Genomic DNA, 71883 nt, shown 5'->3' on the forward strand with positions numbered 1-71883 from the left:
AATCAAATATCCCAGAGGACGTGCAGGGTCAGTGCAAAACCAAGCGCAGGCATGGAAAATAAAAGTTATGGAAATGTGACCAAGTTCTAAAGGCCCCAGTAATGCTCCAAATGAAATTCAAGGCTGCACAGCCTCAACTGAAAGCCTTGTAGGCATGAAGGAATCATTCCTTACTGCTCATATGTGCCTCATCTACAAAGTGTCACCTGATTGGACAGCAATAGTTAGTTACTGGCCTTTAGTGTTATGGACTCGACCTCGCTTTGTTTGGTTTATACAGTTGAACTGGGTTGGGTGAATCAGTTACTAGTTACTAGACCAGATTATCCTCTGTCGTCTTAGTAAAGACAGTCAGTATTTGACAGATTTTCAGTTATGTAAATGAGCACGTAGGGAAGGGTAAGATTGTGTTTATAGTTCTTATAATTTCTGATGTATTGCTCCAAACAAAGGTGCGGTCTTGCTGTAATGATTTAATCCTTTAAAAAAACTTACTGAATATAATTTAAACTAAAATTAGTCAAATTCCTAAAAGAATCTAAATTTGTGAATTACCAGTAACTGACACAAGTAGGACAAGAAAACTTGTTAGTCCTACGCTGCCTGCACAAAAGTCAAATATACCACTAAACCACCAGTGACTACATTTGACCTCAGAAAATCAAACTTGTAAACATTTACTGAAACAAACCACAACACATCCCAATGACCATGCCTGAAACTGACTGGAATAGAAGGACTCTGCCAAAGCCATCAAAAGCAGATTAGCTGAACAAGTTTAGTAGAATGATGATTGTCCTTGGTTAAGACCTAAATGTTTATTTTGAGTCATCCAGGATGTTTACAGATGAGATGTGAGAGGGGCAGTTGATTTAAATAACCATCCGCTCCTGTCTATACAACAACACCTCATAAAGAGCACATAATGTACATTAACTTCAACATCAGGCAATTATAGCTCCGAGAGTCTGTATCATTTTTTATGGCTCTTTATTTCTCACAGCTGCTCATTGTTGTTGTTGGCTCTTCCTGGACTCAAATGGCCCCCGCTTAAGAACAACGGCTCATAGGAGGGAAGCAGGCAAGGGTAAAAATAGACAGGATCCTTCAGTCCTTAAGGGATTGTTTTTATGAGAGCATCATCATTATTCACAATTCTTTAAAGGGCTTAAAGGATGCCCGCTCCCAAAGGATATTCTAATGGAGATATTTTGTATTAATCACAAAGACTTGCAGTTAAAATTCATGTCAGTAGAAAAATGAATAATTAACACTTAAATGCACTTCTGTTATGACCTCATAATCTGCTCTTCTGCAGGCATTTCCCCAGTTTTTATGGAGGCAATTCTAGTCTTTGCTGTTGCTTCCAGACACTAGTCTCACACCAGACCTACTTCCAACTGTTTCCAAAGTTCACCCTGAATACGCTGCCTCTTCTTTTATTCACATATTCAGCCATAAACAGAGCAAACTATTCTGATAGAAATATGCTTGTCTTTCTTGAAAATAACTCTTCATCTTGAAGTTATTTTTAAGCCGCAGTCAGTGCTTTTGATTCACGCCACAAAAGCTCACAAATGCGTAGTTATCGCCCAGACATCTTAATGGGCTGAGACTCTACTCTTCTACTCTATCCAAACCATTAAAGAATTAAACTATCCAACCCTAGTTGAGGTCAAACAAAGCCACTTGTGTATAGGCCTTAACCTTTGGATGCCACTGTTAAAATGATGAAATTAAGTCAAAAATAGAAAAGTTTCAAATTTACAGTTGAAAACTATTGGGGTCCCAAATATTTTCTCCAGTACATTCCGTGAGAATCCATGCATGAAGTACAACAATTTGCATTTTCATTCACGGTTGACTTTTTCCACACCCAATTGAATGCTTAATTGAGAAAGCACTAATTTCCACACCGCTTCATTAAATGGCTTGATTTTTTTTGTCAACCCAAAATACAACGCATACTTTTCAATGAGCAGTTATGTTTAACTATGCAGTATAGAACATGCCCTTTATCATTGTGCCCGATTTCTTATACAAAATGATGAAAGTATATATACTGCATTTGTACGAATAACTGTCAGCAATCATAATGTGAAAATTTCTGAGTGGTTTATGCAAGCATTTCAATGACAGCATTCATACAATCCATAGGGACCTAAGTATATTGAAGTAAATTGTTGTGATGTTCAGGCGTAACCTTGAGCAAGCACTGCAACTTGTGGATTATAAAAACGAGAGCAAAGTTCAAAAAAGATGCTTTAGTGTATTCCACCGAGCATTAATAACAAAGCAGAACAAAGACTACATTTGCTGCCATTCATTCATGTATATTCATTATCTGTACCGCTTATCCTCACAAGGGGTCGTGGGAGGTGCTGGAGCCTATCCCAGCTAACTTCGGGCACCAGGCAGTGGACACCCTTAATTGGTGACCAGCCAATCCTCGTTTACAAAGAGATAGACAACCATTTACGCACACATTCATACCTATGAACAATTTAGTAGTGTCGAACCAGCCTACCACTCATGTCTTTGAGGTGTGGGAGGAAACTGGTTACCAGGAGAAAACCCACGCAGTACAGGGGAGAACATGCAAATTCCACTCAGGAGCATCTGAACCTGGGATTGAACCCTTAAACTCAGAACTTTGAGACCGAAACACTAACCTATATATTTACGGTCAATGAACAAAAATCATTCAGATTGGAATAGTATTTTTTTTCAACTGATAGGTGAGATGTAAGGGAATTGGAAATTAAAGGTGGACTTGATTTCATGTCCAGTCATGAGAAATAAAAGTGTGGGACATTTCCCCTCCTGATTCCATTATTCATTTAGATGACAACGAAGATCACATCATTTTTTTCCAGTCGGACTTCCTGGGTAAGCCACTGAGTTGAATAAGTAATTATCTCTGATTCATTATCCACTGCAGAGTGAAGTAGAAGAGGTTGAGGTTATAACAAAGTTAATACCTGTATAAATGTTACAGGCGTATAGAGATTGAATAAATACGTCTTTCTATTCGAAATGGTGTTCTCTTGTGAAAACAAACACTTATTGAAATAGCAGACATTAATCATAGTTACGATCCCGGCGAGGCCCTAAGCAAACTGGCCTAGCTCTCCAGTGGTTCTGCTGATCCACCTTGAGGGAACCATTCTTTGCTCTTTCCAGATGCTTAGATCTGCTCCATTTCACACTCAAGCAAATGTTGATCAAATTTCGACTTCAGCACACTCCGGTGTCTAGTTTTTCAAGAGCCATTAAAAGAAGAGACTGTTTATGTGCTACTTGCTTACCGGCAAAATACATGATGCTCAAAATAATAAATAAATAAATCAAAAGGAAAAAAAGATGTTCTGAAGTGTTTGCGGTTCAACCAAAATACATGCACTGAGCTGAGATGGAGTTTGTGGTTTGACTTCTTGTCATTCACAATATGTGCATGTACTAACATACGAGCACGCTCCTTCACGTCTTATCCGTATTTGAGAGAAGTATGGATTGCCTGGTTGCAAGACGAACGTGTCTATCGGCCATAATTACAGTATATTGATGCAAGGCTTTTCACTTCATATCTTGCAATTCCAGTGTTGAAAGAAACTGGGGCACTTTGCTCTTTTTGAAATGACATTCTCGTATTGTACTCTGGAGCAGCCTGCCCTGCCTAGTCGGTGATGTGACATTTACACCAAGCACTACTGCTCACGTTAGTTCATTGTGTGACAGATTTCTTTTACATCACCGTTGTCAAAATTTTGTACGATGTAAATTGTAAATGTAACAGAACCTTGAGGTCATCGATTTTGTCCCTGACTGTCAAGCTTCTTACAAGGGTCACGGGGGTGCTGGAGCCTATCCCAGCCAACCACTCACGCACACCTAAGGACAATTAAGAGCTACAGTGCATGCTTTTGGGAAGTGGGAGAAGACCGGAGTACCAGGAAAAAACACATAGGCAGGGGGAAAATATGCAAACTCCACACAGAAAGAACAGAACCCACCAGGGATTGAACCCTCAATGTGAGAACAGTGAGGCGGATGAGCTAACCACTCATATATGGTGCTCCCTCTTTATACTATTGTGCATGTGTTAAATCCATTAACACTTTAAAGTGAGTAAAACTACTTCGTGTCATTAATTATTTGCATAACTATTTAAAAAAGTTAACACTATACTTTGAAGAATATAAGAGCTACATAGTGGGTAAAAAAAGAAACATGGATGATCAGGTCTGAGATTTTGAAAATCAACTAAATTGCATATCCTGGGAGAGTTTAATAATATAGCTACCATAAAGAAGTGCTACACTTACAATTGCCTTGAGCCAGGAGTGCCACATGCTATCAACCGCCATAGCGAACAGCTGGGCCAGATGGCCTTTTGAGCTGCAGAGGGAGAAGTCCTCATTAAAGAGCTCATGGACCATTGGCCCCAAGACCTAACTGCTTCTCTGATGGTCTGCATTATACCTGATATATTCCCACAAAGTCGACTGACTATACAGTTGCATGGAGTTTGGTGAAAAGAACTGATAAGATTTTACATTTGCACGTGCTTGTCATGAAAGGAAATCTGATATATAACAAATCACTTAACACAGTAAAGCTAGAGCTTAAAAGTCACACAAAACATTTTAGTAGCCACCATCACACACACATCACTTGAATCCATTTTTTCTTTGGCTTGTGGGAGTTTTCTGCATCATCAATTCTAAAGGATGATTTAGCTCTTACAAGTACACCACTAGTAAAATATAAAAAAAATGACAAGAAGATTGTAGTAATATTTTGTAAGGTATTAAAGCTCTCATTAGGTAATTATCATAGAAATTCAGGTGCTAGTACCCCTTTTAAGACGGTTTCCCCCAGTGTACGTTTTACTGAAATACATGTTGAAATGATAACAGCAAGTAAATTATAGAATTGTGCAACTCTGCATTGACACTTAAATCATGACTACTACTAATCATGTGTTTGTATACAAGTTTTGACCCACCTTTCTGCTCTGTTGTGCAGATTATACGATCTTTTGGTGTCTTATTGTACAAAAAGTAGCTGGTTGTGAATGATGCTAGTGAGGCTTACACCCATCTTCAATAATTCTAATCATCAAATCCACGCAATGAAAGTAAAGTTCTATTTTTGCAGCCAGATTATTCAGCTATGTGCAGGGAACTATTTTTCTTTTCTTCAGGAAAACTTCATATTGGTACATTTAACAACTAACATTATAACATTTGTGTATATTATAACATACACAATATAAAGACTATTACTACTTTACACAAAGTGAGAAAGTATTTGAGAAGAGGTATAAAACAGCCCATAAATATTTTAAATTATTATTGTTATATATATTTTAATGTTACTTCATATATTTGAACAAGACAGGTTGTCAAAAAATATATCATCTAAATATCAATTCATAACTAATAGTTTGTGATCTAATGTCCATTTCAAGTCATTTGATTAGATATGAAATAGGTAACTTTATTTTTTTTAATTAAGAACATTGGAAACAAAATGGGTTTTGATTTTAGCAACCTTGGTGCAACATTGGGAAATCCTGTGTGCCTCCATCTGAGTGTTTTGTACCCGTGATTCATCTGAACGCTCTTGATATTCAGCAGCATGTTGGGTGAAATGACAGTGCATAACAAAGAGTGCCATTAAGTTTTCATGTTTTTCAATGATCAGCCTTCAATGCCCAATGGAAGTCATTATGTTGGAAACCTTTTCTAAGTCAACAATGAGTAACTTTTGATAAAAGGAGGATCACATATTTTTTCGATAAAGACCTAGATCATGTATAATACTAAATACATGCAGAAGAAACTAATACATTATTGGGAGCAAATGGTGTTATACATTTACTTTGGGCTGCTGGTTAAAGCAAATGAATATGGGATTACAGTTAATGTGCTCTATTAACAGTCCGTGCTAATATTGAATACACATTTATCATTCTAGGTGTAGAGCAAGTTCTGCCTAACCAGATTAATTAAATACATGAGAAATTACGTGATTTATTCTGAAAAGAATTTTCTAGGAAGATAAATTATACTGAGGTAAGTATAATGCATAGGTTCCTTTTAACCTCAGGATGAAGAATAAAACAAGGTGGCAAAAAAGACTGATAGAAAGTATAGACGTAAACAACTTTCCTGGAACCTCAATGTGTTAAAAGAACAAGATTTGTTGTTTGTTTGCCCCCATTCACATATTCAGAAATGGTGGTTGTTATATAATCCTTGATGGCAGCCGTTACCACGCTTATAGGTCAGTGCTGTCTATTAACAGCATGTCTATGGAAATATTACAGCAAAGGTCATTGCCTCCAGGAGCAGTAAGACAGGAATGGGGAGAAAGAGGCCAGAATTGTACTAACAACAAATAAAAACGCAACGTTTTTTTAAAATTCTCATTCGTCACACTAAACTCAAAAACTGGGTTCACAAAAATTCCAGCAATGAAAGATCAATTGGATGCATATGAGCCATTGCCTGTTTTGGTCTTGATCGTACTTATGTTCCTGGTCTTCTTTTTCTTTGTTGTTGTTAGATTATTTTCATTTTCACCTGTTCTTGGATCTGCCTCACACTATCAGCTTCCCCCAGACCCAAATGTCATTCCAGGTGTTCTTGTTGTCTTTTCATTTCCACTGCATTTAAATTCCAACTTTTGTTCATTTCTTTAATGGTCCTTTGCTGTTGTCGCTGGTTGCTTTCAGACCTATATTGCATTGTGTGTCCTACTGTCCGTTTATCCTGAATTTGCACCTGCCCGCCTGCCTTCTAAACCTCTTTTCGTGCAATACCTTCACTATCCTGCCAAGCTTTCATGATAATCCAGTCTCCATATCCAGCATCGTCACATCCAAGATTGTCTTAAGGTAAACCTCTTCTTTACCTACTACAGATTTGTAATGCATAATGAATTCATGTTCAAGCTCAACAATGCAAAGATTGAATTCTTACACTATTCCAGGAATATCCCAGTTGCATGGGCAGTACGCTCCCATGGTAAATCAGTGGGTGAAGCGGAGTGGGCGTACATTCATCAGGCCACTAGTAACTATTATCAACTTCCTCCATAGGAGTTGTGTTGCATTAGTTTTCAGAGAAGAAACTGGCTGTATTTCTGATCCCTTTGGACCTCCCGAATGAAGAAAAACTAAAAATTAAAGTGGGCTTTGCTGTAGGCAACAAGGGAACATCTGTGCAATAAATACTCGAATCAGCATCTTGAGAAATAGTCACAGCAGAGCAGAATTGCTTACTAACAGAGATTAGTAAACAATAATTAAAGAAAATTTGGAATGTAGTCTACAACAGAAAGTGTTTGTTTTTTTTAGTCTTATGAAAATGAAAGTGTGAACAAGTATTCCGGGCCAATTTTCGTCCAGCGTCACTAAAGAAAGGTAAACTGCTAGTAGAGCAATTGATTTGGTTCGCAATCACAGAACTGGTGATTGAAAGTGAGGACATTAAACTCAGAACCTTTACTCAAACTGTTGGCTGCTCTTCTGAAACGTGATTTTTCTATAATCAGCAAAGGATCGATGTCCAATGGTTTGGCAAACTTTTCCTCCACCTTTATATTGTTTTTCTCTTATACTTGGTGCTCATGCATTGCATTTCTTGCCGTCTCCATTCTTCTTTTTGTTCAAGAACAGATTCAGTCATTTCCCTAGCAACAAAGTAAATGTCATTCCATGAGTGCAAAGAATGAAATCAAGGTGATAAGTGATAGTTCATGCCCCAGTGGCCCTTACTATAGTGAGCTCAGATGAGCCAGCCCTAATCCTTTGGATTTTGGCTGTGCCATGGAGAAGATTAGAGGAAAAACTGGTTCAAAATTTCCTTTTTTGTCTTCAGTGCTTACTGCTTAATATTCTTGACCCAAAGAAAGGTTCGGATTTCAGAAAAATGAAAGTTAAAAGATTTCAATGCTTTGTGGTTAAACTGACTTTCCATTTATGATGAGCTAGCCTTTAGGTGATTACACAAGAATAGCGACCTAGGAAGCATTGCTCATTTAAGATATTAAAAATACCACCCAGTTTCATTTAAATTACTTTTTCCCCTCATGATTCGATTAGAAAATGTTTGGGAAACACTATTCTAAAGGATCCTGGTGAAATCTGTTGAAGTCTTGAAGCAATCTGCCCACTGATATATTAAGAGCATTGGATATTGGTGCACATAGGAAATAATGAATTTGGTTAATGGTAAATAAATTCATAACTAATAAATAAATCGATAAAAATACATGTGAAAATGTGTATCGCCACCCAATGGTGCAATGATTCTTAAACCTGCCTTTGGTGCGGGCAGTGTGGGTTCGATTCTCACACGTGGCGGTATGATTGTGAGCGTGCTTGATTGTCTGTCTCTGTGTGCCCTATAGCTGACTGGTGACCAGTCCGAAGTCACCTAGGACAGTCTCCGGCAACCCCCGCAACCCTTACGAGGATGCGGGATGCGGAAGATGAATGAATGAAAAATGTGTATCTCTTTCTTACTTGTTTCAGTTACTGATAATGCACCAATTTCAATTATATGAGGAATTTGTGTATTTTTAGTCTAAATTATATACAGTAAATTGTTTGATGCATTAAATATTTACAGCAAGACAGCATCTTTGTTTGGAACAGCATTAGTTTGGAAGGTTTACCAACTCTTGCTATATTTTGTTACCAGGGGTTCATAATTTATTTACGATGTATATCTGCAGATGACCATCATTCTCTTGGAGGAGAGGACACATTTCCACAGTACTAAATGTCACATCATGAAGGGTAAAGGGGGGGAAAAATTGTCAAACACTTGATTGACATTAATTAATAGCTGAATGTGAAAACTGGGTAAGCGACATAAAGCACCTGCTTGGACTGACATTTAATATCATACACTCACAGTACAGTATTTTGGAAATAATTCAACTTCACAATATAAAAGAGCACTTTACAAGTAATCCCTTTGATTAGCACAAGGAATTTTCCTAAATGTGCGGAGTATTCTGAGACGGATGCTTTTAGTACGAGTATACGACGGAAACTCGCATGTTTGAGTAATTGAATACTCTAATAGCCCATAATCATAAATGAGGGTGAATGCTTGTCCACTGCTACATGGTTGAGTAGACAGCCTTTTCAATCTGCACTTTTTACACGTTATTTAGTGAATTAATATCTTTTCTGTACCTCCACAGTCACTGTTCATGCAATTATTTGACAGCCTCATGTGTCAATCACTTCACAGTAGGCGCAAGACTAATTGGATGTCATGCTATCATTACAGCTCTATGCAATATTTTACACACTATGTCAAGCATTAAGCTTTGTATAGACGTGAAAAGACACTGAGTAAAGACTGTTTTCCAGGCAACATAAAACAATTAATGAAAATAGCACATTTGGGTAATAAAATTCCAAAGAGATATTTGTTTCACAAAATCATCTTCCATAAATTCCACAGTCCGTATGAGCCTCGATAAATAGATTGTAAAGCCCACAGGTTCTTGTCATTTTGGATGAATCTAGATGTTGTGTAATTTGTTTCTTTCTTGCCTGCTGACTCTGGAATGGCTTGAGGCTTCCATCGCTTTGCCTGGTTGCCGCCATTTTTGCCACCAATCTGATAAGATCTAATAATTTTCTGAAAGTCCGCACCATGAGCTATTTAAAATTGCCACAGCTCATTGCCTCCCAGTGGGAGCAGCAGAAGCAGGCCAATATCTGTCACAATTGATTAGGGCCTTGAAGTCAAAGAGCAGCAATATAATAATCTTATCAGTAACAGATGATTAAAGTCTTCAAAGGCTGTTCTGCCATTCCATTCGCTCATCCCACTGGCCAGGGATGCGGGCCGATCAAAGAACTGAAAAACGCGATAGTTCAGCTACCCGCATTAGTCGTCATGTCGAGCAATGATACTGACAGGTGTCACATCTTCTTTTACTGGGTGTTGTACTCTGACTAGTGATTAGGCGGGGGTATGATTATTTCATCAAAAATACCCATAGTTCCACTGTGGAATGAATATGTTTGACTTGTCCAATTCAGTATTTTTCAGCAAGGGTAACAATTCAAGGGTAAAATAAGTGGGATGGTCATTACACAGCGTGGGACAATATATTAACATTTCAAGATGTATTGCATCATAATCTCTTGTGGTATGTGGTAATCAGCACACCAGGATCTGATATCACTCCTATTGAAGAATGCGATCAGTTCAGTTTTTTAATTCACTTCATGTACTGTCAGCAGTGTGTATCTAAAAGGAGGATTTTTACTCTGTGTTGTTACCATTTAAGTGGTGTGCTGGTCACTACGCCATTAGTAATTTTGTGTGGAAAACATTCAGCAAATACAAAATGGGCAGAAGGAGAAAAAGACAGATTTCCAGTTTTGCTACTTAATGTTTATAACACAAAATAACTACAAATTCCTTTCTTAAGGGTTAACCCCTAGATGAATGGACAGATAGTTCCATGTTATTCTGTGATACCTATCCCTAGTAATTATATACCAAAGACATCATAATTTAAGATTGTAATTATGGTTGTTCTACATGGCATGCAACCACAGTCAAAACAGAAGTCTATTTATCCACCGGTTGCCTTTAGTTGCCATCATTTTCGACATTACTATTGTCCCATGCTTTCTGCAACTGGTTCTATTCCGATCTTCTCCATCTATTCTTAAGAAGCAATGTCCTGCTTCTTGACAATGTCAACACCAAGCATGAATAAATGAATAAATAATAAACTTAAAGTCTACTTAAAGTGATCCAAAATACAGGTGAGGAGTGTATTTTGAGCAGAATAAATAGCGTTATCGTGTAAAATATTCAAATGCTGATCCTTTCCTTGGTCAATTCAAAATAGGGCTGTAAGGTGATGGGTTTTCACAAATGTCTTGCATGATGGCACATCTAAGTTGAATTTAAAATGAGAATGTGTGGTTAAAAAAAAAAACAATTGCTGCACTGGGGGAAGGTTTATGTAGTTCTGTTCTGACACGGTGAGCACATTCTTTCAGAGTGGGTTTAAGCCCATGATATGAATATATAAATATCAAATTGTATTTTATTTCTGCTCGCCTTTCTGTCATAGGGCCCTGATTTTAAAAGGTGGGTCCATGGAAGATCGGATTTTGAAGTCATTCCATTTTTCGACAGTAATGATATTTTTGACAGTACTAGCGATAGAAATGAAGTTGTCACAAGGATGTACTTTCCACTCTTTCAGTTTATGATGTTTAAGAGATGCCCGACAGATCACAGCTAAACCACTGACAAACACAAGTCTTCTTCCTTAAGATAGATGGACCTATGCAAAGCGGCACAATGCCACAACACATCCAAGACTGTCGGAAAATAGAATGAAATAAAATATTAGCAGGATTGTTAAAAAAAAGGGAATTTTGTACGTTTTACTGATAGCCAATGTGATTGCGGTAAATGTTATCATTAATGTGTTAAATGAATTAGAAAAGGCGCTTTATGAATACAACCAAAAAAAATTCATTTAGTTTATGGCTATTATTCTATTTTTTTTAGCACAATGATGAAGTCCCCCAAATTACTGTTCCAATTTATCCTGAGGTTTAATATTCACGATCCCAAGTTTTTCCAATCTCATTTTACAAGCGAATACGTAGAGGAGCATAAATCATAATTACACTAGGTTTGATTTGATGTCATGTAATGAATGTGTAATTCTGTGTTCATGCATATTCTGGATGTATTTCTTTCGCGCAGAAAACCATTAATACATTGAAAAAGTTGAATTGGTTACAAATTGTTTTTCTTGGCTCCAAATGATTACTGGTGCAGTTCCAAAGAGCACAGCTGATATTGATAATCCTGGTGGATGTAACATTTGAACGGCTGTCTAGTGTGCCCTGTAAACCCTCTAATGTCCTAGAAAGGAAATCTGCAATTAGTAAAACAACATCAGTGTCAGAAGGTGATGATCACATGTGACTTGTAATTTATTCTGACACGTCTTTATTACGCATGAGTGCACATGTAGCCTTGGTGTTCCCTTGCTACAGCTCACACTGGCGCAACACTGTCTGCAAAGGATGGTCTTTGCCATTGGCGCTCTACCACACATTTAAAACATAAAGGTTAGCACTTTGCAAATGTGGAATCCAACATTTCCTTTGAATACTCCTATTATTTTACATGTTCGTTTTCATCTCTATCGATATGTTTAGTGTTAGGTTTTCTTTTACTATTTTAAACATCTGTAGTCTATATTTGAATGTCTTTGTCAAAGGCAACATCAGTGGAGTCCCACTTATTTATTCAAGATTTTTGAAATGTACAGTCATTTGAATATGGGGCTTGCCTTATCGGAAAAGTCGGATTACAGCACAAATATGCTGAATTTGATCATGTGCCTCCCTAATTGTGGTGTCATTTACTTACCACAGTAGTACAAGTTGGCTGGCTCCAGGGAACTATTGTTACAGACACCACAGCCCTATTAAGTGGGCATCTGTTTCCACTGCTGTCTGCTTCTGATCAGAGCAAATATGCCACGGCTATGTGGATGCATTAGACACACTGAGTCAGTCTGGGGTCATCGCTCAGCTCATTTCTGACCGTGACTACTATAAATGTGCAAAATCCCTATTTCTAATATACTGCTTTCAACTGAAATGGGTAAATGTACAGTATATATAGCTGCCTGATGGTGTAGAGTTTTACTCGCCTGACTTCATTGCAGACAAGCATGGGCTCGATACCCACTGGTGGCAGTACTATTTTGAGTGCGATTTTTGAGTCGGTATTCCATATCTGTTATATTATATCATTATATTGGAACCGTTTTCATATGTGGATTGTTGTTTGCACTGTCATTCCTGCTAAAACCTTATTAACCCAATGCATTTTTTGTGACTGGGATTAAAACATTGTGACCATATTTGTGTATACTATTTTTAGAAAACTACAATTGCTTTTAACGATTTAGCGTGCTTTGGTTGCTACTTCCTCTCCAAAGTCAAAAGCATCATATATCAGAATTAAACTTTCATCACTGTGCAGTCCATTTTTGCAGTCAACTAGTTTAATGCGACCAGTAAACAAAAGTCTCCTTATTTTGTAAATATATTCTGAGATATGGGATTTTTTTTTAAATCTAGCATAATTTCACATATTAAGACAGTGGTGACCTGCCTTGATAAACCAAGGTTCATTTGCCCCTGCTACAGATGGAGAAAAAATAGCATGCACATCTTCATACTTATTTAAGCCAGGAAAAAAAAATGCAAAAAAATGATCCATCTGTGTTGCATGTTGCATAAGGTGCGTGATGCAGCACTGTTTTTCATTAGTCTCTTCCATGTTAAAATGCCAACTGACAGCACTCCTGGGGGATAGCTTTGTGCTGCTCCCTTATTTATGTGCTGTGTACAGAAAAGGAACGTCTCATCCTACATGTCCACATTCCCCATCTTTATACGTTAAGCTCAACCTGAGCAGCCCTTCTGGCTATCCGTAGACTTGGTACTGTATATATGTTTACCCACTCAAAGTTCACGGAAGGTTTCAGACATTGCAGGTTTATGTAAAATCTACTTCAAATTGAAAAATGTTGAGTGAAAATGAATAATAAGTATCATAAGTTGTTTTATTTTTCCTTTCTTTTTCATGTTTGGTTGGTCACAATGAAGTTCTGATTATGACCCACAGCTTCCCCACTATTTTTAACAACTGCAGCATGGCTTTCAATTCCCTTATTACAGTTACACACTATTTTTCCCAGTTTCATGGTCTTCATTAATTTTTACCTCATTTAGGTTACTAATTATAATTCTTATTGACAAAATTCATTAACTCTACATCTATTCTAGTGTCTGTATGAAACTGGAGTACCCAGAAAAAACCCACGAAAGCAGGGAGAACATGCTAACGCCACACAGTGAAGACCGAACCTCCGACCCCAGAACGGTGAGGCTGACACGCTGAACACTCAGCCAACCCTAAAATAATATATCATGAAACATTTTGTATATTTATAAAACTAACTAGTACTATGTATCAAAGAGCTCACTCGCACATTCCCAAACATTTTGCTGGCCTGTGGAATTCAGTGTGTAAAGTATTGTGGTAACAAATACCCATTTTAGATGGTGTGTTTTGTGTGTGTAACGGGAGTTTATTTAGCGTAGCACCAGAAAGACACACCGTTCCACATGCACACCTCAGCCCTCACCCCTGCTGATGGCCTCTTGCTTTCTAAAGAGATGGGCTGCCCTTCTTTGTAAGCCTTATTGATTCTAGACCAGGGGTCTCAAACTTGCGGCCCGCGGGCCAACTGCGGCCCGCGGGACGATAATTTGCGGCCCCCGTCTTAATATGAAAGATCGATTTTTTTTTTTTTTTTTTTTTTTTTTTTTTTTTTTTTTTTTTTTTACCCCTTTCCCCATGATGGCGCCGTTTAAGTGGCAGCCAGTGGCAGTAGCTCTGTCCACTCATGTTTTTCTTGTTTTACAGCATGTTTTACATGAAAAATTAGAGGGAACATTGACATGCACCTGCTTGTGGCAGGTGTGATACTGGTGTGCCGATAGCGAGCAATGATGATGTCGTGACCGGATGATTCGCCTAAAGACGTTTCGCCGACGGACGTTTGACAGACGGACAGGTCGTACTAGTATTTGTTAGTTTAATGATTAAATACAAATACTAGTATTTGTATTTAATCATTAAACGCTGTTTTCAGCTGGATTTGACCGAATTTGAGAGCATTTTGAGCCGTTTGGCGAATGGACGTCTATAGACGTTTTTTTGCCTCCATCGCGATATCATCCAGTATTTGTATTTAATCATTAAATGCTGTTTTAGGATGGATTTGACCCGATTGCTGTCATTTTACGGCTCGGTTCTGCTACATCTGCCTGCCCAAGAGTGCTTATTCCCGGACTGCCATTGATGGTAGACGAACATTGATTTTTACTATAATTTGGACAACACCGGCGGCGGGCCGGATTAAAAATCCTAACGGGCCGTATATGGCCCGCGGGCCGAGGTTGAAAAACTTGTACACACACGATCCGGCGGGGCGAGCGTTCGAATCCCGTTTCGGCGAAACCTCCGTTCGGCCGAATGAACGTTCGGTGGAACGTCCATTCGGCGACCTGCCCGTCTGTCAAACGTCCGTCGGCGAAACGTCTTTAGGCGAATCATCCGAGTACCGATGATGTCGCTCACACTGGTACTCAGTGCGCTCAGGGAGGTTGTCTTTCTGCTCAGACCAACAAAAAATTAGAGGGAACTTTGGTTCGGAGCTGAATGAACCAATCACGGTGAGGTATACGGCTCTGGAGGGCGGGACATCGGCCGGGCTGTCCAGTGCCTCGCTCACTCACTCATTCATTCCTCCAATCAGCTGGGCGGAGGAGAAGCCGTGAGGCCGATCACTCCGCTCGGCGCGCACACTCCTCCGCTGCTCTCAGCATAGAACTGAATGAGGCGCTATGATCCGTGATCCAGCCTGTGTCAGTGTCTGTAGCCATCTCCGCGATTGAAACGGAGAGCGAAAGTGCACATGCGCCACAAACCCGCGCGACTGAATGTGAAAGATCAACCCGAGACTCATTCCAAGTGGAAAAACATTACAGAGCCCCAGAGATGTCTCTTTCAAAGCCTGCCGTGAAGAGAAAGGTCGGTGATGAGCACAGACAGTTTCAAGAAAAGTGGGGAGTGCAATATTTCTTTGTTGAACACAGGGGCACCCCGACGTGTCTCATTTACACTGAAAAAGTTGCGGTGCACAAGGAATACAATTTGAAACGTAATTGTACTATGAGACATGCTGAGGAGTACGAAAAATACCAGGGAGATGAGAGAGCCAACCAGGTTGGCAGTCTTAAAACACGTCTTCTGAGGCAACAGGATCTCTTCAAGAAGGCTACCAAAGACAGTAATGCAGCAGTCAAAGCTAGCTACGCCGTTTGTGAGTTGATTGATCCTGTGCTAAGTGATCCCAAATGGCTCATGGACTTGGCTTTTCTTGTTGATATCACACATGAGCTTAATGTACTGAACAAGAAGCTACAAGGCCAGGGGCAACTTGTCAGTGCTGCCTATGACAACGTGAGAGCATTCTGCACTAAACTTGTGTTATGGAAAGCCCAGCTCTCTCAGACAAACCTTTGCCATTTCCCAGCATGCAAGGCTCTCGTGGATGCAGGCACACCATTCAGTGGTGAGAAGTATGTTGAGGCCATTTCGAAGCTACAGGAGGAATTTGATCACATATTTGCAGACTTCAAGACACACAAAGCCACATTTCAAATTTTTGCGGACCCCTTCTCCTTTGATGTGCAAGATGCCCCTCCTGAGCTTCAAATGGAGCTCATTGACCTGCAGTGCAACTCTGCACTCAAAGCCAAGTTCAGGGAGGTGAGTGGAGAAGCAGACAAGCTTGGGCAATTTTTGAGAGAGTTGACCCCCAGCTTCCCTGAACTTTCCCGAAGGTTCAAGCGGACCATGTGCCTTTTTGGGAGCACATACTTGTGTGAGAAGCTCTTCTCCACCTTGAACTTCAATAAGTCCAAGTACAGGTCCAGACTTACTGATGAGCATCTTCAAGCTCTACTGAGGGTCTCCACTGCTTCCTCCCTCAAGCCAAATGTGACTATGTGAGAAGAAGCGCTGCCAGGTCTCTAGCAGCAAGGAGTAGGCAAAAGAAGCCGTGTTCAGAATATTTCATGTTCAATGTTCCATTCAAGTTCAGAAAGTTAAAGGTTAAAGAGCTGTTAATACAGACATTTGAAACGGAATAAAAATAATTCATTTTCTCTACTTAGCCAGCCAGTGTATATCTACTGTATGCTCATTAGTATTATTTGGTTTTATATTACTGATTGATTTATTTTTTATTCATCTTTAAGTTAATTTATTTAATTCATTATTTTTTGTTAAAAAATAAAGATATTTGATAACGTTGGAAAGTTTTATCAGTGTTTTTCTTGTGGAAATCCTGATGCGGCCCAGTCTCACCCAGACTTGGCCTCTAGCGGCCCCCAGGTAAATTGAGTTCGAGACCCCTGTTCTAGACGGTTTCCATCAATTAAATCTGTAGGCTTTCAACTGCGCTAGATCCAACCTTGCAACTCAAAAATCAGCAGTGTGAAGGATGCTCTTTTCATGCCTATTCAGTATGTATAACTTGCTTTCACTTAAACTCCTAACAGCTGCATTTTTGTAATGTTACAGAAGACCAAGTGATATACTGGCCCTTGTCACTAGTTCCAGAAGTAAGCCAAATGGGAAAGATGGATATAAATAATAAACAGGTGTGAAGAGCAAAGCCTTATTTATGTGTAAATAAACACTTTTGGCTTGAAGGCAACCTATTTGAAGAATGTACGATTTGCTGCAAATGGATGCAGCGAAGGACAACAAAGGATTTGGCAAGAAACACTGTTTATCTGAACTTTATAGTTAGACAGTGATAACACAGCCCAAAATAAGTGAGACGGAAGCTTGTTAAAGCACTTTGTGACAGCGCTTTTTAAGTAGGACAGTACCTCAACATTAAATAGGATCGCTCAACCTGCTTAAGGTGTTGAAGCATGTCTCCAAAAATGTAAATTGTCATTTGATATTCCCTGCACAGAAACAGCCCTGCAGCAAGAACTAATAAACCTCTTTTTACAGATTCAGAGGATTCCAATCTGTATGCAAGTGCACTCGCTGTAACATTGCAACATCTTGAATTAACATTTGGGATTAAAACAAAAATAAATAAAGAAATAAAACCGGACTCATATTGGAAATCTTTTTACACCTTAACTAAAGTAAAATGAAAATGTTTGTTTGCCGGTCTTTTAGGGATGCTACAGAGCCATACAGATAGCAATAATGCTCTTATAATCTCATGTTGCATAAATTAATAGTTCAAATATTTGATTTTTGTTTAGCTTTCCCAAAGAAATACATTTCCCATACAATGTTTTGTTTGTGTAATGATCTTGATGCATATAATATCGACTCATCTTAATCACATTATCAAATATAAGATCAATAAACCTGATTTTTGATGAGTATTGATTTCAGCATGATGTACCAGTATTTTAATTAATGATTTCCCATGTTTCAAATATACTGTAAATATAAATGTAATCAAAGTTATTTTAAAAGGCAATCACAATGCATAGTCAAACATGATGAGAATTCATAAAAATCAGGCTTCCTTTTAGTTCAACACTGTCTATAGCACACATTTCACTAACAAATGTATACAAGTGGAACTACACAAAAGAACTACTAATCCAAAGCATAAACCAGGAAGCAATGCCGGTGACAAAACAGATCCTACCTTATAGTATGGATAGTGACGGTCCAGTCCCACTTTCAAGTCTCTGGTAAATCCAACAATAATTGTGGTGAAAAACATGACTAAAAGCAATCCAGCAATGGTGGCCCAGTGTTTACACAGTTTTGAGGTCCAGGGTTCAATCCCATGTCAGTCCTTACTGTGTGTAGTTTCCATTTTGTGTTGCATTTCTCTAGGTTCTCCTCCTACATCCCAAAATCATGCATGGAAGGCTGGTTGAACACTCTATTTTTCCTCTAAGTATGTCCATCTCCTTGTGCCCTGCGACCCTTGTGAGCATGAGCTTAAGCAGTTTTGAAAATGACTGAATGCATGCATGTTTCCAGCAAGATGCCACCTGAAATGGGTCAGACGTTTAATCAGGACACTATTTTAGCCAATCAAATGTGAGTATACACAATAGGCCATGGTGGCCTATCCTTGTTCTGTTTTCAATCACCAATAATCACATGCACCTGGCATATGGCATCCTAACAGTTTTTTTTAAATGTTATTTCTGCTGTTGCTACTAGTTGTATGTTAAAGTTTAGAAGCCCAACTTTGTGTCAATAGCAACAGTATGAAATTAATGAATAGGCTTTGTCATATTTTCTTCCACTTGTTATGTTGTTGCATTGAAGACTGTTGGGAAATAAGGAAAATTCCACTTAAAGCAAACAAGGTCTAACCTGAAAGGATTTCTAGTGAAAACAAAGAGCTGGTAGATGGTGAATGTATTAAATTAATAGTTGTTTTGCTTATGAAGAAAGATTTTGACTCCATGATGAGTTGTCAATAAAGTATTTGACTCTTTTTCACTTTGAGCAAAAATTCTCACATATATAGTAGGTAGTTCAAATGTCTGAGGTGAGTCGAACAACCTGAATAAAGTGGTCTTTCAAAGTAAAATTTGTAACCTCATTGAAGCACAATACACAGTGTGGTTTTTAACTGCTAACCAATTTTAAAATGCATGAAATGCCCCCCAAAAATTACTTTTGAACTGATTAATGCGTCTGTTAGTATAAATGACACCACAAACCACAGACACAAAGTTATGTCCACAGACCAATGAAAGTCTGAAATTATTTTTTTAGCTCTTTATGCATATTTTATATTGGTGAATTTAATCAAGGAACAGGAAGTCAGACTGAGATCAGGGGACATATTTCATTCATAAATGTAAACAGCTGGGAAAAAAAACATCTGAAAAGTGTGTGTGTGTGTGTTTATGTATGTTTGTATTGTATGTATATTTTTTGTTCAGTATAAGAAGGAAGGGAAGCATTCAGCTGGAGCAAAGTGGAGAGTGATTGTGAACCAGAATGGATCATTGAGGGCAAACACAGCCATGTGCTAGAATTTACACGGCTCTTCAAATATGATATATTATTTATTCTTCCTTTAATGTCAGAATCGAGCCCCAATAGACGGTGTGGGCTTGACCAATGTTTCTTGAATTTTTTTATTCATCTGGTAAATTCTTTTTATCTTTTTGTTTGACATTTAACTTTGGTCTTTTTGTGTGAGTCAGTTGCCTTTTCTTAACCAATAGTCTTTTATTATTCATAGAATTAAAAATATATTTGGACAGTCGTACTGGACATGATAAAACAAGTGTTTGAAGTCCATCATGTATAATTAATTGTGTTCATGTTATGACTAATTTATTCAATTGTAAATGTATTTGGCCAATAGTTATTTCACAATTTATATTACATTGAATAATTACAAGACTACAAAGACCACTTTCATTTTTGGTGATCTTTTTTTATGTGCGTTTTTGCACGACTGTTTAAATCTTAACGACAAAGTACAGAATGGCATTTACATTCCAGAACTGTAGACATGCAAAAAAATCTCTTGCACGTCAGTGTGTCTTGACCTAGAATTGAAAAATGATAGTAGATTAAAGCTTTTAAAGTTTTGGAAGGGATTCATTTGAAAACATTATATTTTATTTTGCATCAATATCAAACAGTGTAACCCTTGTGGGCTTTGGTTTTTTTTTTTCTACCATAGGGTAAGACAGTTCTATTCATTACAATAGAAATTGTGCCATGTGCATTTGATATGCATGGGCGAGATTGTCACAAAAGTAATCCAAAAATAAAGTCGTATTGATTAAAAAGAAAAAAAAAACACAGATTTCTATTATGTAGAGAAAGAAGCATGTCCACATTGATAAACTGAATGCCCCATCTTAAACATGCAGTCCCCTTTTCCTCGACAGTTGCTTTCATCTTGCTGACATTCACTTGGGTTCTGCACAACTGTGATCAAATTAGCACTTCAGAAATTTTCCTTGGGGTGATGGCAAGCTCAAAGAACCATCCCTGAGTGTGTTTAATAATTCTCTTATCCAGCCTTGGCTTCGGTTTTTCAAGGTAACCGTTTCCCATTTTCGACCGTTTCAAAGGAGATAACTTCTTTCTGTGTGTATTTGACAGAATAAATCAAGCCTTGGAAGTCTTTATGTTTCTTCGGTGGGCCTTTAGAGGGAATTTACATTACAAAAAATTACTTTTCTTTTGAACACATTGTGTATTCTTCGATTCAACATTCAACATACGCACACTAGTCCGTTAAGATGCATATTTTTTGGGCATTAAAAATTAAATCCTTTTTTTATAGATATGACTAGTGCTAAAAAATAAAGTGCTGTTTACATTTGGCATAATTCCAACAAAAATATCAATTTTATACACATTAATTATATGACATGTTTGTAAATGGTATATATATTTTCTCTTTTTGGCAGCATATGTTGCTAGCATTGAAAGATAAAGGTATTAGTGGTAAATTATTCTTATAATTACATGTATGTACAATTGGATTATTTGCTCTCTCGGAACTCTACAGTTCAGTTTCTCCCATAGTTGTTTAATAAGAGTTAGAAATATGAAAGTAGGGGTGGAGGAGTCGTGGTTTTCAGTCTTTCTTGTACATTTACGGACTTCATCTTGTTGGAAGACACAAAAGTCAAGCTTTCCTAACATGTCGCGGCAAAATTTGCTCCCAAATTCCTTCAACTCAATCTTCCACAGTAAAATTCAGCAATCCTTCCTTTGCAAAATTGCTTTGCCTAAATTTGTAAACTAAAGTAATGCTTTCCAAAAATGCAATATTTCTGTCTGATCTGGCAAAAGGAGATGCATTTTGGCAAATTCCTCTCTCTTCAATGTGCTGTCTGAGCCAGCCAGAGTGCAATCGTAGCTCTCGGTTAGCCTACAGTGTTGAATTACACTAGCTTTAAATGCAATTTTGGTCCCTTTCACCAGCACAAAAAAAGACTTGCTCATTTGCTGAAAAGAACAAGGCTCAGTGACACGTGGCGTCAAGTAGCTGAAGTTGGCAATACTGTTGGCAGCCTTGGAGGAGCAGCTGTGATCCACTCACTTCTCCAACCAGATGTTTGCTATGGAAAGCTCAGACTTAATGGAGTACATCTGAATACGAACTAATAAAAACTTCCAACTGTATTAAGGTACAACTATTATTCTTCACTGTTAGATTTGCCTCATCTTTAAGATGGAAAAGCAATTGCTTGCTGTTAACTAGCTGAACTCCTCTTTTGAGCATGAACATACAAATAGAAGAAACTGTCGCAGCACATCCTGTAAACAGACAGAATTCACAATAATTCAAGGAGACAGCAGCTTGATTGAAGAGCACATGCAGCTGTGCTTTGCAGACATATCCACATATTGCACACTACAAAATAATAAACAAGATAATAAAAGTTCTGTAAGAGCTCTGCGGAAATTCTAATTACTAATATTTTTTGATTTATCAATTTGAGACAGTAATATTTTCATCTGTTAAATGTTTGATTTCCTTATTGGCTTCTATTGACTTTGACGGTGCTAAAAATGCATTTTTTTTACATTGACCACACAGTCACTTTGGCATTAATACCACTTATAAAACTGAATCTAAGAAAATGTCAACAATTTCCTACCATTGGGATTCCTTTAATGTTATTAAAGGAATGACCTTATCAGCTTCTATTGATGAAGATAGATGTCCGATCAATTGTGCCTAGGAGGGCTGGTAGAAATAATGTAAGCTAAAGAACATGCAAGGTAGGCTGGTTGAACACTTTAAATTGCCCCTAGGTATGAGTGTGAGCGTGAATGGTTGTGTGTCTCCTCGTCCCCTGTGATTGGCTGTCCACCAATTCAGCGTGTCCCCCTGCCTCGTGCTCGAGGTCAGCTGAGATTGGCTCCAGCACCCCCCGCGACCCTTGTGCGGATAAGCGGTTCAGAAAAGGTCATTTGTACTCTGTAATTTGCCTTAAAGAGAACCAGTTTTAACTGAATGTTCACTCTTCGAAGTAAGCGAGAAAAAAAAACATTAGCTTTTTAAATCAGCATCATGTGAAAGTCTATAACAGAATGTGATTTGAGACAAAAGACTATGAAAAAAGATGAATTTTGGTGCATTACCGGGTACATTTTGTGCTAGCGTCGCGATAGGTGAATCATGAGCTAAAAGTATCCACACAGCAGGTCTTCTGTCAGGGTGGCTGACAGTACCAGCTGCTCCATTCTGGTTGCCAGGGGTACAGGCAGGTTCGAGGGTGTGACTCCTGCAGTCATGATTCTCTTTTCCAGAACAGGGACCTGATATAGAGCTAAGCCTCTCGTGGCTGTTTGCTAGAACTGCTGGAAAACACAATAACAGAAGAACTCATCCAAGAAAAGAAAAGAAATAAATATATAACAACAACAGAAGGAGAGGAGGAGCAGTTTGCCCTTGCAGCTATACATGAACATGATTGAGGGTCCAGGGTTCAAAATGGGTCAAGGAACGAGTATCACACAGTTTAAAGGAGGGCAACTGCTGCTCATTGCATATTACCGTTTACTACATTTACATATGGTAGAGTATTCCACGGGGAAAAAGGTTAAAGATTTCTATTTGTCATCGACAGTTAAAAGTGCAAAGCTTTTTAGTGTCCCTGTTGAGAGTTTCTTTTATTTCTTTTTATTTTCTGCTCACCAGCGACTTGCTTGCTCGCTGTGTTGCGACATGTGGCCCACCAAAGCTCCTTTAGCTCAATTATAAATGAAGTTGATGAGACCGTTGAACCAAAGCAGTAAAGCTGCAAGCTATAAAATGAAATTATAGAGCTTGAAGACGAGGGACTCCACAGTCAGATGATAATTAGTCACTGCGTGAAGCAAGTGGCCCTTTTCTCTTGTCACTGCAAGCAGCCCTTTTCTGTTTAAGACATTGTTAGGTTAACGATGAGAGATTTGGTTAACTTTAAATCAAAACAATCATCCATGCTGAATGCATATGCAGCGAGTTGCAGGTATTCCAAAGTGAAAAACTGAAGAAAATTAATTACTTTCATTGTTATTGGCGGGCAATCAGTTCAGGGTCCGGCCCATAATTACCTGAGATAGCACCTCCACGACCCACGTGACGACAAGCGGTATGGAAGACGAATAAATAAATTGGTTTCAAAAAATTTAGGGTGTTACACTGAGAATGAGTGAGTAAAGTAAAACATTTTAAACATGGATAGACTTAAATAAGCCACAAAACACAGGCTCAATGCCAAAACCACAGATTTCAAATCACAACAATGTCCTGGACATCACATTCCCTTAAACTCTGCTAACACAGGATTGAGTCTTGCTTCTGTTCTGACTTTTACATCCGAAGAGACAATTTTGCTTGTATGTCTTCAACCCCCATCAAAAGTGAATGTCATTTATACATAGCATCAACTAAACAAAGGAAGTGGAAAGGAGCCTGCTTATTGGCATAAAAGGTGACCTGTGATAGCATATGGAAATGAGGCCTCCTGCTCTTTTTTTCACTTCCCACAAACTCACAATGGTGTTCATCAAGGGTGTCAGACTCGGGTTGGTTCGCGGGCCGCTTTAACGTCAACTTGATTTCACGTGGGCCGGACCATTTTAGATATAATATTTCGATTTTTTTTATATAAATGGATTAAAAGAACTGGATTAAAAGCCCTGAATATTCAGTTTTTTATAGATCTAAAACAATGTTTATTTTAGCTTTTTTTATATATTTTTTGATTTTACAAAATGATTTTTGAACTAAAACACAGAAAAAAATGATTCTAAAATTACAATTATTTTATTTAAAAGGGGGAAAATCAGGAAATTTAATGTACATCTATACTCTTCATTTGAATTTGATCCTAAAACAGAAAGTCGGCACTCATGATTTACTTTCCCGGGCCACACAAAATGATGCGGCGGGCCAGATTTGGCCCCCGGGCCGCCACTTTGACACCTGTGATGTACATTAAGAAGATATACATAAATAGGGCCCATAGTCTCTATCAATGTCTCTATATATGCCAACACAACACCATTATAACTGTATTATGATAAATATTTGTATTAAACCCTGTTTGAAGCCCTTTATATTGAAGTCTATCCAACAAGTTACATAATTTCCTATTTTTCGACCTAAGAGCCAATTCTCAGAGATAATTATACTTGCCCTGAGACACTTTGTGGAAGAATTGAAAATTAACTTTGTGGATATCAATAAGCTCTCCTAATTGCTATTTTTTTCCACCTGGAAATAAGGCATGGATGGACCACATGTGCCCTTTTACAAGTGAAAACACTGGTCAGTAAGTAAAGTGCAGGGAGGGAATGTACAATACAATTAGGACAGTAGTTTGGCAGCATACGTCAGCATCCCAGCAGTGCTGTGGGCGAGAGGCCAAACAGTCTGCTGTGAGAGAAGCTCAGGTCAAAACTGCAGATGCATCATTAATTTGAGGAAGTTTAAATAGAAACAGAAAGAACATTTTGATTTTTAAGCCTTTCCTCCCTCTGGCTCCAAACAGCTCATAGTATTAGCAAACGGAGGTAACGGCATCCGAAGGACTACAAAAAAGTAAGGAAGGTGACCAGTTTCTATATTACTGAGTGGCATATGGCCGTTATTCTGTGATAATGTCCTGGTGGCATCTGGACTCACCTTGGCGCAGCAGCAAGGCTAAATCGTGGCACAGGTCACACCTCAAAACAAGTTAACCTATCCATCACTAAGTACATGACTCCCAATAGATTCACTAAAAAATTGTAAGAATCTCTTGACATTAACAAGTTTAACATAAAATTTGCACTTCAGGATTTTTGTCAATGTTTTGAGCTTTGAAACAAGATTTCCTTCATAATGTGGTGTCTTTTACAGTCCTTTTAGATTGTTATGAGTCAGGACACTTCAAAGTCAAGTTGCCACCGCTCTTATTTTGCTCACAATATTCTCATTGACAAGTGAGCTGCCTTGCACCTTGTCTAAAGGCGCTAACTGCAACGCACTGATCAGTGTGCACAAAAGGTCATCTGCTGACAGCGTCCGTATCACCAAAAGGTCAGACTCCTTCTGCCATTTGGAAAAGAGGCAGCGTGATACCGAACTGCCAATACACTGCCAACTTGTCTTTTCCGTCACTGTGCTGAATTCACACTTTTTTGGCCTAAAGGCATCTTATAGCGAGGACGTTATTTATTTAGATATTTATTCATCTATTTATGTATTTGTTTATTTTACTAACAAACTGATACAAAGTATTTTTTCTCAGGAGATTGCTCCTTTAAATTACCTACCTGTCATTAGTAAAAGTGAATAAGTAACACATACACACACCCAAAAAAGTACAAGAAAGTAAAAAATATATATATTGTATAGCGTCACATACCAACATAGTAGTTAATGTGATTGTGTATTAGGCCTGGGTCTTACCCTTACTTTTTTCATTCATTTAGACAGCAGGGGTGTCAAGGGGTTGGTTCGCGGGCCGCATTAATGTCAACTCCATTTCATGTGGGCCGGACCATTTTAGATCTAATATCTAGATATTTTTTTTAATTGGATTAAAATAACTGGATTAAAAGCCCTAAATAGTCCATTTTTATAGATCTAAAGCAATGTTTATTTAAGCTTTTTTCTCTTAGTATTGGAAAATGTTTTTTAATCATGTTTTTTTATTTATTTCAAATGGAAACAAAATATTTTTTTAAGTGGAAAACGGAAAATATTTGTATATTTATTTTTAGAAAAGAAAAAAAATGGATTAAAAAATTGCAAGGATTGATTTTAAAAAGGGGAAAATCAGGAAATGTAATGTACATCTATCATCATTTGAATTTGATCCTATAAAAATAAAATAAATAGAAACTTATGATTTACTTTCTCGGGCCGCACAAAATGAGGCGGCGGGCCAGATTTGGCCCCCGGGCTGCCACTTTGACACCTGTGATTTAGAGCAATAAATCATTTTACCCAGGAACGTGTGCAAATGAATATCTATATTGTAAATTGTTTTCTCTTTGGTAAATAACCAATATTGTTTTTCATTCGTCGAAAGCAATTTTAATTCAAGATCTGCCAGAGCAAATCATGTTTTCCATCATTATATTACATCACATGGAATTGTTTTTAACCAATTCCTGCAAGAAAATATGTGAGGATCTAAATACATCAAAAAAGCACCTTGGAAGTGCTATCAAAGGGAATGTGTTTAAAGGGGTTAACTATGTTATTTTTGTGTGTATCATATCTGAGAAACCAATCCCGTGAGCTGTTGCGGGGTTGCTTTGAGCATCTCCATATCATTAGCACGCTGCAGCAGTGGTTTGAGACCAGACGCCAGGTGCTCTACTGCAGATTGGAGAGCTATGCTGATCAAATTAGTTCTTCCTAACTGCACATCTGGGTGTTTACCTTAGATCTGTACTGAGGAAGATTTAAATTCAACATAGTCAACACTGCAAACTCCTGTCGTCTAGAGGTTAAGGGCACACAGAGAGACAAACGACCATCCCCATTCACAATCATACTGCCACTATCGTGCCCGCGACTGCTTGCACTGAAGGCGAGTGAACCTTTACACCGAGGGTGTCAGACTCGAGTTGGTTCGCGGGCCACTTTAACGTCAACTTGATTTCACGTGGGCCGGACCATTTTAGATATAATATTTAGATTTTTTTTTAAATAAATGGATTAAAAGAACTGGATTAAAAGCCCTGGATATTCAGTTTTTTATAGATCTAAAACAATGTTTATTTGAGCTTTTTTAAAATATATTTTTAGATTTTACAAAATGATTTTTCAACTAAAAACACAGAAAAAAATGATTAAAAAATTACAATTATTGATTTAAAAGGGGGAAAATCAGGAAATTTAATATACATCTATACTCTTCATTTTAAGTTGATCCTAAAACAGAAAGTCGGCACTCATGATTTACTTTCCCGGGCCACACACAATGATGCGGTGGGCCAGATTTGGCCCCCGGGCCGCCACTTTGACACATGTGCTTTACACCATGAAGCGGCTAGCAGTTAGTTTGTTTAATTGAATTCTCTATGGAAACAAGTCATTTTTTTTATTTAAAAAAGTTGAATCAACTGTCTTACTCTGTTGGCTGTGGTTTGGGGAATGTCTAAGTTAGGAATTGGCATTTTTTAATAATGCACTTTTGTGAGTTTAAAGGTTGAATTTTAATTAAAAAAAAGGACCCTGATTGAAAATATTCAATAGTGTTTTCTACATTATATTACCATAACAGAATATTGATCAATCAAAAACCAAATATAATTGAGACTCCCTAATTTGATGACTTATTTATACTCAGTTTTTGAATAACTGTCTATGCTTTTGATTGTTGGATTGTTGTGATGCATTTATGATCACTGATCTTCACTCCTAATCTCTTCATTGATGGGGAGAACATCAGCAAAATGAGCCCTGCAAATATATGGAGCCCATCTAGATTTGGGCAAGCATCAATATTCTCTCATTATCTTCTCTGCAGGGAGGTTGAAATCTACTTGCATGCTTGCACTCATCTTTCTTAAGATCCACAAGCTTGCTTTGTTTCCTTGATACAGACTAGTAAGCCAGTAGCAGTCACATTTTACACCACAAGACATCATTGAAGCGTGCCTGATTTTACATGCTGCTCACAAATCTTTCATTGATGAAGCTGTGCTTAATATTGTGGCTAAGTCTAAGTCTTTTTATGACTTAAAGTGGGCGCAATGGCCATGTTAGTAATATTTTTAGTCCAAATATATAGTAATTGTTGAGAAAAGGGTCTAAAATTTCACTATGTCATTTTGCAGGTATTTTCCATGGGGATTTATGATTAGAATATTATTATGGAGTAAGCATGGTGTCATTTTTAGAAACATTAATTGACTTAATAATGAACATCATGTTTGGTTCTAGAAATATATTCAAATGCTTTATTTCAAATTTAACTAAGTTCGTTAAATTGGTCATATTGCCGTGTTATGTAAGCAAAAATATTACATATAACTCGATAATGCAGTTAAATAACGGCACTAAAGACGATGTTAACAATGTCCGGTTGCCTAGCTAATGTTAACGTTCTCTTTAAAAGAAGAATATTTTAGAGAGCCCTTGACTTTGTAATAAATACATATCTTGTACATAGCCATAAACCATTGTTATATACAAATTGTAAATTAGCTTAATTTATAAAGAGCTTTTCCACTCGTTTTAATCTACATTGACAAATGTGTCAAGAATGATCAATTTCACTTTTAAATATTGTCGAATTTGACAAGGAAAGCATTAGAATACAAACTTTTATGTGTAGAAAAGCAGCACATGAATCAATACAAAATGCCATTAATAAACCATAGAGAGGTGACATTATTGATCACTTTGCCATCTGACACGTTGTGAGCATTTAGTTTGTGGGTTGGCTCGAGAAAATGTCTTCCATCATGGTGGTGACCGTCAAGTGTCAAGATGCATTTTTTTCTCCACTCTTCGTGGAATTATGCTTAGAGAAATGACAATCGTATCAATTATGCATAGAGTGGGGAAGGTACAAAAGCATAATAGCAAAGCAGAGTTTCCACATGGATTACAAAATAAAATGAAATGCTTATTTTAGAGTTTGGAGTCCAAGCTCCGTTGGGGGTCCTATGGACTCACAGATGGCATGCTTCCAATCTGATATGTGATCCGTGGACAAATTCGTGACAATTCATGCAGAAAAATATTCTTCACTATGGTCCACCCCAAAGTTGTTTAATGGCCTTGAAGTCAGGCTCTTCCATATTAGACTAATTCAAACCTAAATTTCTGGAGCTTGCACTTTGTATTGGCCAGAGCTACAGCCAAGCAGGACTACAAGAGGTCTCTGTTCAAAGTAGAAAGAATATTCATGACCAAAACAAATTTAAAAAAAGATTAGTACTATATAATTTCATTGCATTAGCAAAACAGTGACAAGAGTCGAGAGGGGCCTAGTTTTGGTTTGATAATGAGTTTTCAAAAATATTTGGTTTCCACACTAGGCTTGTTATACACTTATTTGTCAGAAGTGACCCTGATACATCCTATTTTAATAATACAATTGTTACCATGGAAACAAGCTGGTTTCATCTGCTTGAATCTCTCCGTCAATTCACACATGAAAGTTGCTCGCGGACATCTATCAATAAGTAATATTGACAATGTGAATGGAGGTGAGTCCGACCCATAACGCGGGGCAAGCGTAGGTGTGTCTGTAGAATGGTCTTTTGGGATGTTTGCCGAGCTTGAATCTTCTTCTATACTCTACAATAGCCCCTAAAACCCCCCTTCTAATCTCTTCTTTGTACTATCACAGTCTGCTGGCATTACGTCTCAGTCATAGGACGCTCATTGGCATGGCAAGAGCTCCACCAAAAGGTTAAAAACAAAACAAAGAAACATATATATATATATATATATATATATATATATATATATATATATATATATATATATATATATATATATATATATATATATATATATATATATATATATATATATATATATATATATTGATCACATAAATTATTATTATTATTATTAGAAAAACAAAGTTAGTGAATGCCCGACGTGTTATGTGGTATTCTTATAGCATTTGGATTTGTGGTACTATGGTAGTGATATTAATAGTTTAAGTACATAGTACACTTGTACCCTTAAAAAACATAAATGAAAACAAAAAAACACATATATATATATATATATATTTTTCAATCTGTTTGAGACTAAGAACAAACATTTGATTACATACATTATTATTATTATTATTATTATTATTATTATTATTATTATTATTATTATTATTATTATTATTATTATTATTATTATTATTATTATTATTATTATTATTATAAAAACAAAGTAAGTGAATGCCCATTGACGTGTCATGTGGTATTCTTATAGCATTTTGATTTGTGGTAATATGGTAGTGATATTAATAGTTTAAGTACATAGTACAATTCTACCCTTAAAAAAACAATAGCAAAAAAACCCTTGCAAAGATAAATAATCGTTAAATTACTATAATAATCTGTGTTAGAATAATGTGTCTTAACCTTTAATGCATTCATATTACTCATGCCTGCCATTGACAACACTAAACGTCCAATCCATTTGGACTAGCCATGCAACGTGAATGCCATTAAAGAGTACCATATTGTCTAATAATATTATTATATAATATAGTTCCTTAAAAAACAATCGTCATCCATACGTATTCATAAAATCGATGGTTTGAACTGGTTAATATGTGTCTGAAACATACCGCTATGTGTCGCTGTTGTTATTTCAACACGAAAAAAGGCATCCGGAAAAGGACGTGGCAGAAAAAAAGTACTTCCTGTATTTTGATGTCGTGTTGATCTCACCAATTCTCAAAGTGAACAGCACCTCTTTTCCAAGGCGGATGTCAACACGGATCAATTCTTTCAAGTTTTGAATGACCACCTAAGTTGGTGTTGTGGAAGGACCACGCGAAGTGTCTACATGAGGAGCGGCCGGCTGACAATCACTGACCGGATAGGGAGATGATGGCTCGGCTTGTTTTGGTGATGGTCGGTGGACTCTTGGTCCTCTCCGATGGCGTCTGGTCACACGGGGACGGCCAAGCTTCCTTCACGGATGAAATTCCTTTCAAAATCACCTGGCCGGGGGCTGAATTCACACTGGTAGGCAGCCCCCTTTCAGCCCCCTCTCAAGTGTTAATTCATGAAAGGATGTTTTAATCACAAATTTGTCTGCATTTCAGCCCACTTCGGGTGCACTTTACAAAGAAGACAACTTTGTCATCATGACCACACTAGAGAAGGAGAAGTATAAATGTCTCCTACCGTCGCTGACCTCTGAAGAAGAGGTAAGGGTTGCGATTATTTAATTGTTTCCCCAAACTGAAATCTCAGATTGCAATAGTTTTTGACTATGAGTGGATCAAAGTGATCTGCAGGCTGGTGAGGAAGCCCAGAATTCAGTTATTTGAATGCATTTTATGACCACTGTTAGTACTTTCAAGTGCTTTTTAGTATATCAGTACAGTACTGCAGTCTGCCAAATAAGGACAGTAGTTTTTTGAAACGTGTTTTTCTTATTTATAGTATTGTCAAATGTTATTTGTTTCCTCCCCCCGGACCTTAGGACGATGACAAGGAGTACAACGGACCCAGTCCGTCAGAACTTCTGGAGCCTTTGTTCAAAAGAAGCAGCTGCTCATACAGAGTAAGACCATTGATCCTTCGATTTTTGGTAGTCTGACACTGGTAAATGCAAAGTTTGGCCTGAAGAGTAACCAAAAGCCCTTTTCCCCTCCATTGGGTGGCAGATTGAATCTTACTGGACCTATGAAGTATGTCATGGAAAACATGTAAGACAGTATCATGAAGAGAAGGAGTCAGGTCAGGTTGGTGTTCTCAGAAGAACCATCATCCAGAGCTGTCACTGTTTTAATAGTGTAATATTAATACTGATGTTGTGTGTATCCATAGAAAATAAGGGTTCAAGAGTACTACTTGGGGAAATTGGTAGAGAAAAGAAAAACTACAGATACAGCTAAATTTGAAGAGCCGGATACAACTGAATCACCACCTGAAACAGAAGTAAACTTCACAAATTGAACAGTCCATCTTATTTCTCACTATGAATATCACACGTAGTCCTTGGGTTGTCCTCTAGGCATTGTCTAAGAACATCGAAGGTCAGCTGACTCCATATTACTCTGTGGAGATGAGAAACGGGACACCCTGTGCGCTGAAGCAGAACGAGCCGCGCTCAGCGTCCGTGCTGTACGTGTGTCATCCGGAAGCCAAACATGAAATCCTGTCCATCGCTGAGGTTACCAGCTGCGAATATGAGGTGGCGGTGTTGACCCCCTTGCTCTGCGCGCACCCAAAATACAGGTGGAAACTCCACATCTGTCGGACACCTTATTGGACAGGATAATCAGATTAAACCTGTCCACCCCCTTTGTTCGCAGGTACAAGTCGTCACCAGTGAACGCCATCTTCTGCCAGGCACTGGCTGGCTCGCCATTCCGACCTAAGCGGCTCACCCAGTTGGACAAGGAGCAAGAAGAACAGCTTAAACCTCTTTTCAGCACCACCGCAGAGCACAAAGAAGTGAGTTTTTCACCGGTCATATGAGAAAATACCTAAAAACGATGCTTGAGGTATCTTAACAGGAAAAAAAAAATGAGTCTGAGTCAAGTACTTGGACAAATATTTTTTTTATGATTTCTTTTTCAATAGTTGACTGATAAAATGCATTAATGTGAAATTAAAGGCCAACAGTGAATGAGTTGACTTTTTTATGATGACAGGGGGCTTCTTCAGCAAGGGTACATGGGGCCTTTACCTCTTCTACTCACAAACCTATGGCTGTGGGCGGGCAGGCGCAGGTGGCGGTGGGCACCACTCATATCTCGCGCTTGACAGACGAGCAACTCATCAAGGAGTTCCTTAGTGGTTCCTACTGTTTACACGGGGTGAGGCCTCCCTGGGAAATATCCGTCGCCATGTTTAGATGTTTTTCATTCCAACTTGTGTCTTTCAGGGTGTTGGATGGTGGAAATATGAATTCTGTTATGGAAAACACGTCCATCAGTATCATGAGGTGAGCAGTTTTTACAAGTTTAAGTTCATATATGGGGGAAAGCTGCCTTTGTACAGATAATAGAGCAAATCTGGTTATTGTAAAACCTTTGATGATGAAGAAATTTCCACTTGAAAGTCCTCCCATTTACTATAGTAGGCAGGGTTAGGCATCAATATAGAAGCAGTTAAGATTTCCCATCACATCATCAGCTGTCATTTGTGGATGGATGTTGGATATTTCAACATAATAGGTTAATTTGAAAAGTAAAATGTGTGAGTCAAGCTCATGTGATTGAAAAATAAAAACACTGAAGATTTACATGTTAAAGGAAAATATATACTGTACAGTGTGTATACATTGAATATATATGCATAGAGATCATGTCAGATATCCTGTTAGGGAAGCAACTGGTCCCATGTTATACGACCACTCAAGATACAGTAGATGTGAATCTCACTGTCTTCTAATAAGCAGATTCATTCCATTGTTACTCAGGGTTAAGGTTGTGCTGGTATTTCAGGATAAGGAGCAAGCCAAGAACATTGTGGTGGTTGGCAACTGGAATGCAGAGGAACACATGGAATGGTCCAAGAAAAACATCGCTCGATCTTACCAGTTAAAGGACGGCGGAGTGCAGAAAGTCAAGTATGCTTTTGTTGTACATTGAAGCAAAGCACTATTATCCATAATGACCTTTTTACCGATCTCTGCAGACTCGTGTCCCACTTCTATGGCCATGGTGATGTGTGTGATATGACAGGGAAACTCCGCCAAGTCATTGTCAAATTAAAGTATGTATTATACAGAGTGGTAAAATTCTGAGATGGTTGAATAAGAACACAATTCATGGCCGACATCACATTCTTCCGTTAGATGTAAAGAGTCCGATTCTCCGCATGCGGTCACGGTTTACATGACGGAACCTCAAACTTGCCAATACGTCCTTGGGGTTAGTATATTCATTAAGAAATTTATCATGTGTGAACTATGTTTCGTTACTGTGTGCTGTGTAGCTGTCATTGATAGATCTGGGAAAAAAAGTATACATACACATTTAATCAATTTTCTTCTTTTAGGTGGAGTCTTTAGTTATCTGCAAGCTGCTCGACACAGCCGATGAACATGGACTTCTGTCCAGCTAAACGACCCAAAGATCATGCGATGAGGACGAGCCTAACAATTGCGTAGTGTGTAGAGAGAGATGTTCATGACGCATACCTTAAGAAGGTTCAAACTGTGGTGGGTGATCGGGATGATGAACTTGAGGTTGCTGAGGAGTTGCCGGGATTACTATGCGTTCTGGATTGAACAATGAATCAAACTCCATACTACTTGCTTCATTCACCCAGCTGGGTTGTAGCTTCACTTGAGATGATTATGTGGATCTACTGTCCATTTTTCATGTCTCTGCCAATGGGTTTTTTAGCATAGAAAATTATGATTCAGTGTGTGCGTGCGTGCATGGGATCACATATTAGCAGATACTTTGCACTTGAAGTCTTAAAAATCTTGGCAACGGGGAGCTGTGTTTTATGTTAAGGGAGAATGTAACTTATACATCAGTGGGTGTTTTAAAATGGAAACTAAGTTTGATTAAAATTTCTTTTTAAGACATTCTGTATTGTGTTCATGAAGTATTGCTAACAATGCACACTAGGAAGTTGAATAACTTCATATCACCGGGATAAAAAACTGATACGGTTGCATCTATGACTGTGCATATTCTATTTTTGTTTTATTAACTGAATGACCTTTCGACTTATCTCCACAGGGCTCGCCTCAACAACAACAATCAGTTGTACTGTTTTTAAGTGTAAAACAAAGGTTTTACTGTCAAATTCACAGCTAATGCAAAATAACTACGTTGTAGATGTTTTTGCAGAGTAAATGAAAAAAAATGGTTTGATCCATCAAATGGTAGTGACATCGATGTACTCACTTTTTCATTTTCCACTCTCCAACCAAGATTTGAAACCCACATGTTTATTTTGCAGTATAATTCTGGCAACCACGACTTCTAGTATCTCAAGTCCTCTCATTTTCTGAACCGCTTTATCCTCATTAGGGTCGTGGGGGGTGCTGGAGCTTATCCCAGCTGTCTCCGGGCCAGAGGCGGGGGACACCCTGAATCGGTGGCCAGCCAATGGCAGGACACAAGGATGCACACTCACACCTATAGCTAGGAGCATTTTTGAGTGTCCAATAAGCTTACCATGCATGTTTTTGGAATGTGGGTGGAAACCAGAGTACCCGAAGGAATCCCACGCAGGCCCGGGGAGAACATGCGACTTCCAGTATTTTACCAAAATTTGAATCAATTCATTGATTGCGAAGGCACCAGCAAAATAAATATATAAATAAATACATATTCAGTAAAGGACTGATTACATCTTTCCAAAAAATTACAAGTCAAAAATGCTATGATACTTTTTTAATGATCAGTTAATAAGTGTATTGGGTGAAAATTAATTAGAACACAAAGCATTAAAGTCACACCCATTATCAACAAACCAGGTTTACTCAAATGTAGCAACTCTTTATACTCCAAAAAACTTCCAGACTTTTAATCTTGTTAAAATGTAATACCAACACAACACTTTTAAGGAAATTCAAATGTCCAAGAGATTAATAGATTTATTCTCAACCTTTGTCTTTAAAATGGTTCATATTAGGGGGGTGAGGTTTTTAGACAGCCCACTAGTGGTGAATTACAGGGAAACATAATTAAATTGTTCATAAATATGTTTACATAAGTTTACTTGGTCTGAGTTCAGAAAGCAAAATATTTGTGAGGCGTTTCACCAAAAACAGGCACTTCTTGCACAGCATAATATTGAGATTAAATTATGAACTGTCACCTAAAATAACTTAAAGGTTTACATCCTAAATTTATGTTTGAGCATGCTACCCTTAGGCAGAATATTATGATGCATCTAGAAAGACACCCTTAAAAAAACACTTTCCCATTTTTAAGAATATCACACCATATAGATATAGCAGATAACAGCTGCTAAATGCATGGTAGAATGGGAGCACAGATTTTCTATAAATGTTCAAAATGAGAGTTAGGTGTCCATATATATGATGACGGCAGTAGCTAAAGACTTTGAAAGGCAAACAGACCTCATTACTCGCCTTTTTAGCATTTTTTATCTTCCTAAATTTCTTCGAATTGGTATGAGAAACAATGATTTCTCACACAACCTAATCAGACCCCAAATATCTTTGCCGTTTTCGAAAGTTCCTAAAAATAAGACAGGAAAAGCCTAAATGTGCACTTTTAAAATTTTTGTCTGACCTCTCGATGGGATGGCTAATATTTGTAAAGAACCAATGGATTCTCGTAATTGGTTAATAAGAAAAACATGAGTGGAAAATGTATGCTCTGTGAACATTTGACCACAATTTTTTGGGGACTGCTTTAACCCTTTGGCTGCCCGATGCTGGGGGGATTTATGCTTCCGAAAAATTGCGTTTTACTTAAACTACTATGGATTTATTTCCTTCTTTTGCATAATTTTCTATAGCCATCAAAATATATCAAAATTAGCTTCCTGAAAATATTCATATATTTTTTATGAATATTTTTTTCTTGAAAAATCACAACTTTTTGGAATTTAAAGCTGAAAAAAGACCGGTTTGTCTGCACTCGTGGTATGTTTAAATTCAAACAGCTCGCGACAGGGTGATTATTTCTTCATGCTAGCGAGAGATGGCAGCACCTAACGGACTCTAAACATTATTTTTTCGTTTTTACAGGGTGTCAGGAGCATGGATCTAACTTCAAAACATTTGCATTTTTGCTCTTTAGGCCTGTCATAAGAAAGTTTTAATGTCTGCAAAAAATATGCTTTAGGGCTTAGGCAGTCAAAGGGTCAATCTGACATTTTGTATAATATTTAACACTTTTGGGAGGAAGTATCCCCAGAAAGCCAAAAACCCAAGAACCCTCGTTTTCAACGGCCAATGTAAACATGAGAATTCCCATGGCAGAAAACAACAGTGTTTAGACAGAGGGGATGGGGATCTGTTGCACTGAAGTACTCTCAAAGTCCTGCAGAGTGTCCTGGTGTGTGTGGTAGTGCATGGCCACGTAGGACTTGGCAAAGGCAAACGTCTGCGAGCTGGCAGGCTGGAGGCTGGTGGGTGAGCTGGGCCCAGCGGAGGGACTGCTATTGTATATACTGTAGTACGGCTCGATACGAGTGTTAATAGGGGTAGAGGTGCTTGGCGGGTGTGGCCGCCGCGCACCCCTGGGACTTGCACCGCATTCTCTGGACTGACTGGGCCCACAGGCCTGGTCCACCAGCCTCCTCTGCGCCTTGGGCGAGAGCACGTACGCCGAGTTGGTCTCGTGGTGTGAGGATTTATTCCGGTTGACTTCCAGGGTACCCTTGCCCATGGCATGCAAGCGGGTCTTGTGCTTGCAGCATAGAAGTCCCAGGGCGGCCCAACGCAGGCAGCAGATCACGCGGCGGCGCAGGCCGGCGCTGTTGCGCGAGTACACGAAGGGATTGATGCCGGACTTAAGGAAGATGAGGACGATGGCGCACAGTTCGAACTGGTAATGCGCGAAGCTGCTCTCCGGCGAAAGAACGTCCTGCGCCAAAGAGATCCCCATCGGCAGGCAGCATAGCAGCACTGAAAAGACGATGACTACGCACGTGACCACGGCTTTAGAGTCCTTCGCCGTGGCCAAGTTGACTGTGGAGGCCAGCTGGCAGCAGGTGGCGCCCTGGGCTGCCCCCGGGACGACTACTTGCTTGGTCCTGTTGGTGTAAGAGTGCGTCTGAACGTTCTGCAGTTTGTTGAACATCTGATTACGGTACAAGGGGCCCTGAGCACTACACGGCACCCCTTCAAAACCCTTCACCGCCAGAGGGGTCGGTTGCGGGTTGCAGCGGGCCGCCACAGCGATGATGGGACACTTCCTCACTTGAGCGTTTTTCCTCAGGGTCTGCGCAATCATCAGGTAGGACACTGACACCACGCCTACACAAAAAGCAAAGTCGGCAAGGTAGGCGTACAGCACTAACCTGGCTTGCCCCCCTCCAAGACCAAAGTGGGGCAAGCAGGGTCCATCCCTGCGTGGGTACGCCCGCATGGTGAGGAGGGCTGCCATGGTGAAGCTGGACGTCCACAGCAGGGCAGTGAGGGCCAACGTGCAGGGGAACGAGGCAGTCCGGTTGGGCTGTTGGCCCAGAACCATGCGCAGGCGATGCAGCGCGATGACCGCCACCGTCTCCAGCGACATGATGATAAAACCCGAGCTGGTCAGGTGGAAGGCGAAGCAGAAGCTCTTGGACACGCCGTCCACGCCGCCCGCGTCCAGGTAAAGCACCAATGCAAACATGGGGGCCGTCACACAGCAGATAAATAAGTCGCAGAAGGACAAATTGAGGATCATGAAGTCGAAGTTGGTGCGGAACTTCCGGAAGGCCGGGTCGAAGAAGGATAGGAAAACCACTAGGTTCCCGTAGGAGCCCAGGCAGAAGATGAAGACGAGAAGGAGGGAGCAGAAGGTCAAGGTGGCTGTGTGGACAACTGCCCAAACAGGGGGGATGTGGGACACCTGGGTGCCATTGAAGTTCACTTGCTTGGGCACATCCACAAGCTCTGATGGCGGCTCTGTGCTGTTCATCATATTATCATTAGCCGCCCACCGTTAAAGAGTCAAACATTATTCCTCTGAAAAGGAGGACAAATGCTCCTAAAACAAAAACAGGAGGAAAAAAAACCTTAATTACAACAACAAAAAATCCCTCCTTAAAAATCACAATGCATGCTGATTAGGATCATAAATCATCGACGCACGTCCAAATACACACAATGAACGTCATATTGACTAGCGCATCATTCTCATTTTGAATTCCCAAACATGTGAAAATCTTACCGTTAGACAAGCCTTCGATGATCACCATTTTTCAATATAGCACCTCTGTGGCACCTGAATGCAACGTACCTTCGAAGAAAAGGGAAAATTTACATTTCCACGCTATTTGGGAATAAATTAAAGGCATCTTCTCATCGTCTTCGTTGCAACCACGGTACAAAGAACCGATTCTCTTAGTCAGATTGTTCTGTATTTATTGGTGGGGGGTTTCTCCTCCTCTTGGCGATGTATCCATTCTTTTTACTCGGGAGCCACCGGACGTGTGTTGGTTAAAAAATAAATAAATAAAAATAATGTACATGAAGTCACAGCGACGCAGGCGAGCAGTGAAACACAAGCACTGCTTTCAACTAGCCAAGTGTCATGTTTAGGGACAGTTAATAAAACACACGTCTTTGCCTTTTGCAAAAGGATACTATAATTTTATTTATTTATTTATTTAATTTATGTTCCTTATTGCGCTGTTGGGTGTGTGTTAACTCAAATGATGTCATTGACGGCCATAGATGTCCAATTCATTCGAACTGGGAGGGCGATCTTGTAATATTCGAGTGCCATTGACAGCACCAGACGTTCGGTTCATTTTGACTGGGAGGGCTGAGAGTGGTCATTCGCTGCCATCCTGTCCTGGTCAAATTGATTGGACCCGGTCAATGAGTTGCTAAGTTTTTAATAGTAAATTAGAAATGTGGGTTCCCATTTGCTACATAGAACGATTAGTAATAGGCAATTTTGTTATTTGTTTTAAATAGCTATAGAAATGAGCTCCGGTTATTTGTGCACGTGAATTTCAAACAATACATAAAACACAACTCTATGGCAAACATGTGACCTCATTTTGTTAGTTCATATTGATGTAACAAGGACTCTGTTAAATTTATAAACAATTTATTAATATCATACAATGGGCAACAGTACATCTACCAAAAAGCAATTTTGGCACTAGACTATAAAAGGTGAGGTACAGACTAAATGCTTCAAATGTTTGAACTTTTTCAAGTCATTAGGCTATGGTAAAACAATCAGAGGAAAATTAAAATAAAAAAAAAATCCGCAAAAATTAGACGATCAATGGTTATTTGAGACGATGGTTCGGCATAGTGAATGACATCTCGCACTGGGGGACCTTGAAAAGTGCTCAGGTGCTCACTAAAACGGACAGGGGAGTGCATCCTCTCCTTTTTCTTTGCATGTGGACACAAAAATAGGTTCCAGTACTCCCCCTGCCCCAAATCTCAGCCACCAACTAAACCTGCAGAAACACGCTACTTATAAATAAATAAATAGGTCAAGTTTGTGCATATTTGCTCAAGCAATTTATAAACAGCCAAACGGACATTGTGATACTGTCAAAGTTTAAGAGTTCCGTCCTCGATGTTTTTTTTTCTTTCTTCTATTTTTTTTAAACAAACACTTCAACCAAAGGAAGATGATGATGATATAGAACATGCCCTACATTGGGAAATCCGGTTAGCTCAGAGTTTAGTCTTGGGCGATGCAATCCTGAGAAAATTAGAGTGTCCGCCACACCATACCTTTTCACCACGCATACACACACACACGATCAATCCCCTTCAAAAAAACAAAAATAAACTGTACAGAAGTGCTATACACTGCAGGTAATCCATCCCTGCCTTGATTGTTCCTTAAATATTAAGTATAGAAGAAATGTAAATGAGCTACGCAACACAAAACATTTCAAACAATTTTGTGTGCCACTTTCCGGTGTCTTGGAACAGCAGCGACTTCCTCAAAACAGGTTGGCCTGAATGCAGTCTACAAAATATGAAGCAAAACAAAATATAGGAGTGAGGGTGTGGGATATAAGAAAGAAATGCCACTCAACTGTCAAAAATCGTACCACATAAGTGAATGAAAAAGCATACAAATACAAAGGATATTCCTTTGGGTTGTAATTTTAAAATGCTTTACCTAATTCTAGGCATAGTAACATGGGGACACCAGAAGGTCAGTCAGAACCAGCAGCTGGTCATCTGTAAACTGCTGCTTATGCTGCTGCCAGTTGTCATGATGTGTCCTCCTGAAGTTGGTTAGGGTTTTCTTCACAGTCATCTGCAGGAATACACATCCGGGTTACAACATTACGGTTCATTTAGCAACAGGGAAGGAAAGATTAGAGCAATCTAAAAATGTGTACTTCAATGGGTTGGGTATCATTGAGATGGGCACTGAGGTCCATTAATAGCTGGGGCATCCAGGTGGGGACATCATATGGGCTGGACAGAATGCAAGCACTCAGCCCGAGAACACCTGCGTGGCGCCGGACCAGGTCTGTGACAACACAATATTAAAATTAGGTACAATTTGTTACTTGAAAAAAAGCTAATAATGTATTTGTACTTAATATTTAAATGAATATGTTCCATTTAAAGTACTGAATTGTCAATATGTTTAATTTATCCAATTTACAATAAATTAAAATTTAGCTTCGGCTCACCTGCAGAAGGTATAGTGTCCACGATTGAGCCAATGCTCCTCTTCCTCTTTTTGGGTAGGCGAGTTTTGCAAAGAGCCTCAAAGTGAGCCTGCATCGGTGCGTCAATGGAGAGGAAATTGCACTGGAGGAAGCCACTGAGTGTGGTTGCAGCCATTTCTCTTACCTATGGTGAAAGTAGATTGTGTGTGTGTTTAGGCTGGAGATTAAGTACACCTCAACACTATAAAAACAATTCAATAAATGGAGCTGCTAGGTTCTTTACATGCCATTATTGTTGGTACATGTTACAGTTATATCTTTAAAAAAGGTTTGACAATGAAAAAAAAACATTTCTAGGCCAAAATTGCCATTCTATCTGTGTAACATGATCATTTGTAAACCAAAATTTCCCATTGCCATTCTATTTATGCAAGTATTGACAAAGAGGACTCATGTTATTTGGAAATTTTAAATCAACGATGTCGAGAAGTTCAAGATACTTGGAACATTTAGGAATGATCAATAAGAATCAGGACAGGGGCAACGGTTTCACACCTCGGTAGTTAAATGTATAGAGGCTAAACAAAAATGACGACTCCTAGCCATCCCCCACTCTTCAATCTGAAAGTTATCTCCATAGCAACAGATTACTGCAGCCTGTGGTTTCCATAGCAACAGTTAGAGGACCAGAGGGAGGGGTCTTGGGGGATGAGAGTGGGGAGGCAGGAGTTGAATGCTGAATCACTTGCTTTAAGCTAAAGAGTGGCAGAACAAGCTAGCATGCATGCATTGATTCCAATACAGAGAGTGACAATTTTATTATAACGGACACACAAACCCCACTAATTTGTTTTACATTTTCAAATTAATTTGCTTGGTTTTTACCTCCAGCTGCTCATCCTCCAACAGTTTTATAACCAACGCCCGAACGTCATTCACTGCTTTTTGGTCACTCATGAAGGTGAACAGGTTGTAAAACGCCATGATCTGGAGGTATGTGAGCACAGTGTAGCGCGCATGCCAGGAGCTGCTGTCTGCAATCTAAACACAGATACACACACAACAACGTCACAGCATGTCAATAATGGGCTGAACCGAGTCATACCAGTGCAAAAACATTGACCATTTCGCCATCTGTCCTTGAAGAAAAAAAATCTTCTACAATACCAATCTGGACATGAGGAAGTGCAAATGAAGACAACATGGTCTCATCCATACAAAATATCTAACATTATACTCAAGTACTGTACTTTTCTCATTTAACTACTTTACATTTGCCTTTTTTTCCTTTGTTGAAGACAATAAATATATCCGAGAGGTTGGAAGTACGCAGTCACTCTTGGGGGTAAAATCAGTAAAATAATGCTTTTTCTGAAATACCTCACAAATAAAGGTGTCTGCTATTTTAAAAAAAATGCCAGCAGGTGGAAGCACACATACTGTTAACTGTACCCTAAACCATTTGGTGGAGGAGAAAATAATTATCAATAGGGTAAACAATTTTTTTTTTTTTAAACTGCTCCAACTCTGCTGATAATACATTTGCTTCGTAATTTGACTGATGTAACAACTACAGTGGTACCTCGACATACGAGCATTTTGAGATACAAGTAAAATTACGATCAAATAATTATCTCTAGATACGAGAAAAATTTCAAGATACGAGAAAGCCAGGTGGCCAAGACATGAGGCTGTTTATCATTGCAGCGCACTGTCTATTTTGCCGCACCAACACAAAATTGTGTTCGATCGCTAATTTAATATCTTACAAAGGAAAAAAAAATCACAGTGGTTATGCTATTATTGATTAGGGTACCAACATGTCTGCACTGCTAACCGTGCATATTACAAGAGATTGCTCGCACTGAAAGCCCAAACACACAAAAAAACTGAAGAGCCACAATAGGTGTAAACCAATCTGCTTACCTCCTGCAAGGCTTTAAGAACCATAGGGATCTGGTCTGTATAGAGGAGCCCCTGTGACATTAGAGACAGGCAGGTCTTTGCATCTCTCTTCAACTCATCGTAACTGTCATCATTCTCAACTGGCGCAATCTGAAATCACAGAGATGTCGTTATTGGTCATTTTGACTTCATTAAAATGTTCTCCCATATAAGCCGTATTAGTAACTAAAAAAAGATCACTGAATCAAATTTATGGCTTATATGTCCATGAGACCTGCTATACTCTTTCACCAGTAGATGTCGGCAAAGTAACATTTACTATTTGTTGGTTATTTTCTGTTTTGCAGGAAGAAAACAACCATTACTGTATTAATTCATTCCTTATGATATTGACCCTAATAGTGTACTTTTGATTCATACAGTATCTCAGAAATACCATGTGTGATGATTTTTCTGAAGATTTTGCCTTCAAAGTAACACATTTGTACTCCCTATAGAAACCATGAATATGGAGGAAAATACGGTGGTATAGCATGTAAGTGGAAGTTTCAAGAAACCTACCTTGAAGAGTAGGGGCAGTAAGCGCAGGTGCTCTGGTACAGCAGTGGAGTAAGACCGTCCAGCACTTGCAATCAGCCACTTCAACACTACAAACATATTAAGGTGACGCATGTAAATACTTTTAGATGGGTCGATTAGTGTTAACTCACCTGTTTTGAGAAGTTTGATGGCTTGTGTTCTCTCATCCTGTTCTCCCACCTCATTCTCCTCAGTCACATGGTTCTGGATCTCCTCGTCGCCCTCGGTCAGGGGCTTGAGCTGTAACAAAATTCTGTCGGTGAAGTCCGAGATGCGTGGCGAGCTGGTTGGCTGAGTGTAAGGCAGGTTGACATCTATCATGAAGATGTAGGTCAGCACACTGAAAGGGTGGCAGACAGAAGATGTTCATACATAAATTTGTTTTTTTCTTTTATGAAGTTATGTTTTCTGCTTAATTGAAACTAAGATTTTACTTTGATTTAATCATCAAATTAAAATACACAAAAGGTGTACTTACTAATTGTAGAGGAAAATCTAAATTACATGTATTCTTTCTTATATATGACATTAGTTAGATCAAACTAAAAAACTGCAAGCAAAAAAATTGAATTCCTAGCATTGGATGAAAACCTTATGATGTGGAAAGGATAAGAGTAAAAAAAAAAGAAATACAGAAGACAATCTATGCACACCTTCCAATCCGCTCGCGTACATTCTTATAAACTTGAGTCAGTTTTGGCTCCAGATATTGTAACAATCTGTGGAGGAGCTCCGGCACACGCCACTCCTGCTGGGCAAGGCCTCCCTGTAGCACATAGAGACGACTGGGAGGAAGAAGAAAAATTTAAAATGTTCCATCCCATCAACAATATTACTTGGACTTGCGATTCTTTCACTGACCAAGCATCGACAAATGAGCCTCCCTCGCCGTTGACTGGAGATTCCATGAGCATCTCAAACAGCCAGTGAAGTTTGCGAGGGTCTCTACTCTCCTGGGGAGGGAAAAGACAGCAATTAAAATGTCATTAACTGAAGATTGGGGGGAAAAAAGAAAAGTAGACTATATTAACACTAAGTAGTAAGACCTACACAGGCAGTGGCGATGCAGGTGCCCCAGTCTGCATATGTTTCTACGGTGATGTTGGACAATGCTGTACGGAGGAGTGGACACAACACTTTCCAAAGGTTCTCCACCTGTGAAACATTTACATAAAAGGTAAATCCAAACAATTTTCTGTAGGGAAAAAAAATGTAATTTCTGGGTGAAGCCGCACCTTTGAATAATTCCAATGCTTGCAACCTCTGATTAGGCCAGATATGATCTCTGCAACACAACGCTGCTTACTCTCATGGGTGTCTGCTACCAAGCGCTCCATGTGAGGCTGAAGCAGAGGCAGGAAGGCGTCGCTGAAATTGCGGAACAAACCCTAGAAAAAGAGAAGAAAAGATGGATTTCAAAGTATTTTTGTTAACTCAGAGTACACAAAATTTGCTCACCTTGAACAAACAGAATCTTCGTGTGCTAAACTTGTCTTTGCCCTTTCGATCTTCTAGAGAGAGAAACTCAACGAACTGATTGATGAATACTGGGTCCGAGAAATGGTCATAGATGATCTGCTCCCACTATTATATAAAAAAAAAAGAAAAACGATTGATGTGATTGATTCAAATGCACTGGTTTACATTGTGTGCACATTCATCTACACAAACCTCTGTCATTTCCTCTCTTGCGAGATTCTGTTTGGGCTGCTCTTCCTCAGGAGCATACATCATTAGTTCCCTAGCAAATGTGACCAAAATGCATAACAGGTAAGCAAAACACAACGCAGCGCAACCAAGTCAACAAAACAACGGATGGAACAGTCGAGAACATGAACCTTGGCCAACTATAGTAACCCCAATGGGTCTTTTCCACGAAACTACAGAGATCCCAGTCCTGCTGAGTCCTTGGCAGGCTATTGCTGTTATACTGCAGCCACCTGTTGTCTAAGCGGTCCCCAGCCACGATGCCACCTTTAGTCTCTGGAAGTGTACCTTTTTACAAATTAAAAAATAATAATAATAATTGTATGTGTTTAATAACATTATCTTTGCAAAGCAGATGTAAAGATTGGACAAACCTTTGTTCTGCTTACAAAGCTCTGACGGGCTGACCGGCACTTTTTTATGAGGCCTTTTTATTTGTTTCATGATCCCCGCAACAGCTGATATTGCTACCTATATAAGAACATTTAACAATTCAATTCCTTTAGTTTTCATTAATGCCTAGATTTAGTAAGGTCCTCCTCACCTTGCGGATGTAGAGCGAGTCATGGTTTAGGGTTTTGACAAAGAACAAAACAGCTGCTGGCGGGAGTTGGTGGTCATCTCTCAAGAGCAATGACAAAAAGCCAATAGCGATATGTTCAAATTTCCAAGGTCTACAAGAGTAAAAGAGAAGCTGTGATAAAAACACACGTTGATTACTAATGTGGGAAATATTAAAATCACTTACAAATTTCTGTTGCCAAGGCATTCCAGCAAATCACCAATGAGCTGCTCGTACTTCCTAGAACAGAGGCAAAAATATACAATTTAATATTGACATCAAATGGATAATATAGAAAAAAATGATAGAATGAGATGTTATGAGAAATAACTTACTCCCCAGCTTCTAAATTCTTGAGTTCCTGTCTCTCGACACCTTTTGATATTTCTTCTTTTGAAAGAACGGGCTCTTTCGGAAAGGGATTTCCAGTGACCATGAGTTGTTTGGCCACATCGCAGGTCTCCTGAGGGATCTAAAAGATAAAAGGTATATTATCTTGTTTATTTTGTTTGTCGGGTTCTGCCCTTGCCAAGATCATCGCAATCAAACAGTATTCAATTGCCCTTTAACAGTAATTCTTACGGAGAAGTCGATGCCAATGGTCTCGTACTGTCGGTGTATTTTGTCACCAAGTTCGTCAAAGAGCCTCACTATGGAGGGCTTTTCTAAGGACATGGCTGAACTGAGGCCAGATCGTACAATAGCAGGCCACGTCAGGGCAATGCACTCCCAGTCATGCAAATTGGCAAGGCACACGCCACTGTGATTCCCGAGCAGACAATACAAGGCACCCTGGAAAGACAGAGACAATCATGTGGCAACATTACACGCCACTTCTAATAAAAAAATCATAAATAGACACGATAGAGAAACATAATAGGTTAGGAATGTCATACTTTGAACTGTTGCTGTGTTACGCTGCTGTTGTCTGGGTTGAGAAATTCAAGGACGTGAGGGATCACATCACGACAGCAGAAATTGTATGTGCCAAGTGCAGTGAATAGTACACTTTGAGCTTTGCTGCGTACCTGCAAATAAATCAATATATTTTCAAAGTCAAACACCAACAACACATGCGTACCTGGAAATAAATATATCAATTTTCAAAGTTAAAAAAACACATTAAAGATGGTGATTCTATTTCAATTACATGAACAAGATAAATTAATTAACATGGTTAAAAGACAACTAGAAAATTTTGAAGTATCCTGACTTGGCTGTAGGTGCTTGTGGAGAGCCGCAACAGATCTCTCATCAGCTCCTGGTGAATGCTCCTGTACTGACACCCTTCCACCGTCAGTTTGCGCATCTGATAATTAAAAAATAAAAGTGCCAACATTATAATGGCATCGTTTGCAATGTTTGCCGAGACCAACTTACTTCATGCTGGAGCATTACTCTGTCTATGAGCAGCGCTCTTATATGCTGCTTTCTGCCATGAAGCTGCGGAACAGAGTTGACATTGTTTACGATGGACATCATGGAAAGTTATTTTGATACATTTAAAAATGAATCTTTAGATGGCAACATGATAAAGACTCTTACCCTGTTTTCCATTGATTTCTTCACAAGGTTGAAGCTCTTCCAGCGCGAGTCAAACTCGTGTTTGTGGGAACCATTGAAGTGGAGTAATTCACTGATAATCTGGGACACATTCAAGACAATAACCCAATTCAATTTATTACATAAATATGACAAATCAGTTCAGGATGATTTATAGTTAAAGCTGATAAACTCCTTAAATCTTCAAATCATATCTTTTTATATTTTCTGAAATACTGTGAGTCATCCTCAAGGATTCAATGTGCAAAAAGGCAGACTTGTTCAGACTACGGCGGTGTTATTTGCGTACCCTTTATTACACATTACTGAAAAAATATTATTCACTTTCTATTCACCTTGATAATGGAGAAGAGAGACTTGGTGTCGTCTTCAGAGTTTACCAATATATAATCTGCAAAGATAATAAATTATTTATCATTCAAGAGAAAGAAGAGTGATCAAAATTTGAGGAGGTGTGACTTACGAAGCAACTGCCTCATCACTTGACAAATAGAATCTCTGTAGTTCTCTTTTGATGCATCTAGAAATTAAAAATTAACATTCATACACTACATATTTTGTCATTTATGAGACACTATCTGAAGTTAATGTTGAGCGTACCATACGCTGTTCCAGTATACAATGTGGTTTCATTAAGATTCACTGTGCTCTGCACCCTGTTATAAAACATCACAATATTATACCAACAATGAGGAATATAAAGCTCAACATCCAATAAATAATAAATTACAAGACATAAGCGGTAAAATAGCAAACAACACTAATATAATCGATGATGAAATTAAACATTTGCTGGATAGACTTTAAAAGTTATTCAAAAACACAGTCTTAAACATTATGCACCATATTAGAGTAATAATGCAACAATATTCCAAATAAATCTCCTTACAGTTCAGTTATAGGCTCTCCTTTCAAGGGAGGCATAAGACCACCGGCTCCCAATAGGCAGTGCTGAACAATGGTAAGACTTTGTAGGACATCATCCCTGTCGGGGAGGAAGAAGAAAAAACACCCAAAAGAAAGTCTAAGTACGTCTATTGCACTTTAAAGGTTAATCAAATTGGACAACTGGAAGGAAATGATCACTAGTTGTTGTTCATTCCAACAAACTTTGTGTTGTATTGTACCTGGTCATTTCTTGTTCTCCTTCAGCATAATTTTGAAGTCTCTTGAGTTCTGGTTTAAGGACAAGGTCCAGTAAATAAAAAGTAAAAGTAGTCTCATCATCACTGGGTACATGCCACCGGATGTTCAAGTTCCACAAGTCCCCTGGACGGCCCCAATCCTGCATAGATAGATGACATATGAGGTTTGGCAATTAATTACAATTGCCTTTGGAAGTCAAATTTAACTTCAAATGACAGGATTCGATAAGGGTAACAATGTGGTATTGGATATGTACCTGCCCAGTTTGTGCTTAATACACCTCCACTCACTCCTGGATACGTACAATGTGTTCCCTTACTTGCAAAGATAAGACTAGTTTAAAATTGGGTTCAGGTTATTTTTTTAAAAGTCCTTAAACATTTTGGAACCAGAATCATCCGTGTTCTGACTCAGTTCTTCAAGATTGGTTATATAAACTGCAGTTTACTCAACTTTCAAGAGAAATTTTCTGGTTTGAAAGCTGTCTACCGACTCCCAGTTCAGTCATAAATGCACACAAATATGGTTCACTGTAATAGTGCAATCGTTGATTAAATAGAAAAACTTCAGATTTATAATGATAGACTAAGCAAGATATAAACAACATCAGCCGATCAAGTGTGGTTCGAATGGTAGCCACTTGATTCATTGCACCATGATGTTCCTTTTTGAGGCTTATGCATTGAGAGCTAAAGCTTAGTTCAGTGGCTTCAGGTTACACTATTATGATCAAAATGAGAGCACATTATGTCAAAATTGGGTGCTCACCAAGATTGTGCCAACTCTCAATCTCAGCAAAGTGTGAGCCCATGTTAAAATTTAATTAAATCAGCCATATAGTAATTTTATCCCTCTGTCTGCAGTGGCATCTTAATTAATAAAAAAAACACAATTTTTCACTACAAATTGATTTGTAGACTATGAAAAAGAATCATGGAGAAAAAAATAGGGGAGAGAACCTATAAGTCATCACCTTGATTGGTAGGTAGTCTGTGATTGGTTGGCGGAAACCACATGGCACACTGCAGTACTCCGTAGGATAGATGAGGACAGTAGAGCGGAGGATATGATGCAGCAAGTTACATGCTAAAATGTAGCCCTGCTTACACTTTAAGTGAAGGGTCAACTGCAAAATCTTGACCAATTCAGAAGAATAGGCCAGGAGCTTTTGGCCATCTACTCTTGTAACCTAGTGGATGAAAGAGTGGGGGATGAAGCACTTTAAAAAAAAATAGTAACAAAAAACGTTGCCATTGTGAGACCAGAAAAGGAGCTTGGTTTACCTCAGACAGTAACTGAAGATTCCACAAAAATTCCTTATCAAGTTCCTCTTCATGTAACACTTCTTCATCTATTTTAACAAAAATCAAAGCGTATATCAAGGAAACTCAAGACAACCTAAATTATTCAAGTTCCACATTTTTAGAAGACACTTTGTTTGGCCATAAATTAACTTACTGGCAGCAATTTGGTGTATTTGACTGCAGAAGTGGGGCACAAACTTTTTTAGAGACTCTTCAGGGTGACACTGAAATAAAAAGAACTTGGAGGTGAGCCACGCAAATGACATTCATTTACCAAATGCAGAAAGTTCAAAGTGTCTTCAGTAGGTAAGTCGTTATTTGAAGATTACAGTCGTTATAAAGGGGAACATGATTGTGAAGGATTCAATTTGGGTCCGGTACTAATTAGTTGCAAATGACAGATGCTTGGGTACTATTAGAAATGAGTCCAACGATATTTGGTAAACAACGGTACTTGAAACAATATTGGTATTGTTTGTAAATTACCTTGGCAGCAGCCCGGCACATGTCTGCCACCATCCTTCCAGCAACATGTGTCTCAAAAATATTGGTGGTTGCAAAGTTAAAAACCTTTTCCAGAGCTACCTGTGAAAACCAAAAACATGATAATAATTTAGTGTTGTCTCTTTTTAAAACATTTGAAGGATTTTAAGTGTGAACATGAAGATGTGTACCATGAAAACATCTAAGGAGCACTGAGTGAGAATGGTGCTGAAGGTAGAAGACAAACCGAGCTCCACCAAACTCTCCAAATGAGTCATTTTCTCAGTTTCTGTTTCCTCGCGCGTTTGCTCCAGAGTGCTGCTGTCGATCAGGGCAAAGCACCTTGGAGACATTATAAAATGAGCAAATACAGTGGATTAAAAGGGCTGGATAAAATAAGCAAAACATGTGTAAATATTTGTGCAGTAATGTGATTGACTTTCGCCTTGTACACACTAACTGTATTTCTACTAATTTAAAAGCAATTCATAAAATGATTTTTAAACTATAATGTAATCCTTTAAAATACAAAATTAGGTCATTAGATTAGATTAGATTAAATTAGATTAAAGTTTATTCATCCCGTACTCAGGAAATTTACTTTGTTGCAATATGCCACTGTTTTAACCACTGTTACTGAGCAGTTGAATAAAGTGCCAATGTCAATCGCAGCTACCCTGTAGTATGATTTAAAGTTCATTAAAGTTATCATACCTGTCCATAAACTGAAGCACAAAGTCTTCAAATTCCGCAGAGGCTGAACACAATTCCCTTTCCACCTTAAACATTAAGCAAAGTTCCAAATAAGTCAATGTGAATAGCTAATTTGTTGAAAAAATTGAGATATACAAGTGAAAAGCAATTCACCTCTGTCAATTCTGTCTTTTCATGTAGAGCAGATGAACAATCCACCAAAGGCACAAGCGTCACAAATGTAGCAATGAATTGGAAAGTGATCTGGTTGGATGGCAATATTTGGCTATTTATACATCTATAATAATGACTGAAATTGTTTAAGAGTGTCGGAAAGGATCACACCATGCACTTGCTGAAGTCATTCGGATCAACACCGGGCAGGGCCCTCATGAGTAGTGGCAACATGTGAGTCGGACCCTGAGGAAGGTGTTTCCCACCAGACACCAGGCTTCGTGCTACACCGATCATGCAGCTCAAAGTAGCTGTCAGCTGATGGGGTTCTGTCAGAGTCTCCAGTGCGGGATATGTCCTACGTTAAAAAAAAGAACAACAAATACCCATTTACTCTTGTTTCTGGATAAGAGCAGCTAACTAGCTGCAGGCTGTAAACATACAACTTGGGTTATGAGGTAAAGTACCTCTCAAGAACTGGTGGAATGACCAACTCTGGCCTCATCAGAGCCAGGTTCTGCAGAGCCTGAGCAGCATCCAGACTGCCTGTTTTGCTGAACATGGCCAGCAGGACTGGCTGCATCATACTCTCCACAAATTTTGTGATATCATCTTCTGTGAGCTTGTGAGTGTCGGGGATCGGCGTTAGCCACGAAGGCTTCCTGTAGCGCTCTCTATGAAGCCGACGAACAACGCTGGCTGGAAGGCGCTGCAACAACTTCATGAGCTTCATCTGTAAAGATATTTATTTAGGCTACTTTGATCCCTTTTCACTTACTAGAACTGCACGAATATTCTGGTTTGGTAATTAGGGCTCCTATCAACTGATATTTTGTATCATTATTCTTAATATTATCTAACAATCTATCACTAATGATCTACAGGCCTCCTTTGCCTCAGGTAAGACTGTACACGGTCGATTGGTCGCCAGTCTTTTGGTCGCCGATCTTTTGGTCGCCGGTCTTTTGGTCGCCGGTCTTTTGGTCGCCCGGAAGGTAAGTGATAATTACCATTTAAATCGTTGCTCAAATTCCCTAAATACAAACTGCGAATTACTATTTAGTCATACTTAATGCCCTATTAATTATTAGGCTAAAGAAAAGCTCCAAATTTCCTGGACTTTTATTGTTTTTTGTTGGAGAACTTGTTAAGACCCTGACTGACGTAGCTTCTTAAAGGGACAAAGCATGTACATACAAACTCTTATACACTCACACGTCGGCTCAGTGAAACTGCCAATGGCCATTGTTGGATTTTATTTATGCGTAGACCGTGTTGTTTTACCTTGTTTTGTTGCCGGTCTTTTGGTCGTCTGTCTTTTGGTCGCCGGTCTTTTGGTCGCCCCGTTGTCGCGCTCGGGGCGACCAAAAGACCGCGACCAATCGACCGCACACGGTTAAGACATCTTAATGATAGACAAGACCTTCAAAAGTGGTCTGACTAGACGACAGTTGAAGTTTTTGGGGAGCACGTGTGTATGGTGTAAAAACAATAGCACCATTCTAAGAGTAGAACATGGTTAACCCCACCATGTAATGCATCTTTTTGGAGGATAGAAGGAAGCCTCGGGAATAACAGGAAAAATAACAATCTTCCAACTGGAAAAATGTCAAATGGCAGAATTTGATCCTCTGAATGTTATTGCGACATGCTGACAAACTGTGCCGCACACCATATCCCTTTTCCAAAAATAAATGTTGCACTTTGCTGCCTGTGTCGTCTCAAATCTGGATGAGGGACTTCCGCAAACAGAATGGCATGTGCTCCTCCTCCTGTTGATATTTAATACCATTACACAATCCCACTCACATGTTTTATTTTTATTTCTGTACTACACACGCAAACCCAAATAGCCAACAGGAGTCAGGAAGCAATAAGTAATGTGTTAGCCGATCCCACGGTGTTTATATTGCTGACGCGAGTTGGAAAGAATCATAGCTGAACATATCAAGAAGTCGACCAAAGAATGTATGTTGATAATCAGTCGGGCCAATATTTGGACATTTCACGTATATCGGTATCGGCATTTTCTTAGCCCGACTGGCCAATATGAAGAAATCAATTTAAAACTGGGTTATTTTGGCTCAGATGCAGCCATGCCTGTTTTTGTTTTGATTTTTACTTCTTCTTTTTTACATCACTTCTAATGCAAATGAATATTGGCTCCAAATATAGGTTATTAAACCCACATCGGTCGATCACTAACACACTGTGCACTGTCTCTATCACACAACGTTTATCAATTACAGAAATGCAACAGATGTACCAGATTAAAAAGACACCAATAAAAAGAGAGAGAACTCACCAACCAGCGACCGTGGTTTGATGGGTGGAAAAATGATGTGATGCTGTTGAAAAGGCCAGTGAGCTGTGCTTGTGTTTGTTTACTTGGTCCCCCCTAAAATTGAAAGTAATTGTTCACAAGGTTTTTTTGGGGGAATTATTGACTGGAGAATGGACAAACCAGAAGTGATGATATCCATAGCACCACATGGCCAATGTCGTAGGCATTGGTCAAGTATCGGGGGAACATCATCTGACTGGTCCCCACAGGCAGATTCAAACTCCTCAAGACTCTTGTGAAAATCTGAAATGTGGCAACAGTGAAGTTGTGAACTTAATTTCCTTTTAAATTGTGTTTATGTTATTCCACAGAAGAGTCACAAGTTTGGAACATAACATGTTAGTTCATATCTATGATGAACAGGATCAACAAAGAAACATAATATGTTGTTTCCAACACGCAGTGGTGAATGTGAAATATACACCTTGAGTCATAAAAACACCAGTCTCATTGCACAACAGAAAACTCCCTTTCACTCTTAAAAAGTAGTATGTTGTGATCAGACATTGATCACAAGACTCTAAAATTGATTATTCAGAAAATAATGTAAAAAATGTTAGAAATTTCAATTGAACAGTTTAGCTTTTAATTCAACATTTGATTCATTATTAAACATGTAACACATTCGGTTAAAATAAACGATTATTGTTTTACTATTGTTTTTAAAGTGTTTTAATTCATACTGTTTTTTATGTTCATTTTTTTCTGAATTATTGCTTGTTTTTTAAGCCCCCGTGTACCAGTCCATGTCAAGTTGTGATGTAAACGCACCTTGGGAATATAAGGATCCCAGTCAATGTATCCAATATTGTCATTGGCCAAGCGAGCAAAGAGATTCATCAGATTCTACAAAGAGAGAAAATACTATAAATGACATGATAATGTTAAAGGTTATTGAACAAATATTAACTGTCCTCACCAATTCCCAGCTTGGAAGATTCTGAACAGATACCCACAAGTTGATCAACTCTTCAAACCACAATCTATAAGAAAATTATTAGAAAATGATTAGTGGGGGGGAACTCTAAAAACCTCTACTAGTTCCACAGGCACAAGATTTTTCAGGGTCAAATGTACGGGCAAAATGTGCCTATTCACTACTCCGTATAACAAACATTTCTGTTTACACCCTTACACCCTGGCCCAAATATGAGTGGTCAGTTGTGACACATTTTGGTTTGTAAGTGCAAAAATACACTGAAACAGGTGGAACTGAATTGTAAAAATTGACAAATGTAGGTGTATACTCTTACTTGAAGCCTTTATGATGCAGCTCTGGTGGAAGGGTTGTGGGTAGAAAGAGTTCAGAGTAGCAGATTGCTTTCTGCATGGTGACGTCAAAAGGACAAAAAAGCGGTCTCCACTCATCCAGCATTTCCTGGGTTGCAGACTCAGGAAAATAACTGTGACAGGAGAGAGTCACATTGAATCAATACATATCCAATGGTAATAAAAACTACGTACAGTGCATCGTCCTCATAATAACATTCTGTGCTGCACTAAATGCGCCCAGCCGCAATGAAATGTAAGTTTAGCAGGGGGCAAATAATATATCACACACCTAGCACACATTGTAGTGGTAATAGCATCAATCCAGAGGTTTGAATGGAGCCATAATCCGACTGGGGGGTTCTGTGTTTCACTATACACATGAACTCTGCTCGGATCATGTTATGTCAGGTCACTAGCCTCTTTTAAGGAACTTTAGCCACTGTGACTTGCAGCCAAAGGGCATGTTGGCCCTGCCTCCCACTGATACTATACCAGCTGAACATAAATTACACTCTGTCGTTCTAGTGACAGGATACCCTCGCACGAAACAGAATTAGACAAGATAATAGGATTATCTGACTAAGTGCGAAGTGAGGGACGTCCTAGTGCTCGCCTAAGATGCATGCACATATAACCATGCTGGCCAAAGTCAAGGACCAACTTATTTGTGGACACCAGGGTCATACTGCAAATACACCGTCCACAATCTACAAGAGGATTGAAGGAAGGCATTTCAGTAAAATCATTCATCGGCTTCTTTAGGTGATGATTTAGCAGTGATTTTATTCCTTTTACAAATTGGAAGTCTGAAAATGTATTTTAATTTATTTCAGGTTTTATATAAATGTATTACCTTTACGGGGAATAATATTTCCATAATGGTTGATATCCCTCTTAGATACAGGTTGCATACAAGCCACATTAAAAGTATAATACAAATTTCCAATGTTCAGATTTAACAACCTACTGATTTTACATGAACACCTTTATACCTTTTGATATTCATATAAAAGGAAATGGCAGCATGCATGAGGATAACATTGTGTACTCACGGCCTGCAGCTTTTCACAAGTGTTTTCAGCACGCCTTCAACAGAACTGTAATTACAAAAAGACAAAAAAAGCCATCTTGGTGACATTCATATTCCCAAATCCAATGTTTAAAAAAAGAGCAATGCAGTTTGAATTGGACCCCATGCATGCAGAAGCCTTTCACACGTGCCTGGTGGACAGGTTTAAAAATTAATTAAAAGTACGAGATTAAACTATTTTAAATTGTGTATGTATTTTTTTAAACACAAGAGGCATGCCAATTTTTAGAAGTGGTTGTGTTCCCCAGCTCTAGCTGTGGTACTATTAATAACTATACACAGTACTGGCATGTTAATGTTGTAAAAAAAAAACTGAATACTCAAGACTCAGAAGTGTTGTAAACTCTGGACCAATATAACCAGAGCAGTGGAACCCCTCAGCCACAATTCCACCTATCTGTGCTCACATGCTCACTGAAGCCATGCCTTGTTGAAAATGGCCGACCAAAACCAATCACCAACTGTACACATTGGTTGCTTGATGCTTTTTACAGCTCTCACACTTGTATTTCAATGGTCTTCCAATGTCATATCATGTGTGAATGTCACCAAACCAAAATGCCACCTTTTAAGTTCACAAAACATATACACACATGCATCGGAAAACTGTCAATCAAGAGCCAGTCATGAGGTCTATGTAAAGCTCATAGACACTCAAGGAGGGAGATACCAATTCCTTAATATGTCAGGAATGAAGCCTCACGTTTCCCTGGACACATTCCAGGCTGGGAAGAAACGTGACAGGCATATATGTTGCTCTTAAACATGAGCAAGTACTGTGAAGTGTTGGATTTTACAAGTATAACAGTGTGCACCTACAGGAGTAATAGTTCGTATTAGCATTACTTAATTGATCGAGGGCATTTTTAGAATGATACCTTAATAGGATAGTTGTTAAGGGGGGAAACTGTTAGCAGCAGTGCGACAGTCTCTAATATGAATGAAATGTTAACATTGATTTAATATTTGATCCAAGGCTGCAGATTGTCGCTCTCGTTTTAACATGCATTGCGGAGTGGATGAATGCGTGAGTGTCTCAAGGGATGAATCCAAAATGAAAACACAAAGAGGAATGATGTTGTGCTTACCACCTCTGAATCAATTTTATCATAATGAGTTTAGAGGATGAACGAGGCCATGGAGAACTGAATGTGAAAGGGGGACAAAGGCATAAAAGAACACATTCAGCACCAGACCAAGTTTCAATCATACAGTATATGAACATGTGACATATTGTGGTCAAAAGTGCATTTGTGTTGGTTTGATAAAGGTAAGCAAGCTGTCAGCCAAAGCAGCTTGTTTACATCAGCAGCAACAAATATGCTTGTAAATCAGCATTAAAAAAATGTTCCCATAGCACCATACAAGAGCACATCGCACTGCTTGCTTTAAGAACAAAAAAGTAACATTTAAATGACAATCAAAAATGGCAACAGAGTTAAAATATGGGTAGAGTACAGTCACTCTACTTATAAACAATATATTTGTTGTTTTGTTTCTGGGCAGGAAAGTTCTCCCTGCTGCCTTTTCATTTTGCCTGCAATATGTACTTGCCTTTTTTCCATTTCCTTTTGGAGGTACTATTTAAACTGCTTGGCAGACAATTTAGTGCAGGCTACACAGCAGAAAAGCTTTTAGAAAATCTAGGCAGACATATACACATAAAAAGGAAGTAGAGTAGAGTGGTGCCTCCAAATATGAACACCTTAAAAGCATCGACACAATTTTTAACAATTGAAAATATTTGGCCACGGTACTTTGCAAACATCCCCCAAAATCGTAGTCAAAACTATGATTGACATATGCAGTGCATAAGGCTCACCTTAGTTCCACAATTCTTTTACCTGATTTTGGTTAGGAGTTATCGCATGATATTTGCAACCGAGCTCTGATGCACAAAAACACTTCTGTTCAAACTACATTATACAATAAATTAACAAATACAAATTATATTATTTTACAGGACTCTCTCTGGACAGTTGCATGTGCATTTACCCTCAAAATGTAACGGAGGCACATGATTGGACATTTTTTATATATCTCCTTTCAGGCTAGTCTGTACAGTATATCTAAGTCAATAAAAATGTCTGAATAAAAAAAAATCTGGAAAGTCCCTCTGCATCTTCAGAATCATGTTCAATTATGAATTAATCAGCTATTCCAGTGTTTAAGTTTAGTTTCACAATCATTCAAGCACTAAAAGGCAGGTGAGAAATAGCCTTGAATTCATGTTAAACTAACGAACTCAGTTGGGGAGTGTTTATGTCACAACATAAATAGTAGCAGAAACAAAAGCCTACTTGGGAAACCAATTGAGACCCAGATGTTCGGTCTTGGAGAAAAGTATCCTGTCGTGCAGTTCATACAGTGGCCTCCAAGGCAATTCCAGGTCGTCCCTTGAGAGAAGCTCTCTTTTCCTTAGAAGGACAAGACACAGTCAGGCTCATGTGTAAACAGGTTTGCAGAATCATTCCCTATGGCCACTTCTTACTTGAGCAGTTTGATGAGGAGTCGAGCCAGGCCTTGCATCATGCTGATCTCCAAACGAGGAATGGTGACTAGTTCGTAGAGCAACTTGATGAACAGCACATGATCTTCTTTGCTGAACTTCCGGCCATACAGACGTATGTACCTATGGAAGAAGGAAAAACACTAAATGTGGTTTTCATGAATTACCAAAATGTTTGTGCCTCAAAACAAAATTGACACATTTTTCGAAAAAACATGTTTCATAAATGTGTGTGTGTGTGGGGGTGGGGTGGGTAATCACAATTGCCCTGCAGAGCATTGAAACTGAATGTTTTGAAATGGTTGTATCACTACATAATAGCAGTAAGCAGAATCTGGGTCAAAGCCCATAGTGAACTTTCCATCTCTCTGAGCCGGTACTGTTTCACTCTGGGACACAGCAATGTGCCAACATGGGGACAGAAACGGATTAATCAGTTCAGCAACAAATTATAAATTGAAACAGCAGTCTCTTGAACAATGTCATATTGACAGATGCCCCCGTGTGATGTATGACTAAGCAAAAAAAGATGAAAAAAAAGTAGAGACCATTTGCCACAATTAATACATGTATTGTGTTATAGGTACAGCCAAAAAAAAGTACACATACATTGCTCAATATTTACTACATCATTTCATTTTCAGTTTATTATACTTTCAGCACTTTTTTTTCTTCATTTTATAACAGATTTTCGTATAAAACTGTCCGGACTATATTGATATAGTCATACATGACTCAACACATTCGTTATGACACTTACAAATTCAACACTTATGGTACGGACCCTTTAATCGGTCTAAAACGAATACCAAGTTAGCTAATAACCTCAACCGTATTAACATTACTTTCGTAACTGTACTTGTTGACCTGTTAGAAGAAACAATACTAATCGCGAGTGTTATTACTACACGTATTGCATTGCACTAACGCCGGCTTAAATAAATAAATAACAATTAAAAGGAGGGTTGTACAATGATGTCGTTCATGTTGTTTAATACTTACGTGGAAAGTTTCCTGGTCCAAAAGAGCACGCCGGGCCATATTTCTCTAAACTGCACAGCCCGGGCCAAATTCCCTTTAATTTTACTCAAAATATCATTAGATTCTTCATCGAGTCTATCCGCATAAGGCAAAAGTTTGTTATACACGATATCTTTTTGAGGAACAAATCCCAATCCATCCAACTGTGCCTCTTTCATAGTACCTTATCCACCAAGTATAGTTTAAATTGGTGATTTTAATTCGTTTGGCGGAGTTATGTGGCAAAAATAAAATAGCAATTTCTTGGCTAGCTTTCCAGAGTGTGACTAAACACAGTCACAAGTTGATGCCACGCACGTTAGCCATGTAACCAACTTAAAATAGCTTCGCTTTACACTAAACGCTAGTAAGAGCAAACGTTAATGCTAGTCTGATTAGATTTAAAAAAAATGTATATATTTTTGTCCGGGTACGCGTTGGCACTCGTATGCACTTCTTCTCTTCGGCTAACAGAATCCTTATATATGACGAGCAGATTGCGGTCAGGCCAGCCTCCATTCGGAAAGACAAGTCAAGCTAGCCGCCCCTCATTTGGATCATTGTTTGATTTACGTGCATTACGGTAATGCAACGTGGTGACTTCACAGCCAAAATAGTATTCCCCAAAAGAAATTGTATTTAAAACGCGGATACTGAACAATAATTATGAATGTAATTTTCAATTGATTAAAAATGTATTTTTATTTTTTATAGATAGATGTATATAATGTAGAAGTATTTAGGTTTAAAGTATACTCATAAAAAGCCTATGTGGTATGTCGTATCGAACGTTTTGCTGAATATGGCAGATATATTTTTTATTATTTATAAATCAAGCGAAGTGACACCAAATGTGAGGAAATGTCAAAATTATTTTCTTTTGAAATACCACACCAGTCTTTTTTCATGAGTTATTCTTAAAATCCAGTTTTAGGGTAGTAATCTAATGTGTCTCAGTGATGGGACGATACTTAGATAACGCCGACTTTTTTCATATTATTTTATAATCAGGCAAAATGATAGTTACATACTAGCAATTTCACAGTACTTACTCTGTTACTTAAGCGTTTTTAATTTAATTTGTGGATAAGGGGACTTTCACTTTTAAGACAATACGTTGGGTTACCGTAATGCCCATAATTCTCACAGTGATCCAAATTATGGGCTAGCTCGACTGGCCTGACCGCAGTGGGAGATGCTAGCAGCCTAGCTAAAGTTAGCTCTCTACTACAAAAGCTCAGTCATGCTTCAAAGACCATTTGAACGTCGACTCATTCATCCAATTACAGTGGAGTACAAGGGCAGACGACACCTAGCGACCTGACGCACGATTGTCGTCATATCCGGTTGTTCACTTATGACTACATTACCCGAAGTTCCAATTAATGCACGTCCTTTTCGTGAACTTTCTATTCCTAAGCTTTTTACATAAACCGACTTAACAACAACTGGATTTTGGTTTTGAAATTTGAAACCAGTTATTTATTAAATAATTAAAAATAATTAAACAAAATACTAGTTAGTTAGTATATCCCACTGATGATCAGAATAACATCAGGAACATGGTCTGATGAAACTCATTTTTATTCGTCAATGTGCTTGCCTAGATTATTTTATATTGTTTGATTATTTCAAAATATTGTTTAACATTAGGCCGGATACATTTCGCAAGTAATCTGAACGCTGCGGAACAGGAAGTAACAATGAATTTTGACTGCCACTTGGTGGTCAAAGATAGATGGTTAAAAACACCAAAGAAAGATATATCACTTTGAAGCAAATTTCTGCCCCGCTGACATCAAAGTCAAAGAGAGTAAGACATCCCTAATAAACAATTTTTAATCACGCAAACCCATTGGTCTCTTAGCAACCGCTAGCGCTTGTCCACAAGAGATGTTGTAAAGGCGTGTAGAACACGTTAAATTTGAACAAAACGTTTCATATTTCATTTATTTCAAACGAAAGTAATTAGTAGAAGCTGAATAAGTGACAAGGAAGATGATAATTGAACGATTCAAATTGGACTGTGATAGACTTGTGTCGCAACAACAGTTGGCTTGTTGTTCTTCTTACATTGGAATTCCAGTGCGTGGCCAAGATATTCTCATTCATGCTAATGTGGACTTTTGGCAGGAGGTTTGTTAACCCAATGTGTGCATTTTTGTGGCGTAAAAAAATGAACTTGAATATATCACAAATGAAATATATTTATTAGTATTTTCATTGCTTGTAACGACTTTCATTGACCAGAATTAAGTTTTGTAATATATTTTTATTATATGATTAAATTGCAGGTAGGTTTGAGGCACCGATATGAAGGACTACTAAGAAAAATCATTTGAAACGTTGTAAACATTTTAATGCAGATCCAGTTATATTTATTTACATTTGGAATATGGCCATGTAGCGATCCTTAAAGGGACAGTCTGAGGGAATTCAACGTTATTAAATGAATTACTTGGGTCAAAATAAAAGTGTTGTTAATTAACCTGGCAAATATGAAATATTAAAATTAAAATTATATATAATTATCAGGTTTCAGAAGCTTTTGACGTGTCTACCAACTGAGCAAATCATGCTAGGTGTACGTATATGAATACTTTGAAGTTTGAACTATTCCTCAGTTATTCATGGATAGCTTACAAAGAGATTTGGAAGCTAAGGATGAACAAATATGTATCGATCCTCACGGCCGAGGTCCTTATTTTTTTCCAATGCTCTCCCAATAAGTAACGCTAGAAATTCAGCGGCCCCTTGGCAGAAATGGAGCTTACCACAATGCATTGAATGGCAGCAGCTTCTGCTAGAAATCATCATAATGACTACACTGTCACTTTAATTTTAAAATATGTATTGAGTTGTGACATTCTTTTCTGACGCTGCCATCTACAGGTGTGTTATGTATAAATAAATAAAAATCAGGTTCATTTTTTTGTGTTAAGTGTTTTTAATGACTCTACAGGCCTTGGTCCTCACTGGCCATCATGGTGACATTACCTCAATGACTTTTGGAAATCGGGACTCACCTGTCCTCCTCTGTTCTGCATCTGATGATTATGTTATTATCTGGAATCTGGAAGTGTGCCAGAGAAGAGTGAGCCAAGGTACGAAAAGAGGCATTTGCTCAGTGTAGTTTCATGTAATCTAGAAATCTAACGACAAGCGCAATGCATTCATTTGCATTGTTGATCGCTTGTATTGCTTTATAATGGCCTTATGTACCTACTTGGATTTGACCACAGGAAACATTGCAACTGGAACAGTCATTGGAACCTTGCTCGGTAAAGTGGCCCATCTTTCCTTCTGTCTATCTGATGATAGAGTTGCAGCATGTGCTGGAGCCACTACATATATTCTCAGTTCACAGGTACTTTGACATCAAATACAGTTTAAGGTTTTGAAGACTAATTTAATTTAATTGTTGATACACATGCTAATAAGTCAATTATGAATGTTTCACACATGAGGAAAAGCAAACAATTTCGACATTGACTGGCCATTTGGGACCTGTAACATCAGCAGAGTTTTGTCCGTGGAATGAAAACATTGTTGTCACGACATCAGAGGACCGAACATTCAAGGTACGGAGTTAAGCAGTTCGAAAAATTTATTATTTTATGTTAGATGTTGGAGGGATAGAACTGGACCAAACTGTTTTTCAGGTTTGGGATCTAAATACTGCAGCAGTTTTATACCAATCTTTTGTACTATCAGGTATGTCATTTAATATAATCAAATAAAATGAACCAATCTTATTTTTTGTGTATTTACTCAATCTTTTGTTTAAAGCTTGTCCCCTCCTCGGTGCCCTTTTCATCGAGGAAAATGTGCAGATAGTCATTGGCTCCTCTGACGGACAGGTTGTTGATTTGACTGCAGTAAAATGACTTTCACAAAAAGTAATTTCAAACCGTGGGTGAACAACTATCTTCTCTGCTTTAGGTTTGGTGCTTTTCTCTACTCACTGACTTTTCATGTCAGCTTGTGACCAAAATAGACCTCCACAAGAGTGAACAAAGACATCAAGCAGGTGACAACCTAGACACGGGGTACACGTTGCTTCTACTAGTTCGAGGAGGCTATTTACTCTATTACTGTTTTCAATCATTCTTATAGGAGGGGCAGAAAAGTCACCTGAAGTGGATATTTTAAAACCTGTTCTAAAAATGGCTTTCTTTGGCACATGTAATGATGACACTAATGGAGAGAAAGGGTACATTGAAAAACTTTACATATCTATTATTTTTGTCTAATAAAACTACAATAAATATATAGCCACCACCAGAGCAATGATAATGAATAGTGGAATATATTCCCGTTGGCCTATTTTTCATAATAATTAAATGTCTACTTTTCTAGCCAACATTCTCCTTCATGTCATTAGTTCTATCAGAGATTTGATTTTCTTTCCATCTAACTGTTTTCTTGCTTTTTTCGGGACAGGTGTTGGTTATATGTTGGATGCACTGATGGTCTTTATGTAGTCAATCTGGCTACATCAGAGCTGGTAACAGTTTTACATTTAACAGGTATGTTTCTTATAGTGCTCCTTTTGCAATTACAGTAACAATAAATAATTATTATTTTTATAACAGGCTGGAATCCTGTGAGATTGGCTTTCACGTTGTAGTCATGGATAGTGTATACAATATATACAATATCATTTTAAGCCATTTCTCGGATTTGCGCGGATAAATCACAAAGGAATTTTGTAGATATGCGTCTACAAATATATATCAATTAATTGCTGAATTATAGTTAGGAGTTAGCCAATAGATGGTAGCCTTTTGTCCGTTAAGAATTTGCCAGTAGGTGGCATGCGCAGACAGCACATGTACTTATTGGTGCCTGTGTTCTTGCAGTTGAGTTCAGCCTTCAGCCTGTAATTGCACATACATGCTTGTTTATTTAATAAGATAAAATTGTAAAAAGTGGAAAATGATAATGGTAAACTTCCAGGTATTTTATCTTAACAAAATGAAATGAGGCCATTGTGACTGTATTCTAACCGATTCTAGATAACCCGGATTTAAGCATCACAATGGCTGGGTCTTGGGTCTTCTGTAAAAAGGGCATCAAGTCTGTGAGTATATGTTAAATAAAAGAAACCTCTCCATGTTTTGAAATGTAATCATTCTTCACATGTGTATTAGAAATGCAGTAGCCTGAGAGGTTTGATTAATACATTTGTTTTGGTGTGGCACATTTGTCTGAGTTTTTTTGTAGGCAGAGAGGAATTAATTTCTACTTTTTGTTTTTCTGCATGCGAATGGCTCTCTAAATATGTAAACTGCACTCTGCATGTCTACTAAATAATTTTACCTCTACACAGATAGATTGAGTCAGTTACTTCTTTTACCATGCCACAAATTGCTTTGAGTCAGACCGTATTAGGGAAAAAATGTGCTTCCTGTCACATAAAACTTTACTACTTCACCTATTAAACTAAATAAGGGATATTTTTACAAAGTTTTGTCTGATACATTCGAATGTGTTAATGGCCTTGCAATTAAAAATGGCATTTCAGAATACTTATGGACTTTTAGCAATGGCATTTATGTGTTTGTATTTGAATTATTGTTTGATTCTTTCCACAGTAAAGCATGTTCTTAAAGTTCTAAAAAATAAATTTGCAATAGATACATGTTAAAATATTAACAGATGATCAGCATTGACAGGATTTGAATTCTTGTCACACAGAAGCTGTTTTTAGTAAGTTCTTTGTTTACACCGTGTGTGGGCCTCTTGGAGTTCTGTTTGGATGACGCAGAGAAAATCCAAACTGGAAGTCAAAGCTTTTCAATATTTCCAAGGTAATTCTGAATATCAGTAAGCAATGTAATTTTACATTTTATGTACAATGTAAACACATACAGTATATATAGTGGAATATAAAGCAGTGAGTTGATAACCGTATTCATACAATATGGAAAATCATAAAGTACAAGCAGCGGTCATGATTGCTGCCTCCGAATTGGATTTTTTGAGTCAACATCGTTATGGTTAAGCGACTAATAATCCGGGAATGGAAAAGTTTATTATCATTCCAGTATGCCAGTAACTCATCGGGTCATGCTTCCCTTGATTCCAGTTCCTCTCCACTGCTGGAATCTCCTCTGAATGCTGAGTTGAAAAAGGAGTTCAATCATTTGAAGAAAAAAGGTCAGACTATATTTTTATTCATTTGTTTTTTTATGCTTACAAAATAATTGCCTGTTGTTAAAAATGTGTATCACAATTAAACCCTTACATATGGGCTTCAAACTCATCTTGCTGGTACACAGGCTTATAGCAATACAATTTTTTTGGTCATTGCTGTGACCATTGTGTACCACACTTTTTCAGCAGTCTATAATAGACACCCCACATGTTGCGTTACAGCTAGTTTTATTAATTATGTTGCAAGTGTGAGCAATGTTCCCTCTAATTTTTTGTTTGTCTGGGCAGAAAGACAACCTCCCTGAGCACACTGAGTACCAGTGTGAGCAACATCATCATTGCTCGCTATGGGCACACACCAGTATCACACCTGCCATAAGCATGTGCATGTCTACTACACATAAATGATTTAGTAATAATAAAATGTAATGATTAATAGCTATGAATGGGCGGCCCGGCGGATGAGTGGTTTGCGCGTCGGCCTCACAGCTCTGGGGTCCTGGGTTCAAATCCAGGTCGGTCCACCTGTGTTGAATTTGCATATTCTCCTTGGGCCTGCGTGGGTTTTCTCTGAGTACTCCGTTTTCCTCCCACATCCCAAAAAGATGCATTGTAGGCTGATTGGACACTCTAAAATTGCCCCTAGGTATGGGTCTGAGTGTGCATGGCTGTCCGTCTCCTTGTGCCCTGCGATCGGCTGGCCACCGATACAGGGTGTCCCCCGCCCCTAGCCCAAAGTCAGCAGGGATAGGCTCCAGCACCCCCTACGAGTGATAAAGTGGATAAAGCGGTTCAGAAAATGAATGAAAAAATATCTATGAATAAAACATCTTCATAAATGCCATTAGAATATGCACAAATCCGACTTAAATTTTACCTTATTTTACACATCTGTCCTTCTCACTTCTCATTCTCGTTCAAATGACTTTTCTGCTGAACGTGTGACTTGAGATAGTCAAGTTTCCATTTATATGCAATATTTTTCCATGATTTTGCTTTGATTTATTTAAAAAGGGATAGCACATACAGAGCTACTGCCACTGGCTCCCGCGTGAACGGCGCCGTCATGGGAAAAAATAAAAAAATATTTTTTTATTTTATTTTGTGCGCTCCATATGATTGCTGTGCGCGGAGAAGACGAGAGTAGTGCGCAATTGCGCACGCACGCAGCTTAGAGGGAACATTGAGTGTGAGTGAAGTGCAGAACTATAGAAGATAAAAATAATTGATGTTGTTGTTCATGAAGTTCATTATAATGTAAATTTTATAAGCTTCTGGCAGTTTTTTTGCTTGATAACATACATTTTGCTACTTAAATTCATATTTAACAAATGGTTTTGAATGTTAAATATATATTTCACAAGTGTGTAGGGAAAGTTCTAAAGAAAAACAAAGCAATTGCTGTTTACCTCAGGTTGAAATTACATTAATTGGTGGTTTGTGCAAAGTCTGTTCCACAAAACCCTCCCCATCGTAAGCCTACATGAGAAAATGGAAAACACAATTTCCTTCGCACAGTAGCGGGATCATAATGAGCTCTTTAACTCCCTTACATTTCAGCACTTTCAGCATTTCAACAAGTACTTGAAACATAATAGCACACATGAAAACATTGCTTTCAATAACTGGGTGTTGATTATCCAAGAGGGGTTAGTTTGTACACCCATTTGTGACCCGGGTGTACAATCACTAGGCTTAATTCTATTCTCTAGTTGGTCTCCTTGGTATTTATGTTGCTCTCCTGGAAAGGTGGTGGATAAGGTCAACATTATCCTGACTCCCCACAGCTGCATTGAGGGGAGATGATGAGCCACACAGTGGAGATGGGGTCGAGACGCACTCCACAACTGCTATGTCAGACCTAAAGCCACAAGCATTTACTGACTAATGCAGCCTTAATCACACTGTGTTATTAAGTAGTACTATATCTGTAGAACTTAAATGCATCCAAGCAGAAACCTCTCAGGCTCTTGGAAAAGAAAACATTATTCTATTGTATATTCCAGAGCAAGTCTGAAGGAGCTTATTTCACCACTATGGCGTAAATCTGATGGCCGGGGTGACTCATAACATTAGAAGTCTAAAGTTTGGATCAGCAATTAATTCATAATTTTGTTGAAAAACTTTGTCGGAAAACTCACAGAAAAACGTCACCACGCCACTGTTGTTCATTTACAATTATATTATAGAATATTTGGGATTTTTAAACATTATACACAGTGTCTGTTGAAAGACAGTTGAAAGGGTTTTGTCCATTTTGTACATTCAGAAATGTGCTTTTAGAAAAAGGCTTAGTGTTTAACAACATTCAACTAAATGATAAATAGAATTCAACTCAAATTGAGTCAACAACCCTGTTCCTCCGTAGAGCTATAAGTAGTTTCTTTGGGATGACCCTTTTCAATTGTGTCATTTGATACTTGTTATGTGTATAATGTATTCTATGTAATGACGTGAATTATGTTAATACATCTTCTTTAAAAAAATGACAGGGGAGGAAACAGGAAAAAAAACTTTGTTTTGTTTTGTTTTCCATAGGTAGCATCAAGGAACAGCCCCTAGTCTTCAATTCAAAGGTGAAATCATCTGGATATACAAGCTCCCCAAGGTAGCGGAGTAAAGATTAATAATAATAAATGTATGCTTTTATGTTGAAATCAAGCTGAATTACTTTGACTTACTTGGTGATGGTGGAATCAGACTTTTGTGCTTTGTGCCAGCCAGCACTCCAAAATGTTCTCAATTCAACCTCAAGCAAGTTTATTGTTGTAATTTAGCTACATTTGTATTTAGGTTTATTCATCAATCATTTTTAAACACCTCACAAAATGTTCTTTAACCAACCCTTGTCAAAATGGTTTCATTAAATTTCTGGTTTACCGTAGAAAACTTCAAATCTCACACCGAACAAATGCTCAGAAAGGTCAATCCTCTAGGAAAACCCAAAAGAAGTATGCGCCTTATTTAATTATTAAATACCATACATCTATGCTATAATATAGTAATGATTGACTTTTCTCTAATTTTAATGATCAATTAGGGGCTTACTCCTCAAAGACTACCCAGAAGACATAGAAGCACCTACAGTTCTTCGTGTTCATCTAAGTGTTACAAACAAGCCCGTCTATTGCGTCCAATATTCAGGTAAGGATTAAAGCCTATAATGTAAACTACACATTCTAATGTTTCGAGATTTTTAAAAGCTATATGTTATTTTTCACAACAATTAATCATTGTCTTTTTAAATCCGTTTTAGGTGATGGAAAGCAAATCCTATGTGGTCTTGGTGACAACTCTGTGTTGTTGTACAAGTCTTCCCTTACAGGCAATCCTGTTGTTTATACAGGTATACATGAAATAATTGATCAAATTGTGTAGTTTTACATAAGAATCATCTCATTGTTTCTTTTTTTCTTTTCTTTTTCCAAACTTACCTTGAAAAACTGCTCACATTCTTTTGTAGTTCATCAAATATCCTTTCATTACGTTGAAATCATTTGAAGAGACAGGGAGGATATATTATACAATGATTTATTAAAAGAGAAGTATGAGAAATCTTTAGGCTATTTTCAATAACTTTGAAATGGATCTTTGGCTTGAGATGAATCACCTAGTTTTATTCAGACTCCAAACTATAAATGTCAAACTTGAAGATAAGGATTTTTTTCTCCCACATATGCTTAGTGTTATTTATTTTAAGTGAGAGTGAGGTAGTACATTTGAGAAATATCCTGAAAGCATCAAAAGAGGGCAGCACATACACAACAATCCATTTCAGATGTTTAAGGGTAGCAGTAATCCCCTCAATCCATATTTTTTATTCATCTAATTCTAAAGGCTTTCTTTGTTTTAAGGACATGACAAGCCAGTGAACAGTGTGAGCTGGAGCCTCAACAGACAGACCTGGTTAAGTGCATCACATGACCAGACATTACGACTTTGGTCTCAAGACCTCCCAGAGCCGGTTATTATCATGGTAAATGTCATAATCCAACCTGACAACGATACCTTTGGTCTTATAATTCCTATCAATTGACTACCCTTGACCTGACCACTAACATGCAATTTGCATATTTATGTCAAAAAGGCTCACTACAGGCAATTCATAATTCACATGAAAAGTAATTCAGACTGAAATAGGAACCCAGCTCTCCGTTTTTTTTTCATGAGGAAGATTTTTTTCTCTACTTAGCATGTTGTAAAAAAAAAGATGACAAATTAAAGTTAAAATTAATAATAATTTGTCAAATAAAGTCTTCTGTAGTTATGGTCAAATCAAGAAATCCAATGCAGGATATTAACCAAACAAACATTCAACGTTTTTTGCAACGTGTCGGACTATAAAATCCCATGACTGTCTTTTACTATTTTAAAGTGCATAAAGTATTACTCTACACTCCTACTTTTTGCATAGAGAACTAAGAAATTCGATTTTTGAAGACAAAAACAATTACATTTAGTTACCAAGGCAAAAAAAAAACGTAAATCCTTTCTGTTTCATTTACAGTGATTAAACGATACCTCCTCATGTGTCTCATGAGTATTGATGGATGGATAGATTCCCCTTTTTTGTTTTTTTAACTACACTGTCACATTGTCCTCACATTTCAATGTATTACACACATGGCATGTACTGGTTAATATATTTAGGATTATGACTATGTTGTATATTGTTTTCTTTCAGGGTAAAAAAATGTTCCCTAAACATATCAAAGCTGCCCAGTTTTATTATCTGGACAAGTTTGTGCTTGTGGCATCTGGAGACTCCCTGCAGTTGTATTTGTATCATCTGGATGTCACTCATGATGATATCAAGAGGTAATGTGGTATTTGGTGGTCTTGTATATATTTTATTTGAATATTATAGAATGAATATTGTCAGTTATGCTTTTAGAAACCCTATAATGTGCCATTGTGATTTATAGTAATGACATAAGGTAATATTTTATTTGGATTTTCCATTATTGAAGACTGGTTAAAAACAACAACCGAACCAGAAATACCAGTGTAAAGTGTTAATTTCAATTTAAACACTATAAAAAGTTGTAAAATATTTTTTCCCCAGGTATCAGCAGCGAAGTTTTGTCAAATTGTCAAGCTGCTTTTCAACAACATCAGGAACACATATTACAGACCTTTCTGCTATTAATGATTTCTTTTCCTGTATCCTTTCATAGGATGATAGAAAGTGTAGACTCAAGTGTTTTGAGGGTAATGTCTTTCTTCTCTGACATGCACAAGCAAAGTGAAACCAGTAAAAGAACACACACTTTTTTCTTTTTTTTAAGTCTTCTAACCAATTTTCCTTAAATTCAACTTAATTTTGTGCTTTACTTTCCACCATGATAGTTCCCATAACTTTCCTGATGCAGACATTGTTCTGGCATGTGCTTCCAATCGTTCCATTCAAGTGTTTGACATGAACATCGGCAAAGTTGCTGCAGAACTGCCTGATGCTCACAACAAAGCCATCCACTGCATCACACAAAACAAGGTGATCAACGTTGCTCACCCTATTTTAAAGGTTTTGGTACTTTGCAATTTCACTACCCTGGATTATTGTATTATTTTTTGTGATTGTAAATTTTAAACAGCAAGACACCCCCAAAAAAACCTCGGAAAACAAATGTCAAGATCAAACCCACCCGAAAGAAAAATAATTTGTTTTGGCATCAAGTGAGAGAGTTCCATCTTCTCATGAAGGGTAAACTCTTTGGCAGAGTTATGATGTTGCATAAGATCTTTGAGTGTTACGGCAGTTACG

General features: G+C 38.2%; 4 protein-coding genes across 7 annotated transcripts in view; 2 read left to right on the forward strand and 2 right to left on the reverse strand.

Moving 5' to 3' along the window:
- The first annotated feature begins 31014 nt into the window (after positions 1-31014).
- On the forward strand, positions 31015-34893 carry erlec1 (endoplasmic reticulum lectin 1). Its single transcript, XM_077613557.1, has 13 exons — positions 31015-31364; positions 31445-31549; positions 31828-31908; positions 32012-32089; positions 32175-32285; positions 32362-32585; positions 32663-32804; positions 33005-33169; positions 33238-33297; positions 33800-33924; positions 33993-34070; positions 34153-34228; positions 34356-34893. The coding sequence occupies exons 1-13, from the start codon at positions 31224-31226 to the stop codon at positions 34419-34421; spliced, it is 1452 nt and encodes a 483-aa protein (XP_077469683.1). The 5' UTR covers positions 31015-31223; the 3' UTR covers positions 34422-34893.
- An 802-nt stretch (positions 34894-35695) lies between these two features.
- On the reverse strand, positions 35696-39549 carry gpr75 (G protein-coupled receptor 75). 2 transcript variants are annotated; one of them, XM_077613556.1, is made up of 2 exons: positions 39242-39549; positions 35696-38989 (listed from the first exon to the last, which is right to left on the reverse strand). In XM_077613556.1, exon 2 carries the CDS (start codon positions 38921-38923, stop codon positions 37286-37288), a length of 1638 nt encoding a protein of 545 aa, XP_077469682.1. In that variant the 5' UTR covers positions 38924-38989; positions 39242-39549; the 3' UTR covers positions 35696-37285. The 2 variants fall into 2 exon arrangements, with proteins under 2 accessions (XP_077469682.1, XP_077469681.1); XM_077613555.1 differs by having other exon boundaries at positions 39173-39549.
- Positions 39550-40043: 494 nt separating this feature from the next.
- psme4a (proteasome activator subunit 4a) lies at positions 40044-60516 on the reverse strand. Its single transcript, XM_077613206.1, has 47 exons — positions 59943-60516; positions 58923-59063; positions 58732-58848; positions 56394-56438; positions 55323-55472; positions 54989-55052; positions 54841-54915; positions 54190-54312; positions 54031-54123; positions 52193-52458; positions 51897-52083; positions 51726-51815; positions 51573-51637; positions 51050-51200; positions 50862-50960; positions 50530-50599; positions 50355-50422; positions 50045-50260; positions 49053-49210; positions 48815-48910; positions 48526-48581; positions 48389-48445; positions 48261-48316; positions 47908-48006; positions 47743-47805; positions 47576-47671; positions 47259-47390; positions 46945-47154; positions 46698-46834; positions 46549-46602; positions 46345-46474; positions 46175-46271; positions 45932-46088; positions 45765-45834; positions 45552-45677; positions 45329-45481; positions 45144-45248; positions 44955-45046; positions 44747-44878; positions 44225-44433; positions 44076-44161; positions 43536-43664; positions 42495-42650; positions 41631-41793; positions 41331-41464; positions 41105-41245; positions 40044-40948 (listed from the first exon to the last, which is right to left on the reverse strand). The coding sequence occupies exons 1-46, from the start codon at positions 60137-60139 to the stop codon at positions 41111-41113; spliced, it is 5505 nt and encodes a 1834-aa protein (XP_077469332.1). The 5' UTR covers positions 60140-60516; the 3' UTR covers positions 40044-40948; positions 41105-41110.
- A 1261-nt stretch (positions 60517-61777) lies between these two features.
- wdr27 (WD repeat domain 27) overlaps positions 61778-71883 on the forward strand; it is a 24370-nt gene continuing 14264 nt past the window's right edge. Inside the window, exons 1-20 of one of the 3 annotated variants that reach the window (XM_077613268.1) lie at positions 61778-62096; positions 62923-63064; positions 63203-63327; positions 63428-63541; positions 63623-63674; positions 63750-63820; positions 63903-63990; positions 64077-64173; positions 64404-64489; positions 64979-65043; positions 65661-65773; positions 66052-66122; positions 68658-68727; positions 69005-69070; positions 69160-69263; positions 69376-69465; positions 69974-70095; positions 70804-70937; positions 71185-71282; positions 71492-71613. In XM_077613268.1, the coding sequence (XP_077469394.1) occupies positions 61959-62096; positions 62923-63064; positions 63203-63327; positions 63428-63541; positions 63623-63674; positions 63750-63820; positions 63903-63990; positions 64077-64173; positions 64404-64489; positions 64979-65043; positions 65661-65773; positions 66052-66122; positions 68658-68727; positions 69005-69070; positions 69160-69263; positions 69376-69465; positions 69974-70095; positions 70804-70937; positions 71185-71282; positions 71492-71613 (1968 nt within the window). In that variant the 5' untranslated portion in view covers positions 61778-61958. The other 2 variants (XM_077613269.1, XM_077613270.1) reach the window with 2 other exon arrangements.

The sequence above is a fragment of the Stigmatopora argus genome, chromosome 11, assembly GCF_051989625.1.
Source record: "Stigmatopora argus isolate UIUO_Sarg chromosome 11, RoL_Sarg_1.0, whole genome shotgun sequence".
Lineage (NCBI taxonomy): Eukaryota > Metazoa > Chordata > Actinopteri > Syngnathiformes > Syngnathidae > Stigmatopora > Stigmatopora argus.

Bases quoted from the DNA above. Each gene is read 5' to 3' on its own strand.
- gpr75 (XM_077613556.1), bottom strand. From the start codon at position 38,923: ATGATGAACAGCACAGAGCCGCCATCAGAGCTTGTGGATGTGCCCAAG.
- psme4a (XM_077613206.1), bottom strand. From the start codon at position 60,139: ATGAAAGAGGCACAGTTGGATGGATTGGGATTTGTTCCTCAAAAAGAT. The intron at 54,916-54,988 runs GTGAGGACAGTT...CTCTCTTTGTAG, and splicing joins ATCTTCCAAGCTGGGAATTG to AATCTGATGAATCTCTTTGC. The intron at 46,603-46,697 runs GTAAGTTATTTC...CCTCTGTTCTAG, and splicing joins AAGAATTTAGAAGCTGGGGA to GAAGTACGAGCAGCTCATTG.
- erlec1 (XM_077613557.1), top strand. From the start codon at position 31,224: ATGATGGCTCGGCTTGTTTTGGTGATGGTCGGTGGACTCTTGGTCCTC. The intron at 32,286-32,361 runs GTAAACTTCACA...GTTGTCCTCTAG, and splicing joins AATCACCACCTGAAACAGAA to GCATTGTCTAAGAACATCGA. The intron at 33,170-33,237 runs GTGAGGCCTCCC...TGTGTCTTTCAG, and splicing joins GTTCCTACTGTTTACACGGG to GGTGTTGGATGGTGGAAATA.